At 45.7% G+C, this 72,089-nt stretch overlaps 1 protein-coding gene and 1 long non-coding RNA gene across 3 annotated transcripts; both read right to left on the bottom strand.

The window, feature by feature from the left end:
• Positions 1-15,890: 15,890 nt before the first annotated feature.
• LOC144305301 (uncharacterized) lies at positions 15,891-28,055 on the bottom strand. Its single transcript, XR_013372352.1, has 3 exons — positions 24,866-28,055; positions 24,049-24,283; positions 15,891-16,704 (listed from the first exon to the last, which is right to left on the bottom strand). It is a non-coding gene; the product is annotated as an uncharacterized LOC144305301 (long non-coding RNA).
• A 4,907-nt stretch (positions 28,056-32,962) lies between these two features.
• CDRT4 (CMT1A duplicated region transcript 4) lies at positions 32,963-64,769 on the bottom strand. Of its 2 annotated transcripts, XM_077892569.1 has the most exons (5): positions 64,597-64,769; positions 59,039-59,110; positions 47,750-47,831; positions 35,357-35,431; positions 32,963-33,482 (listed from the first exon to the last, which is right to left on the bottom strand). In XM_077892569.1, exons 3-5 carry the CDS (start codon positions 47,817-47,819, stop codon positions 33,025-33,027), a joined length of 603 nt encoding a protein of 200 aa, XP_077748695.1. In that variant the 5' UTR covers positions 47,820-47,831; positions 59,039-59,110; positions 64,597-64,769; the 3' UTR covers positions 32,963-33,024. The 2 variants fall into 2 exon arrangements, with proteins under 2 accessions (XP_077748695.1, XP_077748694.1); XM_077892568.1 differs by lacking the exon at positions 59,039-59,110.
• Positions 64,770-72,089: the final 7,320 nt, after the last annotated feature.

Here is a 72,089-nt window from a genome sequence, read left to right as displayed (position 1 = left end):
GGGGTAAGAAGGAGCCAATAAGGTGAACCTAACTTCTTCTTTGACAGCTTTTTGAAGGATACTCTCTCTGACTTCCACTTTTGGAGGAACAGGGAACTGCCATTTGTGAGCCTTTGGAGGGTTCTAGGGCATAAGTTGGGCTGCTTTGTTCATCTTTCCTGGCTCAGAGTTAGCAATGAGCTTCCCATACTGCTAAGTCAGCTCCTATTTGCCCATGTGTTATCTTCCAGCATGTGGCTGCAGCTGACTCCTTCCTCAATTTCTCTACCCTGATGGTCTTCTGCTTTTCTTTCCCACACCCTCTCCCATAATGCGGATGGAGCTTCATGAGCATGGATGCAAACTGCCTTCTGCAACCGGAAGTCCCGAATATTTATTTACCTTCTGGTGCTAAGTTCTTTCTGACTGAACGTCTCCCCAGCTACATTACAGACCTCTGATCACTGTAGTTGCCACTGTGGAATGTGCTTCTCTAGGCAGACACAGAAATGGTTTTTAACTGATGACCTGAGTAGCCTTTGTTGACTTCAGAGGGTGGAACTGGTTATGTGTGAGCTGTCCCTGTGCCCTGTGAATCACTGAGCTTCCTCTAACATCTTATTCTGGGTGGTCACACCAGCTGAAGCCCTGGGGAGGACACAGAGCTCCTTCATCATTTGCCAGTGGGCAAACTATGGGGTCGATTGATCTACATCCTCTGTCAGGTTATGGGTATCCCAAGGGGCCTGAAAGCCCCTGCTCAGAGACACACAGGAAGGTAATGAGGCAAATGTAGGCCTCAGTCTGCCTGTTCTCACTGCCCAGAGGGAAAACAGAATGTCCCAGGTTTACAGCAGACACACAAAAAAGAACCCCATGCTCCTGAGCGTACCTAGACTGATAACACCCCAGTATGGAAGCTATTTCTGATCAACAGAGGAGCTACCAAGCTCCACCTCTGTTCTGGGCTCCCTCCATCCCACACGCTCACATCCTATGCAACAGTGTTCTAACCAACCAGGGCCCCCAGAGAAAGACAAGGAAGAGCCAAACCAGGTTGGCAGGTTAATTCTTCCTTTCTACCTATGTTGTTGGAGTTACTTATGTGGGTGGAGAATTCGGGCCTTAATTCAAAATAACCAGAACTGAACATTCTAACTTTCATAAGGTCCTCGAAGTTTGGACCTATTTAAGCAGGAAGAGGGTGACTGTGGTCTCACGTAGGAATGCACGACCTGTTTGCCCAGTTAATAAGTTATGTATTGAGTCCCTTCTCTGTGCAAACCCTGTGTTAGGCCCTGGAAGTACAAGGACAACAAGTACTGTCCTGAGGGAACCTAGAACCAGAGAAGAGGCAGTAGGCACGTGGGTGCCCAACTTCCTTGTGGTGAGTGTTACACCAGGGGTAGTAGAGAGCCACATGGGATCCCAGACTGGGGATCGAGGATCGTTTCCAAGAAAGATGGCATCTGAGGTGAGTGACGAGTTAGGTTCAGGGAGGCAAGAAAGCAGAAAGGGGTCGAGCTGGGCATGGAGCTCTCACTACGTTCCATGTGGCTGACAGCTAGAGGATTTGGGTAGAGGTCAGAGGGGCCTGGGACTTAACCCAAAGCATAACCAAGAGTCACCAAAAAGTTCCAAGCAGGGGAGTGAGTCACATTTTGATGTCTCTGATGGCTGAGAGCAAAACAAACTGGAGTGTGGGGTGGGGAGTCAGGGTCTACACTATGGCAAGAAGCCCAGAGCCCAGCAGGGTCTTGGCAACAGGGTGGTGGCTTGTGCGTGGTAGTACAGAGGAGCGGGACTCCTGAGGTCCTCAGGAGATGGAATCACTGGAATTTGGAGATGGATTCACTCAGGGGGTGACGTTGTTGGAGGCGTCTGAGTGGTGGTCATGTTTCTGCTTTGAGCATCTTTGTACTGACATTTACCAAGACGGGGAAACCTGGGAGCAACTCAGCAGGATTGGCTGTACCTTTCTTACTTAAAAAAGCAACAGTAAGAGCAGAAGATGCCCCTTCCTGGAAATTCCATGCCATGAACTTGAGGAAGGGGCCAGGCATAGCCAATTGGCTGCCCAGCGCCTCACCTTAACCCTGTAATTGGACTTCATGGGCAACAAGGAACTAAGAAACCCCAGCTCCTCAGGCCAATGTCCATGGCATCCCAAAGCCAGCCCCAGCTAGACATGGTGACCTCAGCTGTCACTCTCAGGCCCCACAGACCTCACTCAATGCCCCCCAACTTGGGGCACCTGGGTGGCTCAGTGGTTGAGCATCTGCCTTCTGCTCGGGGCATGATCCCAGGGTCCTGGGATCAAATCCTGCATCGGGCTCCCTGCAGGGAGACTGTGCTTCTCCCTCTGCCTGTGTCTCTGTTTCTTTTCTTGTATCTCTCATGAATAAATAAATAAAATCTTAAAAAGAACAAGAAGAAGAAGAAGTCCTAATCCCCAGCACCTAAGAATGTGATTATATTTCAAGAGAAGGCTGTAAAAGGTAATTAAGTTAAATGAGATCCCTAGGGCAGACCTCAAGAATGGCTGGCATCCTTATAAGAAGAGGAGATTAGGACACACACACACACAGAAGGAAGACCCCAGGAGGACACGGAGGAAGACAGTCATCTACAAGCCAAGGAGAGAGGCCTCAGGAGAAACCAACCCTTACTGGGACATCCAGCCTCCAGAACTGAGAGACAATAAATTTCTGATCTCCAAGCCCCCGACTCTGGGGTACTTGGTACTTCTGAGCAAACCCCCAGAAGTGCTATCGTAGAGAGAAGCAAAGGTGCTACCAGATTGTAAGGGAGAGAGAGAAATCGATGCTGACAAGGAAAGAAGTCAGCAGAGGGTCATTAGTGTGGGTCCCAGGACGGAACTGGCTGGGTTCAGGCACCCCTGATGGGCCAGGCTCTCGGAGACAGTCCCCACCAGGTATGGTCACGGAGAGGATGAACTAAGATAGAGCAGGTCTGTAGAGTAAGCCCGGAGGAGAGGGTAGCTATTGCTGCATTAATTATTGTGGAGGAGTCCCTCGGCATGTAAGTGGAGAACACAAAGGTAGCGCGGGCCAGGGACAGGTGTCACCTGGGAGAGCCAGGGACAGCAGGGGAACGCAGGTGAGAGCAAGAGAATGCTGGAACTCACCCCTGGACTTTGCTCCCTGTGAGAGGGGAAAAAAAACTATTCAAGCTTCCAAAGGCAAGTCTCAAGCAGAGAAGGAAATGCTGACCGGCTGGTGGAAAAGAAATCTAAGGAGAGAAAGACAAAAACCCAAGTGGGCTTCTCTGTCGCAAAGGAGAGCCCAGTGAGTACCCGCGGCTCTTCTACTCCTTTGCCTTAAATATTTATTTCAATGTTTGCATGCATAAACAATGCAAAGAGCCCGGAGGCAGTCACTCCCTCCAGCTTTTAAAAGATTTCTGCAGAAGTGTTCCTGGAAGAGACAGTTAATGCCTTTGCTCCTTTGCCCTGAAATTGATTTCTGAGAAGCGGGGCCCTGCACCCTGGAGCTGGCTGCAAGTGGTGTTTCTTAGGCCCCTCTCACCTCCTGGGTGGGGATGTGATGAAACTCAGGGAGCTTAGGTTTCCAGACAGAGAGAGAGAGAGAGAGAGAGAGAGAATAGGTCTCTAGAGAATTTAGCCTGGTCAGAGGTTGGGGGGGGTGCCTGATGAATAAATAAACAGGTGCTCCCAGGACACCCCAGGGTCACCAATACTCTGCTGTTTAACCGTTTATCAAAACGATGGGAGCATGAGCCCTGTCTCTGCACGAATGGAGGCCGGCTGTGCTGACCATCACATCTGTGAGTTGGGTAGCAGAGAAGGCAGAAAGCTGTAGGTGGCTTGAATATTATTTAGTTCAATGCTCCCATTTTGCAGATGAAGCAACTGAGACCCAGAGAAGGGATGTGCTCCGTCGCCCAGCCCATCGGTGCTGGTAGGCGACACTGGAACTCAGACACCACGGCCCCTTGTCCAGCACCCACCAGAGACGTGCTGCCCCAACAGAAATATAACACAAGCCACGGATGCGGTTTCAGCCTTTTCACATTTAAAAAGTAAAGAGCTGTGCACACAGGTGGAATTAAGCCTCATAATATTTTATCCAGTGTGCGCAAAATGCACAGACTCCCTCTATACACACCTCTCGGCCCGCGATCTCGAAGCACGCTGCACGCGTCTGCTTGCATTTGGCAGGGATGAGGGCAGGGAGTGGGGGTCAGACTCTGAATAGCAGCCTTTCCAAGAAAAGCAATCAATGTGCAAGCCCACTAAGCCATACATTTTGCAGAAAGTCTGCACTTCTCTCGGGAGCATTAAGCATATAGAGAAACATCCCCATAATGAAAGTGTAGGCCGAGGTAGACATTGCCCCAGCCTACAACACAACAGAGGACTTTTTATCCAGCCCTCCATTGCCGGGGTGCTTTCAGCTGACAAAGGACTCCTGTGGGGTGCTGGCATCCCAGCTATCTCCTGAGGTGGCTGCAAGTGGGTGGCAGTGCCAACTCCTGGGAAGAATGCTGGAACAGAAGTGCCTGGAGAAAGAGAGGGACTGCCCCACACACTGGAGCCCATATCAGGTCAGCCCAAATGACTAATGTGGCTAATTCTCTAGCCCCTCGGGCACAGGGAACTCTACCAACTTCCAGACGTTCCAGAGTCCTATCTGGATCTGTAGCAAATGTCAGAGTTCCACTCGCTAACAAAAGTCTGGAATTCCATCTCAAGTCCTTTAAAAAGCTGCTGCCAACTGGCTTTGCCTGTACTTTGTCTAAAGGCGTCAATGTGCATCTCGGGGCCAAGTGCTTCTCTGCCCCTCTAGACGAGGTCTGAGGTTGAGGCCACTAAACAGGTGGACCAGCCAAGGCCCCCAATAAATAACAGATTCCCAAGGGAGCAAAACCCTAAGAGCAAGGCTGGTATACTCTCCACCACCAGCTGGCCCCATGCATGGCTTATGTGAACGCCGTCAAGGCAAATGCTTAGATCAGTGGAATCCACAAGCTCCTCGGACAACAGGTGGTCCTGTTGGAGAGTTTGCTTCTAGAGTTGCATTGCCCAATACACATTCATGGGTACCGAGCCCTTGAAAGGTAGCTGGTCCAAATTGGGATGCCCTCTAAGTGCAAAATACATACCAAATATCCAAGACTTCATAGGAAGAATAAAGGATGCAAAATACCTCATCAAAAAGGTTCTATTGGGACAACCAGGTGGCTCAGTGGTTAAGCATCATCTGCCTTCAGCTCAGGGTGTGATCTCAGGATCCTGGGATCAAGTCCCACATCGGGTTACCTGCATGGAGCCTGCTTCTCCCTCTGCCTGTGTCTCTGCCTCTCTCTCTCTGGGTCTCTCATGAATAAATAAATAAAATCTTTTTTTTAAATGTTTGTATTGATTTCATGTTGAAATTATTATGTTTTGAATATATTGGATTCGATGTGTGTTATTAAAATTAATTCCATGTGTTTTTTTTTTTTATTTAAAATTACATGTGTGGCTCTCATTGTATTCTTATTGGACAGCAATGTTCCAGTGGAGGCATTTTATCTAAAAGGCCACTTCTTTGGGATTTAATTCCAGTGACACTGGATGGGATTTGACTAGCGGTGTGGGGATTGATGGCACAACCCTGGTGGCTGATGACCAGGACACGAGATGTGTGATGGCAGCGCTGGCTGAAAGTACTAGAACAGCCCGGGCCTCCGCCCGCATCCCGCCCTCCATTCATTACCCTGGAGGGCATGGCTGAGGCTTCAGGTGATGAATCATCACCTGGACTCAGGTGTCTGTGTTGGAAACCCACAGTAGGACATCTCCTGATGAAAGCCGAGTTACGTCATTGCTTCCCACCCTTTGGAAATGGAACATGAAATCTAGCGCCGAACACCGAGAGACTTTGTCTACGCAAGCCATCCTTGTAATGATGGAACTAATCTGTATCTTGATTTTGGTGAAGGGTGGACAAACCTATGCGAGGATGGAAAGGGTTCTGTGGGTGAGTGGTGGTGAGGGTGGTACGACCGTGTGAATGTGCTTCTTGCCACTGAATTGTACACTTCAAAATGGAGAAGAAGGTAAATTCAGTTATGTGTATTTTACCATAATTTTTTTTTTAAATCCGGGACTTTGACCTAAAAAGCAAGGATTTTCTTTCCCAATTTACCCTGTTCAAGAACCAAGGCCAAGGAGCCTTTTAGTAGGACCTGGAGTCCCAGCTTCTGGGTGATTGATCTGTAAGAGAAGCAGAAGAAGGGCATGTCCTGGCAAACCTGTTGGGGAAGGCATGGGCCGGCCTGGTGCCCAAGCCTCTCCTCAAACATGTCCCATCCCCAGATGGGTCTCTTATGCCACCCACAGGTGGACCTCGACCTATTACTACAGAGGTAGCCTTGATCAAAAAGGTTCATCAGTGTGGATGTCAGAGAGCCAAAACTCTTGGTGGAAGTATCAACACCTAGAGCTCCACGGGGCTGGGAAGTCAAGGACTATTTCTTTAGAGCAAATGGAATCTACTTTAACATGTGAAGTGGGATCAGCATTTGGGGAAGTACTTCTCAATATTATATCACTCAAGTTGCAAGGGTTTCGTTTCTGTTTTTGTTTGTATAAACTAAGGGCACTTGATTTCACACGCCACCCCAAAAGTATAGTTGAAATTCCTCATTCACAGGAAAGGTGTAAAAGAGCCCAAAGAGGGGCACCTGGGTGGCTGGGTCAGTTAAGACTCTGCCTTCCGCTCAGGTCATGATCCCAGGGTCTTGGAATGGAGCCCCGCATCAGGGTCCCTGCTCAGTGGGGAGTCTGCTTCTCCTTCTCTCTCTGCTCATGCTCTCTCCCTCTCTCTCTCCCTCTCTCTCTCTCCTTCTCTCAAATAAATAAATAAATAAAATCTTTAAAAAAAAAAAAAGAAGAAGAAGAAGGAGCCTACTGGTAGGGCAGAGCAGGGCAGGGGGTCTATCCCTACCTGAAATAGAAATAGGCCACCCAGAAGAGATGACCCCAGTATACCTCAGCTGAGTCACCCCAAGACACCAGTCAGCAGGGGAGGAGGGAGCTGCCAGGCTGGGAGTGTCTCTCTTATCCCATCACCAGAGAGCACAAGATAACAAGAGTCCAATTTGGGTAATGGGATCATTCCAAAAAAATAATTCTTTCTTTCCCCTTAAATTCACATTAGCTGGCCAGGAGTCCCTAAACTGCCCGGAATGTGTATTAAGAATGCCAGACATTTAGGCCATCAGTTTCAGCCACCAAGGCATGTATTTAGACCTGTATAGTACCACGTCCCCTCTGCTCTTGATCGCCAGCGTGGCCATCACCCAGAACCTGCACTAGTCAGCAGCCTCAGTGGTTCTGCATCTGACCTGGAGAAAGAAAAACACATGGACATCTACAAGATTTTGCTCCATTTATGATGTCTCCTTGGCCACTGCTCCCTGAGCCAAGAGATCCCAACTGTTTATGAAAAACAGTATTGTATTCCCTCTTGGTCATCTAAGTCATGGGAAATTTTTGTGTGGTGATGCATAAATCCCAGAAAGTTTGGTTTAAAAAGTTCTCTAAAGTGTGGGTGGTTCCTCAAGTTTGTCCTGATTTACTGAATATCCCGCATCCATGAAACAGGCCTGAAGGCTTCACCCGAACATCCCCCAAGAGGCCCTGTGGATACATGGGTGCCCTCATTAGTGAGTTTGGGCAGCTGACTGTTGCATGGAGCACTTTCAAACTCACAGTCAAAGGGAGCCTACAAGCCCGTGTCAGCAGAGTTGCTGGAGAGTATTTTGTTTTGACTCAGTTAGGGATGACCCTCCCATGATCCAAACAAAGTCCCTCTAATAAAGTCATTGTAATAAGTCCCAAAATAAGTTAACTCTTCCCTTTGATCAATCTGTCTTTGAGGTTTTACTCAGTCCATCAACATTATTTCACGGGTGCCTGTGTGTCAGAGCGTGACAAAGCCCCCAACTCTAGATCCTTCTCCCAACCATCCTCTCCTCATCATCCAGAAGATTGTCCCATGACCCTCCCACCATGACCAAGCAGCCACTGAAGAGCATGTGAATAAGTGCAAACAAGTATTGAGAGAGAAAGATGGAAGAGGTCTCAAAATGGTATGCATCAATGGCATTTTTATAAATATACAAACAGTATGTGTTTAGCCTCACTTTTGTAAATAAATATTTAGAGACGGATAAATAGGTAGATAGATGATAGATAGATAGATAGATAGATAGATAGATAGATAGATAGATAATAGATAGATAGATAGATATTCATGTATAGATTTACCTCAAAGATACAGATGCAATGAAATGCCAGGACACCTGCACCCCGATGTTTCTAGCAGCAATGTCCACAATAGCCAAACTGTGGAAGGAGCCTCGGTGTCCATCGAAAGATGAATGGATAAAGATGTGGTCTATGTATACAATGGAATATTACTCAGCCATCAAAAATGACAAATACCCGCCATTTGCTTCGACGTGGATGGAACTGGAGGGTATTATGCTGAGTGAAATAAGTCAATCGGAGAAGGACAAACATTATATGGTCTCATTCATTTGGGGAATATAAATAATAGTGAGGGGGAATAGAGGGGAAGGGAGAAGAAATGGGTAGGAAATAGCAGAAAGGGAGACAGACATGGAAGACTCCTAACTCTGGGAAACGAACTAGGGTGGTAGAAGGGGAGAGGGCAGGGGGTGGGGGTGACTGGGTGGCGGGCACTGAGGGGGACACTTGACGGGATGAGCACTAGGTGTTATTCTGTATGTTGGCAAATTGAACACCAATAAAAAATAAATTTATTATTTAAAAAAAGATATTCATGTGTATATTTTAATACCACAAATCTGAAAGCATATATACGAAATTGGTCACTGCAATACCTGACAGCATTAACTTTCTTTTCTTCCAGCTTCCTTTCATGGTTTTTCTACAGTGAACATGTATTGCATGTGAAATAAAAAAATTCAAGTGGGTTTTATAGGAAACACTAGCTTGAAAGGAGATGGTAAGTGGATGTGATAGCCATTTAAAGAGGTTGGGGTGTGTGTGTGTGTAGTTCAGGGGAGTTTCAAGTTCTGGCTGAGATGGTGGGCATCTCTGCACAAATATTTTAGGCTTAGATAAAGAGAAAGATAAGTGTTGTATTTTTTCTATGTGGTGGGAATTAAAATTATGTATGTATATCTATACATTATATCATTATATTTAGTTATCAAGGTGCCTTGACAGCCATTAACATTGTCCATCTTTACTTATTACTGCACCAATTTTTTTTAAAGATTTTATTTATTTATTCATGAGAGACACAGAGAGACACAGAGACATAGGCAGAGGGATTAGTTGGCTCCATGCGGGGAACCCGATTCAGGACTCTATCCCGGGACCCCAGGATCACAACCTGAGCCAAAGGCAGATGCTCAACCACTGAGCCATCCAGGTGCCCCTACTGCACCAATCTTATCCCAGACACTGACTGGCCTAGACAATATGAACTCTATTACTGACACCAGACCCACTAATTAACATCAATTTAGGTGTGATATTTATATTTACCACATCAAGCTTCATTATTTCTTCTGTTCCCTGATCAGAATAGGATGAGCCTCAGATTCAAGACTGGTCTTAATTTGATGTGCTCCAAACAGTAGAACAAGCAATTTCTTATGAAGTCACTTCAGCGATCTGTCATCAATACTTATAATAATAACACATAGTAAATGATATCCTTGCAATTAAATGGTATCTTTGCAACCTCCCTGGAAAGTGAGGGAGGAATCTTTCAGGCCCTGCCCTTGTTGTTCTGTTTGGGTTGAAGCCCAGAAGAGACCAGTACTAAGCTACAGGAAGTTGAATTGATCTACATAAGAAAGAGCACAAGGAGACCAATAGGGGGGAAAGGCACAGGATGAGGAAGGAAGTTGAAAGAGCTGGAAGAGGACAGGGAAGGGGAAGCAGAGAAGATCCAGAGCAGCTGGGAATCTTCTAGAAAAAAAAGCGGGAGGAGAGTAAAGGGGCTCAAGTAGCTGCTGCGGCCTTGGTGGGGACTCCGAGTGGGAGGAGAGAAAGGAGAAGACAAGTGTAGACAGCATGCATTATAAGAACCCCATGCAATGTGACACACATGTCGCTTCCACCCTACCCCACCCCCAAGAAAACCTTCCACAAAGAGTTGCACTACTCTTCAAAGTTTTTGTCTCTTTGGGGTGTATTAGTTTCAGAACAGGAATCATTCTCTTTTGCTGGACCAGGAAGGCAGGCAGCTGGGGAGGTAGTGGGAGGCCCCTGGGAAGGAAGGGGAGCAGTCAAACTCTGCCTTTGCTAAGTGGCGTGGGGCAGCCCCAGGGGCCAAGCCACCATGGTGCCACCAGCCCCGGCATGAGCCATGCCATCAACATTTCCGCGTGGCACGTGGAGGGCAACTGGAACCAAGTACCACAGCCTGAAGGGCTCCAGCAGCAGTTTTTCTGCCTCACTGTTTAAGAGGCTGGAGGTCCAGGATCAAGGTGTCATGAGGGTTGGTTCCTGCTGAGGGCCAGGGGCCTAGATCTGCTCCCAGGGCCCTCTCCTTGGCCCAGAGATGGCCCTGATCGCCTTCTCATGGCATTCTTCCTCAGTGGGTGTCTCTGGGTCCAAATTTCCTCCTTTTTATAAGGGCACCAGTCACACTGTAGTGACCTGACTTTAACTTGATTGCTCCTTTAGTGACCCTATTTCCAAATAGGGTCGCATTTGGAGGTCCCAGGGCTTAGGACTTGAACACATACACTTGGGGATGCTGGAGACACAGTTCAACCTGTAACACCCCTTGACAAACCCTCAACCCTTCCCTGCAGTCTCCACTTCAGAGATCACACGTAGGGGGCCCTCCGCTTTTCCTTCTCACGTGCTCACCCCCAAGTCCAGGCCTCCTTGTCCTCAGTGTCTTGTACAAATTCCTCCAAACTCCGACCTCACCCTTCCTCATTTGCAGTCAGGACACAGAGTTTTGTCAGATGCTTCCGTTTCTCAGGAAATTCTGTGGGGATTGAGAAGAGAGGAGGATCTCGCAGGTGGACTCAGAGCCGTTGAGTTGAAGCTTCTCTGTTTTTTGGTGCCCGTGGATTCCAGCTTTGTCCCCATTCTCTGTTTGGATGGACAGATGGCTCCCTGCTCCTGCCCTGTCTGTTGTCCTGGGACAGACTCTGGCCTTGGCCTCATTCCTCAGGGGGCTCCTTGGGCCCTTGTGGGGATGGGTCTGCTCCTCACAGCCTGGCATCTCCATCTGAAATGCCAGGAAGGGGCTGCAAGAGGAGAGACTGGTGAGCAGAGGGCACATTCAGGCCAGGCAGAGACCCTTGGGTAAAGGCAGGAGTAGGGATGGACAATATGACAACACAAGGAAGGGCTTGCTGGTCACCCGGTATAGCAAAAGGTTTGCATTAAAACCCAACTTTCTGGCATGGAATCCCAGGGAGAGCACAGCTCACAAGAATAAGAAATTACATCTGAAAATGTCTTAAATAAATCGTGTCTTCGAGGATTCATAATCATAGGGCTTCTTAAAATAAGGGGTCTTCCTATGGAGCTCCCAGGGGTGCTAAGGCTTCAGGTACAGGCTTCTGTGGCCTTCTCCAGGCAAACAGGAGAGAGAGAGCCTGGACTTCAGAGCCCCTCGCTCACTGGGCCCCAGCCTCCTCCCTAGCTCCCAGCAGATTCCTCACCTTCCCCAGCCTGACACACCCAGCACCCCCATAGGATTTCATATGGAGAAAGGCCTCCATGATTTCCAAAAAGTAAATAAATATGTATTATGTGCAATAAAAATATATATTATATTTTATATATAATAAAGACATATCTATTAATCATTTAATGTTATTTTATCTATAATTATATATTATATTACATTTATGTAAAAAATACATATATATATGCACCAGTCAATTAGTTAATGAGTTCTCTGTGCATATAAAATCGTTCAATACATAAATATTCAGCTTAGCTGTGATTTCATCTCAGTATCGTATCTGCTTCGTGAAGTCTGCATGGATGCCTGTAATTCATTCATTCATTCCTAATGAGCTAGATCATCTTCAAAGCAATAGGGAGCAAACTCCCCTGAGAGGAGCACTGTCTCCAGGGAAGATGCCCCAACAGTCAAAAAACAAGAAATATTCAGAGGCAGACCAGCCTTTGCCTTGGATGTTCCTGGTGGGTCCTGTGTGCACCAAATCAGCATTTCAAAATCAAGGCCAGGAATCTGGCTGTCTCTGTGGGACTGATATCACCTTCTGGGAAAAGAGGGAAAAGAAGATCCAAGCTGGCAGGGCTGCTCATGTTCTGGGAAGCTGCAAGGTCCTGTTTCAAAGGCTCTGCTTCCCAAGGAAGCATGCCAAGTTGTAGGGGCCATTTTTCTGACCCCCGTCTGTCCTGGGCCCCAAGGTTCTTAACATCTGGGGACAGGGTCCTGTGAGCAGAGTGGCTGGAAGGAGAGTTATCAGGTCCTCGCCTGTGCTAGGGCCCTACTTTAATTCTGCTTCCCAACCTCTAGTGTAAGGAGCCTTCTGTATGGGGAGCACTGCGCTAAGTGCTGGGGGGGGGTCACAGGAGAGATAGGAACAATCCTTGCTCTTAGGGGGCTTCCAGTGTAGTTGGAGGGAGGGAGTTTTATGCACAGACGATCAAATGTCCAGTGGAAAGTGTTAGCCTTCCACCGAGGGGCACTACTCTAGCCCAAGGAGCACCAAGGTGAGGCAGGGCCAAGTCTGGAAGCCCCGGGAGGCTTTCTGGAGCAAGTTCGCGTGCATTCCAGTCCGGGACTTGCTTTATGGAGTCTTCGTCTATAAATACCTCTGGCCAACACAAACGCACTTCCACCAAAGGATAGAATTTCAGCATTAGAAGCAACCTTCATGTGCATTAACCCCAGCACTAGTCTAATGATAGAAATCCTTCTAGGATACATGCAGGGAATAGTGTTTTTTGGTTACTCTCAAGATGGGGTGCTCACTACCCTTTGGGAAGGGGTATGGACCTCTTGGGCACCCATGCAGAGGATCCAGTTTGCAGAGCCTGCTTCCAGGTTCAGGGAGTGTGAAGGCTGAGGAATGGTGCTCCTTGTGTGTCTGGATGGTTCAGCATGCCCACGGCCCCAAGCACTGGGATTCCAGGCTCTCGGGTTGCATCTCGGGTGTTGAAATGGAGCGGCCAGCTGCCAGTAGTCACTCTGAACACCCACAGTGACTCAGGGCATGGCATGTGCCATGCAGGGCAACCAGCACAGCCCTGCACGTGGTGCCCTCCACCATCTGCCCCCCTCCTCTGCTGTGGGGTCTTGGTGACCAGAGCTGTGACAGGGCCATGCCTGGTGGCTCCACTCAGCCTGCAGGTGCATGGTGCTATATGCAGACATGCTGTTCACCTTGCTTTGAAGAGTTCCAATCTCACATCATTTTATTTCTGCCGTGGCCCAGGGGTCCCCGGTCACTCTTCGAAGGACATTAAAGGTTCTAGTTCATGCGAGCAGAGGGGCTGGGTCTCTACTGAGCTTCTCCTGGTAAACTCGAATTATCCACATCACCAGCACCTTGAGTCAGCCTCTCTGCATTTTTCAGTGCCCTGCTCTCTCTCCTGACCCCTTCCTTTCTTGACATCTATGGCCCTGGCGAACATCACCATCATATCCCACTAGCCATTTCTTGCGGGGTTCCCTCTCTGCCATCCTGTCTCCCACCAAGCCCCCACCAGTGGAGAATTTTGTTCCATCCATCTCTGATAGCCTTTGAAGCACATAGTAGGTTTCCACATGTGTTTGCTGAATGAAGAAATGAGTGCAATTTGAACCCTGCCCACCCACCCCCAAAACTCCCAATTACCCCAGGGACAGGGAAATGACAACAAATCATTGCACTCAAGCAAGAGGAGTATTTGTAAGGAGTGGAGGCAACACAGAGTCCATGCCTATGAGTCCTCTGTAAACACTGGATTGCTTGATAAACAAGATGTGCACCCAATCCGTTTCTTCTTTCTCTTCTCGTTAGCCAAGACATCCAAACACGGAGTTGGCTGCCTGCTTTCTAACACACATCTTGGTTTTAGGCTTCAGTAAAGGAAATGTTATCCTGAAAATTGTGGCAATTGCATTTGTGCGGTGATGTATAATCTTCAGAGTATTCTAAGCAAAGCATTTGTGTGTGCCAGTGGTGGGCCAGATGGCTGCTAGAGCCTTTTCTAGATCACATCCCCTTGTTTTATGGAAAAGAACAGAGATTCCAAGTGACTGTCCTGAGTTCCTGCAGGGAGGTGCATGTGGGGGCTGGAGCTACAGGTTACCCCATGACCCTGCCCTAAACTGGCTCTGCCCAACTGCCTCTCCTTCTCCAGCCTCTTCAGGAAAGACCCCCTCTTTTCACAGCTCCTCTCAAATGATCTACCACTGGACAATATCTTTGCTTTCTGGGACTTATTCAGAAAAATGCTGTGAGACTCAACCTACCTGGTGATGACAAATCATCTGTGACTTTCCAACCTGTACCTGGAGGTTCCTGCAAACCATTTGCTCCTCATCATAGACCCCCTGTAAGGCTTTCTCCCACTCCCACAGTGAAAGCCCACAGAAGTGGAACTCTTCCCTTCTTGGATTGTCTATTGAAAATACATCCTCCATTTAAGAAATTAGGGAGGGCACCTTCTTTGTAGTGTATTGATTTTAGTAGGAACTGATGCTAAGATTATTTCTAGGCCCAGAGACATGTAATATTAGTGGTCATGGAGGTGAAGTGGGTTTTTTAATGAAAAAAAAAGGGGGGGGAAGCCCTGATTTATAGTGTTTGCTTATTCCTCTGGTGTGTATACTCCCCCTGTGGTCAATCGCAAGCTGCTAACATGTCATCTACATGGACCTGCAAAGAGACGGATGCAGTTGGCTCTTATCAGCCAGTGCAAGTGGCTGCTCCAGCCACCACATTTCCTGAGATTTTTTTCTATGGGCTAGGGCCTTTGCAAGCTCACTGAATCTTAGTCCCTCACTGTGATTTATCAATAGAAATTGGAGCAATAAAAATACCTTCCTGATAGGTTTTGTGAAGAGTGAATGAAGTAATACACACAAACTTGACTTAGAGCAGTCCCTGCACGTAGTAAGCACTCGATACATAAACACAACCATAATTACCATCATTACTACACACATGATCTCATTTAATCTTTTCAACAGCCACAGGAAGCAGATGTCCATTGGACAGCTGACAGAGGCCCCTACTTGGTGAGCACATGTGTAGGTAGAGCTAAGAATATTGGGTACTGACTTCTCTACTGGGGAAGTCATTGCCACACATTCATCTCTTGACACCAACACCTCAGTTTACCAGACCCCATGGATGGCTGTGATGGTTCATTTTTGGAGTCACTTTGACTAAGCTGGGGCACCTGGGTGGCTCAGTGGTTGAGCATCTGCCTTTGGCTCAGGGCATGATCTCAGGGTCCTGGGATCAGGCTCCCTGTGAGGAACCTGCTTCTCCCTCTCTCTGTGTCTCTGCCTCTCTCTGTGTGTCTCTCATGAATAAAGAAATTAAATCTATTTAAAAAAATTTTTTTGACTAAGCTAAAGGATGCCCGGAGAGCTAGTAAAGTGTAATTTCTGAGCGTGACTCCAGAAGAGATTACCATTTGAATGTGTATACCGAGTGAATGCAGGTGGACCTCATCCAAGGCACTGAGAGCCTGAATGAAGAGAACAAAACAGTGAAGGAAGGGTGAATTGTCTCCCTCTGCTTGAGCTGGAACCCATTGGTGCCCTTGGTTCTCTGACTTTCGAACTCAGACCAGGACTTACACCATCGATCTCCCCAGGAGAAATAATCAGTGTTCTCTACAGAAGCAGAACCAGTAGGACATATAGAGAGATGTTGAAGAGGACATTTATTATAGGAATTGGCTCATGTGCTTATGGAGGCTGTGAGATCCTATCGTCTACCCTCTGTAAACTGAAAAATTAAGTATAGTTCAGCCTGAGTCCGAAGGCTCGAGAATGCAGAGACCCACTAGAGCCAACCAGATGGTCAACTGGAGCCCCAGGGCACATCAGCACCAGCACCCAGCAGGATGTCCCACAGGCCTGCTCATGTACAGGTGCATTGGCCCCTCTTGCCCTACCCCTGAGACACATCCAGCAAAACACCTGTCAGTTGAGCTTGACACTGAGCTGCCGGGGAGGGCTCTGAGGTTTCGCTGGGCCGAGGGCAGGTAACTTCCTTATCACCTGAGCAGTATTCACAGCCCAGTTCCTCCTCACCTGCCTTTGTCCATTTCACACACATCTCAGCGTGGTCTTTGAGAAAAGGGGAAAAGCGTGCCTGGCACTGAATGGTGTTCACTGTGCATGTAAATGAGGTGGGCTCATCTTGGCTTACAAGTGCCAAGCTCTGGGCACCTTTATTTCCTGCTCATGAGGCTTGGATGGTTCTGTGGCACTAGATGCTTAGAAGAGGGGAGCAGAAGGCAGCTGGCCCATGACTCGTGCATGCTCGGCCCAGGTCAGAGTCAGGCTGGGTAGGGGTGAGTCTGGGTATGTCTTGTGGCTGCTTCTTGGAGGAGCTGAGTTCTGTTCCCCAGGGTCCTCACACACTCTCCAAGAGGGTCTCTCATGAGGCTGCAGACAGCACCCTTGCCAAGCAGCCCAGGGCAGTGGCGCACAATGGAGGCCTGTTCCCGTGGAAGCCAGGAATATTCTATGAGAAAAAAGCAAGAGGAAAAAAATGTCTAAATATCTGTTTTTGCTTCCTACATCTCACCCACACAAAACATTAACTTCATACCAAGCTCCCACTGGATCGGTGTCCAGGGACTTCAGGCAGCCCTACAGCAGGTCAGGAAGGAACCAAGGAAAGCTAGCCATTTCTACACTAGCTCTGGCTGCATGTCAGCCCTCTAGCCTTAGCCCCATGCTTCATGCTTTCAGGGTTTTTTGTGGGCTGGTGTTTTGGTTTTTGTTGTTTTTTTGGGTTTTTTGGTTGGTTAGTTTTTGAGTTTTTTTAGTTTTTGATAGAATTATTTGCCACAGTTGTATTCCAAAGGTGCCAAGAGCGGGATTTTTTTTTTCTGATTTGCATTCTTCTCCTATTTTTGGTATTATGTATTTTTTAAGTGCAAAAGCCATTACCTTAACTGGCTACATGAATTGGTAAATTCATGTTTTGACCCTCCCTATCACACCTGCTAGAGATAACCTAAGCCACAGCACAGCTCCTACCGGTTTGGCTGCAGGCAGGGTTATGACCTTCAGGGTGGTGAAGGAATGCAGCTTTTATTGTATGATCACCTTGTTATGAAATAGAACCTTTAAGAAGGAAGGTGGGTGGGGCACCTGAGTGGCTCAGAGGTTAAGCATCTGCCTTTGACTCAGGTCGTGATCCTAGGGTCCTGGGATCAAGTCCTGCATTGGGCTCCCTGTAGGGAGCCTGCTTCTCCCTCTGCCTGTGTCTCTGCCTCTCTCTGTGTCTCTCATGAGTAAATGAATAAAAAATCCTAAAAAAAAAAAAAATCTTGTCAGCTAACAAGGAGCTTACATTCCATGCACCATTCTGATCACCTAAGAGAAAAGAGGGCAATTTTACTACCTAAAAATCACTTGCCAAAGTCTCAGTGACAATCAGAAGAAAAAAAAAAATACAGAAAAACCCTCTGTGCTTAGTCTTATCAGAAGGTAAGAGAGATTTCAAAGCTGCATTAATGAAAACAATTTGATTCTGGCACATAAACAAGCAGACAGATCAATGAGCCAAAATGAAGAGTCCCAAAAGATACTGGAAAACAGAATAATTTAATGTGTAAAAAAGGGCAATCATTAAGGGATAATGGATTATTCTACAAATATTATTGGAAAAGCCGGCCAACCATTAAGGGAAGAATTAAACTGAATCTTCTTTATGTCCTTATACTAAATGCCCTCATACTACGTGTTTAAAAAAGAGAAAAGTCATGAAAGTACCAGAAAAGAACATGAGATCATTTTTAATGAAATCTTGGAAGAGGAGAAAGTCTTCCTAATTAAGACAAAACTAAGAAGCCACAAATAAAAATACCGATGAGGTTGACTATATAAATATTTAACGTTTCGTCCATACCAAAAATGATGTCAGAATACAAATGAAAAGATGGGGAAAATATTTGGAATACAAGTTATGGATAAAGGACAAATATATAAAGGGCTTACCATGAAAACAGGACTCAGGAACCACAAGCCAAAGGCCAACAACTCAAGTTTTTTAATGAGCAAAACATATAAACAAGAAGTTGACACACACGAAAGGGAAGCTAAATGGCGAATAAACAAATGCAAAGAAAACAAAAAAAGCAAATTCAGATCTATAAAATTTGTTTAAAAAATTTGTGTTGTTACCAATTAGGTTGACAAAGATCAAAACTTTGATAATATGCAGTGTTGCAGAAGATGTGCAGAAGCCAACATTGGCCTCGGCTATGGAAAGAAGTGTAGACAGGTGTGACCTTTTCCAAATATCTGTCCAAGTAAGAATGCACAGACACGGCAGCTGCACTTCCAGGAACTCATCGTGCAGATGTCCTCACGCATGTGAGCAGAGACAGGGCATCTACAGCTTTGTCGGCCCTAGCTAGAACCTGGAGCCCCCCTACACACTCACCGAGAGGTTAAATTGGTTAAATGCTGCTTACATGCATTGTGAGCATTCACACAAAAGTATACTCAGCAGCTGGGTAAACAGATGCAGTGGTTATGTGTTCTAAGAGAAATAACCTCCAAGGTCGCTAACTGGAAAAAACAAGGAGCGGAACAACACGTATGCTGTATGACGTGTCCACGTGTGCATTTGGGTACACACTTGTTTGTTTGTTCAACAAAGCTTTACTGAGCAGCTGCCACATGTGAGCAGCTTTTCTTTTTTTTTTTTTTTAATTTTTTTTTTTTTTTTTTTTATGATAGTCACAGAGAGAGAGAGAGAGAGAGAGAGAGGGGCAGAGACACAGGCAGAGGGAGAAGCAGGCTCCATGCACCGGGAGCCCGACGTGGGACTCGATCCCGGGTCTCCAGGATCCACCCTGGGCCAAAGGCAGGCGCCAAACCGCTGCGCCACCCAGGGATCCCCGTGAGCAGCTTTTCTAAGCAGTGAACAAAATAGACGAAATTTTCTCATATCAGCCTTTATGGAGCTCACATCCTTATTATATTCGATTTTAGTTTCTTATATCAATGGGGAGAAGAGTAATTGGAATAGGTCATTGGCCATAAGTCACATGTGGACAACAATGAAAAGATGAGGGGTACAGGGAGGGGTGCCCCTGTCAGTCAAGGTCTCTGAGAAAAGCCAAGGCTTGAGGAAGATGAGGGAGAGGGGCTTCACACCTGGATAGGGAAGAGCAGGCCTGCCAGGAGGAGCAGCAAGGGCAAAGGCCCCAGTGGCAGGATAGAGGAAGAGCCCAGGGCCAGAAAGGCTGAAGCAGTGGGTGCCAAGGAGAGCAGGGGAGAGGTGGTCCAGAGGAGAGAGGGCATCGATGAGCATCGGCTGTTTGAGGGACTCTGGCTTAACACCCAGAGATATGACATGATCTGACCCCAAGTTTTAAGAAAATAGAAAATTTCCAAACAGATGCACACCAAACCTAATGGTGGTCACTTCCAGGGAGGGAAAGAGTGGGAGGCCGGCAGGGAGATGTGGGAGAGAATTACTTTACATCATATTCTGTGGCCTGTTTTCTTCGTTTTCCTGTGGAAAATGTTTTTTTCCATTAAGAGCCCTTTTGCCTTGTGTAGAACACAAAATGAAAGACCATCCCCCAAAAAGGGACCCCCCCCCATTCCTGGATGGCTCAATAATCTCCAGGTTGCCTGGGTGACATGTCAGATTAGGTTCCCCTCCAGGGCATTGGGAGTAAGGTCCCAGGTAGAGAGGTGCAGGTGTCTGGGGTGGGACGCCATTGGCATGTACAGGAATTAGAGGGGATGTGAGCTGTCCTTCAATGCACTGCACACAAAGATGGTATAAGTAGAAGGGAACAGAGTGATGCTAAGAGATGAGTTCAGGAAGTTGCACAAAACCCAAGTCCTGCCTCTCCTAGAACCCACACAAAGCCAAGAACGCCCTGGAAGGAGGACATAGATGCAAACATCATCTGCGTAATGTGTGCTGGGCAGCAGGGTGTGGGGGGATGCGTTTTGAAAAAATTTTTAGGAAAACCTATGGTTCATGAATATTTTTAAGGAAAAGATTTATAGAGGGGCGCCTGGGTGGATCTGTTGGTTAAGCATCTGACTCTTGATTTCGGCTCAGGTCATGGTCACAGGGTTCTGAGGTGGAGCCCCATGTCAGCAGGGAGTCTCTTTGAGATTCTCTCTCTCCATCTCCCTCTGCCCCTCCCCCCACTTGCACATTCTCTCTCTCTAAAAATAAGTAAATAAATCTTAAAAAAAAATAAAAGAATTGTAGATAGCAGTCCACTTTTGAATATACCCAGGATGCCCTACCCTGTCCTCCACACCCATTCATATCACTCTGTCTCTTCAAGCCTGGTTCTGAAACCCTCACCTCTTTCAGAAAATTCTCTCCAGGGAATTCCACCTACCTTCATCCGTCTACCAGGAGATGCTCAGCACTCAGGCCACCAGGCCCACTTCCCTGGTCTATGGCAGATGTCAGCAGTGGACCTGCAAGCCTTGGGTGTATTGAAATCAAATACTCGACCACATCACTGGGCCTCTCTGACCTTCTGTCTCCTCATCTTCAAAATGATTGCATGAGATTAAAGGATCTTCATAAAATGATCTCGAACAAATCTACTCACTCAATCACTCTGTAGTTCTAAAGCAACTGGTTGTGGGGATAGCCCATGACCCAACCCAGAAAATGAGTTACTGCAAATGGAGCCCAGAAGCTCTGAGCAGGCCCAACTTTGTTGTAATAAGAACACAACCTTTCACATTGATGACTTTGAAGGGAACAGCTCTCCCTTGTATGAAACTTCCTACAAACACTTTAAAAAATTGTTTGTGAGGTCCTCAAAGACAAGCCTTTCATCCTACTTTCCCTCATCTGCTCCATCTTTTAAGACTGAGCATTGAGTTATTGATAAGCCAAGTCAGTGAGAAAGGAAACCCAAACCAGTTTTTGCCTCTGCTTTTAGATTCAGCTGTTGCTCTGCCTCAAGCCCTGCCATGGCTGTCCGTTGTTCTTAGGAGAGAGGTTTGGTTTTGGTTTTGGTTTTTCGAGGTGACCCACCTTTACCCTCTACCTATCCACCCCCTAGCTTCAACTTGGATCATTCAGCCCATCAACCTTCCCAAAGTGAGCATCTCAAAGTGCTTTTCAGACCACCTGCATTGGAATTATCTAAAATTCTTGTTTAAAGTGCAGATCTCTGGGCCCCCATCAGACCTACTAAATCATGTTCTCTCAGTGTGGGCCCCAGGAATCTGCATTTTAGCACATGCATAAGGCAATTTGCAAGAACTCTGAGGTGTGAAAACCACTGCTTCTGCTCAGCCACTTCGACCTTCTTTTAATGTCTCAAGTGAACTAAACTTCTTCCCACTGAATTATCTAGTGGTCTGTAAAAAATTACTCCAAAATTTAACAGCTTGAAGCAATCAATGCTTATTACATCACTGTTTTTGTGGTGAAGAATTTAGGAAGCCAGACACTTCTGGCTTAAGGTCCCTCATGAGATCTCAGAGGTGTTGGCCAGGGCCACAATCCCTTGAGGGGGTTGGAGGATCTGCTTTCGAGCTCTCTCCATGGCTGTTGGCAGAAGGCTTCATGGACTTCTCCATAGGGCTGTTCACATGATGTGTGGCTCACACAGCAAGTGATCCGAGGCAGAGAGTGGGCACCCAAGACTAAAGTCACAGTCTTTTTATAACCTAACCTTACAGGGGACACACCACCACTTCTGCTGTGATGCCACTCATTAGAAGGGGGTCACTAAGTCCAGCCTCACACTCAAAAGGAAGAAAGCAAGCTCTGTGTCTTGAAGGAGGGAGTATCAAAGGATTTGTGGACATATATATTGTTTTAAGATTTGATCTATTTATTTGAGAGAGAGTGAGAGAGCAAGAGAGAGAGAGCAAGGTGAGGAACAAAGGGAGAAGCAGACTCCCCAGGTCCCAGGATCATGACCTGAGCCGAAAGCAGACACTTAACTGACTGAACCACCCAGGTGCCCTTGTGGGCATATTTTTTAAAATACTGCTCTATTTCCACATCTTAGCCAATGCAGTTTTTGGTAAGTGAAATGCCTCCCCATCCCCTACACACACACACACATACACACACACACACACCACACATGCACACTTGCCAGACTAAATCCTACTTGCCCTCAAAGGTCGAGTCAAGATCACTTCCTTTAGGAGCTACCCTATATGGTCACAGAGGGGTGGTACAATCGCACAGCTCCAGGTGGCACCATTCACCCGGTAGTCATTGTAGCCTTGTGTTTATTAAAACAATTTTTCAGCAGATTCCTGAAAATATAAGAGGCCTACATTCTTGGATATCTGTCACAATTTTCAGGGGAGTCTTTGTCTGGCTGTAGGCCAATGAAGAGCCATCTCAGGAATCCCACAACCCCATCTTGCATGGCACACTGTAAGGTCCCAGACTTACAGGAGGGCTCCTATCACATGCATGCCCTTTGGGGGACTACAGCCCAAACTCCACTTGCTGACTGAACTCCAGGCTGTGTAGTGTCTTTCAGGAAGTTGGCAGCACTGATGAGCGTGAGCTCTGGTTCTACAGGGCAGAGTTCCATGGTTATTTTCTGGGCACATGCATCCTCAGGTGGGTGGCTGCCCCATGCACTCACTGGAAGAGCTGTGAACTGCCAGCCCACAGATGATCTAGGGCAGGAACTGTGAATCAGGCTGGGCTGATAGATGCCTGTGTGGAGAGGCCATGCTGTCTGGTGAGGAAAACTGAGGTCTGGGAGTCAGATGCAATTTTTCTGCTTGTGTGACGCCACGACATCTCTTAACCTGGATCTTCCCCATCTCAGGGTAATTGAAGCATTAAGTAAAGTGCGTGATCACACTGAAAATTTAGATGCTTCATACAAACATAAGTCATTGTTACACCGAGCCAAATCTGAGGGCAGGTAGAGAAGAAAGGAAGTCTAGAGCTCCAATATTTTGTGGAAATCAAACAACCAAATCGAATCAGGAAGCACTGATTACCATGGAGTGTCACCCAGCTATTGAGAAGAGTGATTTAGATCTCTACGTGTTGACTTTAAGCACATCCATTATGATGTATTGTTAAGTGACAAAAACCAAGGAAATGTGCTACATGGCTGGCACAGTTGGTAGAGTGTGTGACTCTTGATCTCAGGGTTATAGGTTCAAGTCCCACATTGGGTGTACAGATTACTTAAAATCTTAAAAGAAAATGTATTTTATAAGGTCCTGTCTTTGTAAAAACAATCATCTTAATCATAGGAAACAAACTGAGGGTCACTAGAGGTGAGGAATGTGAGGCGATGGGGTAACTGAGTGATGGACATTAAGGAAGTCATGTGATGTAATGAGCACTGAGAATTAAATAAGGCTGATGAATCAGTGACCTCTACGTCTAAAACCAATAATACTTTATATGTTAATTAATTGAATTTAAATAAAAATGTTAAATAATAAATAAATAAATAAATAAATAAATACATTAATATAGCCATTTCTACCTAACAGGCCAGGATTGTCATGTTATGCTACTCAAGGAGTTTCATTCACATTAGAGTCTATGTGAAACTGTGTCCCTCCCCCCATCATTGTGAAGTGGTGTAGTACTCAGCCTGTGCAACTGTACAAGGACCCCTGAATAAGATGCTGTGCAGGGCCTAGAGGCCATAAAAAGAAGAGTGAAGTAGTTACTACCCCTGTTTTGCTTCACAGTTATCCTGTTGTGAGATCACCTGAGTATCAGGATCTCTGATCATCCTGCTTGAGCATTTTAGAGGCCAGAACTCTCCCAATGACAGGCACATGGGTGTCTCAAGAGCTTATGGCAAAAGAAGCTCAAATATGGGGCTCCCCTACATGATAGCCCACTCACCTCAATTTCCTCAGGAACAGATCCTCAAAAGTGGCTGAGACACTCAAGGACATGGGCATGAGAAGGTGAGGAGAGAGGACCCCTCAGGGAAAGCATCCAGGTTCACTGCAGCAATAATCAGAATAGGAGGGAAATTGGAATCAACCTGCACATCCATCAGGAATGGGTAAAGGAACTCTGGCACCTCAAAGCGATCCAAAAGGATGGAGGCAATTTTGTACCTCAATGGGAAGAGCTGTCAAACGAAAAAGCAAGCTGCAGAATATGGATAGTGAGTGATTCCATTAAAAAAGGCCATATGTATTATGATACGTGTATATTATGTATATACATATACTAAATATATCTGTATCTGCTTTGAAAAAGAGTCTACAAGGTTATATGCCAACTGTAAACAATGATTACGTGCTGAGTAGACATCAAGAGGGAGAGACTTCCACTATTTACTCTAGATGCTCAATAAAAGAAGATCAAAAATGTATTGAAGTCACAAAAGCTGAATCTACGTCAGGGGTTCTTAACATCTTTTATATAAGATACATAGGACCAAAAAAGGAAACTAATTATTTTAAAATGAAATAATCAAAATATTGTTTAAAACAGATGTTTTTGTCCTATGGGTTTTATTCATGCATTACGTAACAAGATGTAGCAGCAAGCCTAATGCCTACCATCACTTCAAAAAAGTAATGAGCAATAAGCATGCACAATACTTCAAGATGTCCACAACCATCATGCGGTGTGAAAATGTCTGTAACTCCTACCAGTGACAAAGTTGTAGGTACTGTGAACACTTCACCCAAGTGCTAAAACTCACTGAGAGGTCGGTGGAAATAAAGATGTAATTTTTTTTGTCATCCAAGTTCATGAACTCCTGAATTCTATTCGTGGGACTCAAATGAAGAACTGTGATTGTTTCTGCCATCTAGAAGTTCAGCCCTTGTCTGGGGGTCAATTCCTCCTTTACTTCTGTGAGAGATCACTTTGGAGAATTTGTTGATTCTGTAGATGTAGGGGATATTGATGTAGGGTGTCCAGCGTCAGTGAAATTCAGATGTCTCTCATGGCCTTTTTTCCCAGCTTTCTTGAGATATAATTGATATATAACATTGTTTAAGTTTAAGGTATATAATGTGTTGATTTGATACATTTATGTATTGCAAAATGATTACTACCATAGCATTAGTTAACACCTCCATTCTGTCACCTAATTACTTATTATTTTAGCAAGAAAATTTTAAATCTTCTTAATAACTTTCAAGTATATAATACAGTATCATTAGTTATAATCACCAGGTTATACATTGATCCCTAGAACTTGTTAACCTTGTAACTGGAAATTTGTATCCTTTGACCAATATCTCCCCACTTCCCACTCCCAGGCCCCTGGAAACCACTCTACATCTGTTTCTCTGAGTTCAGCTTTTTTAGATTCCATGTATAAGTGATATCCTGCCCTATTTGTCTTTCTCTGTCGGATTTATAAAATAGATCTTTTATTGAGGCTGTGCCTTCCTTGGTTTAGATAAGAACTTCTGAATAAGTAAATAAGGGCTGCACTTCCACAAATGTGTTCAGTGGTGATTTGGTGGTGATGGTGGCAAAGATAGGGCTACAGATGAAGATGGTGGTGGTGGTGATGGTGGTGAAGCTGATGGTCATGGTGGTGGCATTAGTGGTGGTGGTGAAGGTGATGGCCATGGGAGTGGAGTTGCTGCTATTGTGTGTGTGTCCAAGAGCTACTCACTTTTGGTCATCAGAAGGTATAACTTCCTCACACTCTGGAAGCAGGACCATAAAGTGGGTGAAACAAAAGCCCTCTGTTCTGCTGAAGTGTTCTGAAGCCCCAAATGCACTATATTGTGATTGTTTTTTCCAGGCCAGGGAAACTAAACCATATCTTATGAATAAGGGGCAGTTGGCATTCCTGGTGGCAATTTTATTTGCAATAAAGAACAGAGGGAGGCTATTTGACAGGGCTATTGACAGGGCTATTGACAAGGAGGACGGAAGTGGCTTTTGGATCTCCAGGAGTAAGGTGCAATTAGGCCTGGATTGTGAGTTAATGAAGATGCACTGAGATCTGTGTTGGAAGTCGAGCTCTTCCTCACTAGGTAACAGAAATCAGATTAAGATTTGTAGGCCTCCCAGAGTAGATGCTTCTGGTATCAATTACTGTGCTTCTGTGATTCCGAGTCTTCAGAGTAGACTCATTGACTGTTACCATCTGGACAGAGCTGTGCTTCAGGAGGCTTCGTGGACACCCAAAGGCTAGGTTGGGAAGAAGCCAGACAGCACTGACCTAGGACCTAGAGGCAATGCTGTATGTAATACAGTATCATTAGTTATAATCACCAGGGTGATTATAGGTACAGACTGACCAGTGGCCACAACGAAGGTTTTCTGGAATATACAAGCATTCCTCAGAGCTACCCCCACAAGGTACCTGGGGACTTCCTGTTGTCTTTGGGTTAGAGGCTCAGACTCTTGGTATCTGAACATTAAGGGGACATGCATCTCCTAAAGTTTGTGAGTTCAAAGTCACCTTGATCACTTATATTTCAGGGAGGCCGAGTCACTTAAAACCAACATCATTTAACTTTGAAATGACAATAATTAATTAATTAATTAATTAAGATCGAATGGAAGGGAAGAGAGTGGAGGGAGGAAGCAGATGGTGCAAGGGCAATGTCAAGAAGGGGGAGCCATGAAACAGCGCACTGCTTTCTCCCTGGGTGGAAATGCACCCCTTGCCCCAAGTCAACAGAGGGGCCTACAGAAACCTGGAAAAGGTGGTAGGAAGCAGGGTTGTCTGTCGTAGAGAAGTGGAAAGGTAGAGCTGATGATCCTTTTGCTCTGGAGACTCGGGTAAGTCCCATTCAGGTCCAAAGGGCCAGGGGCCAGTGCTGGATGCCTGGGCCTGGCTCCTTGCCCAGGGTCCAGTAGGGACAGTAAGGAGCCCTGAGGTCTCCTTTGAACCTGCCCAGGACAGAAAGGCAAGCAAGGAGTGAGTGTCCTGGAACAAGCAGTGTGCAAATGTGAGCACTGTCTCTGTGTTGCTGCGAGGGGTTGAGAGGGAGAGCCCCAACCCCAAAGCATGCCCGAGCTGGATGATGACTCCATGGTGCAACAGAAACAAACATGAGAATTGGGGCCAAGCGTAAACTGGAGGCAGCTTTGCAGTTTGAGAAACTCACCAGGCCACTAAAAAAATTCAACGTGGCCAAAAAATTTGCCATGACCTCACTTTTTTTTTTTTTATGAGCAGCTGTCCTGATACTAATCTTGCCTCTTTCCCTAATCCCTTTTTCATGAGATTGGAGGGAATAGATCAGGAGCCTAAAGCAAATATGCTGTCACAGAACCCCGGGGCTTCTGTGTAACGTGCACCAGGATTGCGATTGTCCGCCGTCTCCACTCCCAGAGGTAAGCCTGAGCATGCCACCTTCACGGCTGGGGCCCCCAGCACAAGCGAGCACTCCGTTCCCATTGGCATGGCTGCAAATGTGGGAAGGGGGAGGAGGAATCAGGTCTGGGAAATTGCATCCCTTCTGACAAAGGTGAGAGAGAAAATAATGTCAATTTAGAACCATCATAGACACATGGGTTGGTCGTTAAACAGAGGAACCAGATGTTCAGTTTTCAGAGCCTGCTTCTTGGGCCCCCGAGATCCTACAAGGAAGGACATGTCAGGGGTACATGCTATATTTTTTTACCTGAATCGTTGTATCAGGTCTAAAAGGAACTTTATAGCAAAGCTGCCAACTCAATGCAAACTTTTCTGGTCAAGTGGTTTTTCCAGCTTCTGGACATTAGGAAAGAAACCATCTCTCCCCAGGGCATTTTGTTTGGGGTGTTAGGACTTGCCGTTGTAAAACTACTTCTGCTCAAGAAGTAGTTGAGCACCTACTATGTGCCAGGCTCTGGCAGCGTGGCAGTGGGACTGACCTTACCCAGATCCCATGGCACTCAGCCTCTCCACCCAAGCTCTGCTGGTCCAGCGGCACACAGAGGATGGGCTCGGAGTATGCATGCCTGGTAAGGAGGGGGCTCCAATAAAGCTGCTTCACAGAAGAGGGTGTCATAGCTGAACCTGCTGGTCAGAGTACACCATCAGGACTGCCTGCCTTAGTGAAACTCGGGTAGAGGAAACGATGTGGGAACAGGGGAGCAGCCTAGCTTGGGAATGAGAGCCCGGGTTCCCATCCCAAAGGAGTTCACTGACCCCAGTGTTAGCTAGCCAGCTAGGCCAGCAAGGATACAATCCTAAGGACAGTAAAATGCACAAGGACAATCTATAACACACAAAAGTGTGTGCAGAGGGCCTGGCACACTCAGGTGAGCTTCTTTCCAGCTATCTCTTTCTCTGGTACTAATTTCACTCTCCACAGGAGTCTTCCCGACTGGCAGGCACACAGAAATGATTGTAACGCGGCGGTTTGCCTGAAATGTGGTGTCTTTGCACATCTTTGTCTTGCACATTATTTATGGACCCCAAATAATGCAATGTTTTGGGGGCTGAGCAACTGAGTCTAGACAGGAAATGAGTTGATTCCATGAGACTTGCAAGGCCCCCAGCAAGATGTGCTTTCTAGAAGGGCATTGGGTGGGCTGGGGATTTTCATTTGCCCTGGAATATAAAGCGTGAGAGAAGAGATGGGGCTCTCGACACCAGGTCCAATATCTTTTTCATGACACTGTTTATTCTTCCCTGTACCGTATAGAAACCAGGTCGTGGTTGGGATCAAAGCACAGAATATGGGGGTGGGCAGCAGGTTCCACCTAAAATTGAGGTGTTTCTGTACTCTACTGGCCCTGACTGCACCCCACCCCCAAAGCCCCAGAGAAATCTCTCATGCTGTAGTGTAACCTCAGTAGCTGGCTGTAGCTCTGGGTCCCGCCCGGGTAAGAGCTTGGGATGGAGGAGGGGGTGGTGAGGAAGAGGGAGGAAGAGGAAGTATTTCCTGATTACTTGACAAACATAAACCCAGGCCTGAGCTTCAGTCCAGGCTCTGACGACAGGGGATCACCATCTCAGGTCCCTGTTTACTCCCTCCCCTCAACCCTCTCCACCCTCACTACTCTCTCATTCTGTCCTCTCTTATCTGGCACTGATAAAGTGCGGGCTCTGAAAATGTACGGTCACTCGAGAAGGGTGGGGATACCAAAAAGCTTCTAGGAATGAATGACTCAGCCCAGGCTGAAAAGAGCCACATTGTCTAGATGTGTCCATTTGCTCGCACACATCTCACAAAGAAAGCACTTTTATGATCTTTTTACCACCTCTGTTGACCCATGGAGCGAGGCTGCGGGCCTGGGATTCCTGCTGCTTCTGGTTTTCTGTCTCCACACACACATGGTTGGGATTCCTGAGCTGTATCCCTTGTTCTTTGGAACTTCTCAGCCTCCTCCGAGGACCCTTATCAAAGCCCGAGGGTCAAAATCCCTACCTTCGGGGACCTGTATTTTGTTCTCCCTGTCCTAACAAAAATGACTAAGGGGACCACAGCGACGCCTTCATGCCTCCTACATGAAGACCTTGGGTCAAGAAAAGGAAGAAGATTAGCTGCTCATGCTGTGCTGGTCACACATGATGTTTATTAAAGTCCACCACTCTTGAAGGCCCCTCTGTCTTGGTCCCACGAGGCCTCCCATGCCAGTCAGAGAACTCCCAGGCCACCCCCAACTATCTGGCTTGCACACACCTCAGGTTTGGACAGTTACCTGCTGGAGGGCTTTCTGGCAGCATCTTATTGGTTTAGCAGCTTAATCTTCAAGACGTGGTCCTGGGCCACGGCTGAGACATCGCAGAATGCGGGACTATCTGATGTCTTTACAGACCCACCAGAGTGAAAATGACCAGCGGTCGAGGTCAAGCATTACTGTTTAAACACCAACGGTGGAATTTGCAAATGGGTAAATACCATATTGTGCGCAGGAGCCAAAGAATTTGTTCAAAAACAGCTACTCGGTATGTGTCGGAATGAGGCCTTGGTTACAGAGCAACGCAGAAGGGCCAGCAAAATACAGATTCTGGTGCTTCATAAACCTACTACAGCAGACAGACTAAGTGAAGCAACTCTCCTGCCAAACAGAAAATTCCAGATGCCAAGGAGAGAAATTAGAAGAGGCTGTGGAACATCAGAGAAAACTAGTCCCCTCTTAGAGATGGAAGTTCAACATGTTCAGAGGACCCGGGGATAGCCCAGACCGCTCCAGCTGGGACTGGCCAAGGATGAGGTTACATTAGGAAGAATCCCTATTCCATTCCATGCCCCTACCTGCTTGGGTCAGAGTACAGCCCCCAGAAGGGCTATGTGCCTGTTCTGGGAGCCTCGGGGATCTCTCTCAGGTTCTTATGAACAAAGCTGGTGCCACCAAGCCTCCACTGGCCTCTGCCAGACCCAGGACAGTGAGTGGGACCCTGCATGCTGCTGTGTTGTGAAATCGAGAAGCTCTCCTCCCCCTTTCTGTACATACTCCAGGGCTTTCTAGGGTTTTAGGAAAAGAGCCTTTTAGGAGTTTGACTCACTGGTCCCCACCTCCATCACGCTCAGGGAGGTCTGGAGCAGAAGATAAATGTAAGCACCATGGATTACTGAGGATCATCCTCCCTCCCCCAATGACTGAGGCTTCAATACTGGGTCCAGCTGGTCTTGTTCAACTGCTTTTTCCCTGCAGCCCCCTCGGTGCTCATGCAAAGGTTAGTCATGGCTGGCCAGATCCCCATAGTGGCTGGGCTGTGAACCCCAGCTTGGGCTCAAGCAGTGCCCCCTAATTCAAAAAATAATTAAACTTTTTCTTTCTTAAAACTATCTTAGGAGGCAGCATGTCTGGACTATAGTCCCAGATACAAGCAACCTTCATCACAACATAAGGTGTTAATAACGTCCTTCCACTCATGCTCGTGTTGTTATAATAGGCTGAGAATTAACTTAATCTAAACAATGTTACCTATAAAGCAATCACTTTAGAGAGTATACAGATTCTTTTGTAAAAACTATTAAACACCTAGAAAACTCAAAAAAAAAAAAAAAAAAAAAAAACCTGACCAGAACTACTCCACCCTCAGAAGGGTTGGAAGAAATAATCCCAAATCTCTATAAATTCTAACACGCAATGTTAGACATTTGGTGGGACTAGCTTTGTTCATGAGAACCTCAGAGACATCGCTGGTGCTCCCAGAATAGACAAATCCATTCCCAAATCTACTCCATGGCTATAAACTTCCATAAAAGGCTAGAAGAGATAAAAATTCTTGTTGGAGGAATTTCTCACCTGCCTCTGTGTCTATAAATGATCCACGGATGCAAAATGCAGTCACTCAGATTCACTGGAGGCCACCTATATTTTTGCAAGAATTCATTCTGGCCAAAAGCTGACAATCCAGGAATAGGTCCGGAGCTCCTAATTTATGTGGCTGGCCCAACACTACTCACAGCACCAAACGTGAGTGCCAAAGTTTCTGCAAGACTCCCATATGGTGACAATACACGTGGAGGGCAGATCTGACTTCTTCCAATGGCATCTATATCAACTTGCCCACCACATCCTCTACATCTCCATGAGGGGAAGCACAATGGCTCTTAACCGCTTCATGAATGGAAACACAGAAATTCAGGTGAGGTCAAAGAAAAGAAAAGCTGCCAACGAAGCCTTGCATTGCTCTCTAGATAAACCCCAATTGTGAGATCAGCTAGGTCTCCCTATCATAACCAGAATCCCTTTGCCTCTAAAGACAAAGTCTGTCCGCCCTGAGACTAAGTTTAACATCGCTTGCTTTGGGGCCAATTGGGAACTGCCCAGAGCACGACCAATGCTAAGTGTGGTCTGACAAATAACAGCTGGGGTCTAGCCAGCAACTTCTCCCCTGCCAACTCTACTCCACAAGGCAAGTCTTTAACTAGTACAGGGGAGAAAATCCTCTACTTCTCAGCCAGGGGACACTCACACCCTCACTGCTACTTTGTAAACCTACCAAGGAAAAAAACATCTCAATACCAAGCTCAGGTGCCAGGTGGAGCAAGGTGGAATCACCCAGCACACCACCATGCTAGAGTTCTGAAGCTGATGCTCTCTTGGCTTCAAGTGTATCCTTTTATCCTATGTTGAGATGCTGGGATTTGGGATTCCCCAAACCACATTCCTGCTTTCGTCTCTGATAGGCTCTGCCCGTCGTGGGTCCAGGGTGGGGGAACCTGTGAGACTGGAAGAGGAGGAAGGAATTCTCTCCTAGTTTGCTTCCTGTTTACCTCTGTGGGCTTCCTGTCCCTGTCTGTCTCCACTGGCAACGCTTCTTGTTCACTTGGGCAGTGTCAGTTTCTTCCAGAAGCATTGGAGTCCACTTTTTGGTTTTCTTAACAATCACAGAACCAACCTAAGCCAAACAGCTTCCCCTCCTCAGAGACTAAGGTACCAACCCCTCTGGAACTTTCTTCCAAGCTCAGCGACACCAGTACCAGTTGAGAAGCATCCCTGTCTCCTCCGCTTCAGAAATCTGAGATTCAGCCCACATGCCCCTTCTCCAAATGCCTAACTTTTCATGAGTTCAATATGTTCCCTTTGTTCCCCCAGCCTCAGGAAACCTGCCTCCTGCAGGTGGCTACTTCCACAAATACCCTTGTGTTCTCTTCCCGCCTTTTCCGTTACCTGGTTAGTAATTCTTTACATCAGATTATCTCTGGCATTATAACTGGTGTGATTTCTGTGCCCTGCCTGGACTGGGACTAATTCACCTTCAGGTTCCAGGCATCTATGGCAGGAAGTAGAGCGTGGGGCTTCCCAGCCCTATCTGACTGTGATGCTCGAGGGCACGTGCCCGCCCACCCACCCACGACCCACATTCAGATCTGGTTTATCTCAGCCAACTTGTGCACAAGCAGAGATAAGTTCACATTTAAAGGACATAGTGAAATTTGTGGCAAATGGAGCTTAATTGCTGTACAATCTTGGGGGGATGACAGCAGGGACTCCCTGCTAGATATTTGAATGTTTTTCCTTGCTGGCTAGAAGGGAGCTGTACGGAAGCATCCTCATCATAGGTTTTCGAGGGAAGATGATCTTGTTATAGTTTGCAGTGGGATTTTCTCTGGAATCCGTATGAAGGCACACTGGCTCCGGGATAACAGTAGGACCCACAGTCGGTACAGAGTACGAGCTCCACATCGATAACATGGCCTCTGACCTCGTGTCCTTCAACACCATATTTCCAGAGGACTTAGATGACTTTCTCCTTTTCAGGTGTGTGATGCTGGAAGGCTTGCTCTGCCGGGATGTCCGTTGGCTTTCCTCAAGTGCTTGCTTGCATTCCAGGTCTCTAGCTTTGCTTTTCTCAATGAGTCTTTTCACCATTGGAGACATATATGTGACATAGGCTGGCCAAGGGCTGTGTTTTTCAAGCATATTCAGGGGAAGCCCAATGTTTTCTGTGAGTTCTACCAGAAAATAGAAATATACATGATTTAGAGGCACTTGCATACAATCATTCAGTTCTTCAAAGAACCACATTTTGAATTTTCCCCCTCTCGCATAATTGGCCTTATACCCCGTGTTTTCAGTGGGGGAAAAATTGAATCCAAAGACGGGAGACAGGGACACCTGGGTGACTCAGTGGTTGAGCATCTGCCTTTGGCTCAGGACATGATCCTGGAGTCCCAGGATCGAATCCCACATCGGACTCCCTCTGCCTGTTTCTCTGCCTCTGAAACTGTGTGATTCTCATGAATAAATAAGTAAAATCTTAAAAAAAAAAAAAAAAAGATGGAAGACAGAATGACATTTCATGGTATGCATCAATTAAAGAACAGCATGGCAGTAAAGGGTGGGGAACTTGGGAGTCCAGCAGGCTTGGCTTCAGATCTTTGTATAACATCAAATTATTTAGATTCTGAACTTCTATTTTTTTTTCACCAACAAAATGGTTACCATGAGGCAATGGTAAGGATTAAATAAAGCTTGGAGCAGTTCAGCTTAGGGCCTGAAAGCTTGGGCTTTGCAATTAGACTGGTTGAGTCCAAATTCTTTCTATATTTGCATAATCACTGTGAATCTGGAGAAGCCCCTTAGCCTTTCTAAACCTTAGTCGCCTTGTGTGTAAAATCATGGTGAGAATAAGATCAACTTCATAGAGCCTTTGTGGGGTAAAGGAAATAAGTTATGTGAAGCTGTTAGCACAGTACCTGGCATGTAATAGTCAGTAAATGGTAACTATGAACATTTTGGCCATGTCTCCTTGCCTGGATTGTTTCATTTAATCCCTGTTATACCTTTCAATGGGTGTTATCCTCCAGTTAGCCGAGGATGAGACCAAGGCTGACTAGCTTGCATAACTAGCAAACAGTGGATTTGAACTCAAATCTAACAGGCTCAGAAATCCTTAGCTTTTCACTATAGTGCTGGCCAGAAGTTTTTGGGTATTTGGGTTAAGGAGGCTTTACTAGAAAATTCTATTCATGAGTTTGCCAAGCAGCCTGTTCCTTTATAGATACCAAATCATGGGCAGGTCAGTCCCTCCCTCTTCCTTTTGCAACTTCACTCCATCAAGCAGAAATGCCTCATGATGTCTCTCCCACTGGTGCTACATTCCCTGTTTTCTCAAATGGTGCATACTTTGATCATTTTAATAGGGGGTTGAGAGACAAGAAAGTTAAAAGGTTGCTCTTGCCATCTCCAACCTAAATTCAGTGAAAAACACCATCACTTGGGATAATCAGAGAAAATGCAGATCATATAGTTATTCCCAGGCTGCCTCATTGACATTCAGGAGCTGAAACTCATCTAGGGACAGATCTGTCAGTAGAGAACGTGTTGTGAAGGGCTTCATCTCCCTGCAAGAGTTGTGTATCATTCTGCCTGAGGAAGGCAAGATGTGTGACATCACCTCTCCCTAAAAAAAATGCATTAAAGCTTCCAAGTGCAGACCCAATGGTTCATTTTTGTCTCCTCAAAGTAAATGCAAAATGCAAAGATCTGGGGGCACTGGGCTGGCTTGGTCAGTAGAGCATACAACTACTGGTCTCAGGGTTGTGAGTTCGAGCCCCACGTTCGGTATAGAGATTACTTAAAGTCTTTTTTAAAAAAATGCAAAGATCTTGCAGGTTAAGGCATTTGCTTGTATAGGGCGAAACTATACTCAACTGGAGCAAAATAGGGGGCAGCCCTCCTTCCTCTCCAGGGCATGCTACATACTCTACCTGTGTAACAAGAGTGGCCACCTCAAGCCCTACCTCTATGTCTTCCCACCCCAGATCTTTAGCTTTAGCTCTCAGCTAGCAGCAGGAGCTCCCACTGCTAAGGCCCCAATCCCTACCTTCCTCTGTCTTCATCTTTCTTGCATCAATCACCTCCATCACTAAAGAGTTCTTCATACCGAAGGTCCAAATACCTTGGGGAAAATACACTTGTTAGCCAGGGCTACCACAGAGTGACCTGAGAGAAGAGGATGCACCATCCATGGAACTGGGGAGATGCAAGGTGGGCTCAGCACAAGAGGTCACAGTAAATGTCATCTACTCTGCCAGGGTCCAACCATGGTCATGGACTGGGCCAAGTTTCTATATCCTGGCTACACTTCTCCACTGCCACTGGGGAGAGGAGGAGTGGCAGCAATGGGCAGCTGTCAAGAGTCAATGCACAGGCCCCAAGAACAGGATAAAATAGAAAACTCTCAGTGCTCTACATGGCCATGTGTGTAGACAGTTTAATGGGAACTGTGTTCCAATGGTTCTGAGACTGGCAGGTGCATCAGCCCAGAGGACTTGTTAAAACAGAGTGCTGAGCCCTGCCTCTAGAGTTCCTGATTCAACAATCCATGTTCAATCAGAGGTGGGGAGGGAAATGCTGACAATGTGTAAGTTTTTATAATTAACTCCTACTGACAAGAAACAGGTCCTAGAGACCTCTGTAATTCCTTTCCAGTTCTAAGACTGGAAAATGCGCATCTGAGAGTTTTTAGCCAAGAACTCATCATTTTGTGTGTTCGGAACGGGCTATTTCTGTGGCCCTGGAACATTTGAAATGTCATGGAGCATTTCTACCACCCCCTGCCAATGTCCAGTGAAAAAAGTCTCAGATGGTTTTTAACAAGTTCCCAGGTGATGCTGGGGCTGAGTCAGGAGACCACACCATGAGAACCACCAGTCGCAAGCAGGGCTTCTCAAACTTGAGTGAACACTACCATTGCCTGGGGAGCTTGTAAAAGCACAGACACTCGGTGACCCACCCTCCTGCGATTCTGATTCAGTAGATCTGCTTTGGGGACCAAAGAATTTGCACTTTCAGGAAGCTCCCAGGAGAGGCTGCTGGTCTGGGGACCACACACTGAGTAGTGCTGGTTTAGACTGAATAATGACTCTACATGTTTCTTTCTGCTGCAACATCTGCAAGGGTTGACTTGTTCAGATGTGAAACACTCCCCTGAGATAAGCAAATTCCCAGGTTTTCCATCTCCTTTTTTACCTCCTAACCCAGGAACCATTGTGGTATGCAAATATGTTACTGACAAGGTCAACCTTAAATCCTACTGTGTTTCTAAATTAAGTTATCACCAGTGTCAGCATTTTATTATAACACACCTAACAAAGGATAGCACCCTAGACATTTATTCATACTCTTTAAAAAAAAAATTCTACTTTTTGTCAAGCCTATTTAGATCCGGGCCTTATGGAGTCCCTACTGTTCCATCTGAGAGGTAAGCTTTCACAACACATTTTTAGGAGAATTCACAGTATCATTTTTCTGAAGTTAGAGAAGAAATGATGTTCACATAGACCTCTAACCTATAGCTTCAGGTAATAATAAACAACAAAAAAAGAAAGTTCCTTTTCTCCTTCTGAGACCTACCATAGATCTCAGAATTACAAGCCACCCATCCCAAGTCTCCAGTAATGTAGAGGATGTCATCCCATGCCGGTTCACCTCCAATGGAAGAGATTCTTGGCTTATCCCCCATATCTGTAGAACTGTTAAAAATGTGTTTGTACCTCTCTCCATATGTACAATAGGATTAATCCATTCATGCTGGATGATGGGATAATGTTTTGAATTCATGATATTTGGGTAATTTTGGATAATGCCATTCATTCTTGCTTCTAAGTTTCTAGTTAATAAAGCTTGAAGCCTCAAAGAGGCTCAGGTCTTAGCAAATTATTTGTTTCAGTGCCAGCGTGCATTTGTGTAGCCCAACATTTCCATATCTCACCATATCTCACTGGACCCCACAGCCTTCTATGGATGATCAACAATTCTATGGAATGGCAAGTTTTTGCCATACCTGCTGATGCAGGAACCAGGGAACTACAAACCCAAGGCAGGGAATGTTTGAGACCGCCTCAGAACTCATGGGGAGGACTTGTTTGTTTGAAAATAAAGGAGACAAATAGTTGACATTAAGTCTGAAGACAAGCTGTGGGCTTTTATAATTTCCTTCAACTCTGGCACAAAGGTTCCATTTTGTCTCCCTATAAATGAAATGCAGAGCAGCAGTCTACAGACAGAAACAGCATTGATGGGAGGGGCTGGAGGCATAAGATTGAAGTGGGTTTCTTGTTTCTCCTACAGGCACAAAGGCCTATGTTCAATACACTGGATTTTCAAGCCCAGCTCCTCCCACCAATCTCTTGTCCCACCATTTCCAGAATCTCATCTGATATGCTGGCCTTGGCCTAAATAAAATCAAAGGAATGACACGTACCTGGAATCTGACACAAATTTGTGACGTTGATCATGTTCCCTAACCTCTTAGGACCTCCATTATCTCACTTGGGAGATGAAGATGAATCTTTGCCCTGTTTCTCTCACAGAGGTATGGCCGTTAGAATAAACTGTCCAGAAATGAAAGTGCTTCTAAACTGGCAGTCCTCCAACTTTGCTGCACATTGGAATTACCAGGGATCTTTTAAAAATTCATATGCTGGCTCCACCTGCAGCACTGTGATTTACTTGGAATGGGATGGAATACAGCCATCAGAATCAAAAAGCTTGGTTCTAATGTGCAGCAAGTTTTGGGAACCACTGTTCTAGGAACCCAATCAAAAATCACGGAAGATTTACAGAGTGTTCACTACTTAGAAATAAGAAATAGGTTCGGGGGATCATTCAGGCCTTCTGCAGTTTCAAGACGTACTTTCATTGAAGGATTCTTGAATAGATATGTATAAATATATTCATAGTACTGAATGCCAGTGGCCTTTAAACATTTAAAAGGACTATAGTACATTTCCACTACCACCTGCCAAAATCAGAATTTACTTAGATCAAAGGACAGCCAGAGCCTTTAAACACTGAGCTAAGAAAACTGGCTCTGGATGGTGTTCTCATGCAAAGCTAATCTCACCCTCTGTAGCCACAAGCTGCATCCTTATCTCAGGAAACCATCTTGCAAAGGGATTTTGTGGATTCCAGGCAAAACTGATGGATGAGTGCATTGACACAAGTCAACCCCACTCAGACTTTTTAGCCCACTAACGCTGTGGAAGTAATGTCATTTGCACACTCATGATGGGCAAAACATTATCTTAATCCAGTGTTTCCTAAACCGTGTCCCAGAGAATACAAGAACCTCTCAAGATGTTAATTGGTATTACTTAAAGGGAGGAGGGGATTGTCCATGTCGAGGGTCACCCTGTAAGGTGTAAGAGTCACCCTTACACCCTATAAGGCCACATAGATTGTTAAATCCAGGGGGGCACCATTCACATAATCCATGTTGTTGAGCAATATAAATACAGCAGGCCTGCCCTTAGTCAGGGAAGTTTGAGAAATAGTCTGTTAAACAAATTCCTTTAGTGCAGCACTTCTCAGAGACTCTAATATGTTACCTTGCTCTGTAACCCTCCAAAGGGAGATTGCTATTCAGTATCCCCTCATCTCACTTGACCAGGGCATCATCCCTATGTCCATCCACTCATTCATTGGGTAGAGCAAGTCATGGACCCAGTAACCAGGAAAACATTTGTGTGGATTCTAAAGCAATGTCCTTCTGCAGCCTTGTTTTGGAACTCTGAGCAGCAGAGACAGTGATGACATAAGACGATGGAAGGATGAACTTGCTCAAGGTATAGCCGGATCTTCGATGACTCACTTCCTCTGAAATCAGCGTCAGAGGCTTGGTCCCAAGAAAGTGCCCATACCAAAAAGAATAAACCAACATAAGGGCCTTGTGCTCCACTTGGAAACTAGACCCATTTTCCTCTCTTCAGCCTCTTTCGTCTCTCCCCTGCTCCAATCTGCAGGCATCTTGTCTTGCTTGCATCTCATCTCCCACTCTTCTCCTTGAGCCATACCTAGGAGTATTGGCTGGCCCCAGAAGGAGAACAATTTCTCAAACAGGAAACTGATGCTGAGTTTTGTTTCACCCTCTGCCTGTTATCCCCCTCCTCCCCACAGCCTCGCATATCCTCCCCTGCCCTCTGTTTCCTTTTCTGCCCTCTGGCTACTCTTCATTTATTTTGGCTGGAGAGGAAGCTGCTACTTAGGCTATTAGCATCTTGGAAGGTTTATCTCTAAAATCAGCAGAAATGTTCCTGGGCATAAATCAACTTGGTGCAGTGTGTGGTTGATGTGCTGACGTCCATCCCAAGTGCCCTGCCTGGGAGACACATAGAGCCTCCTCCCTTACAGGCCGAATGCATGCTCTGACCCCCAGCATTCTAGGGAAATACAGCGCACATCCAACAGGCTTCCCATTAGCCCTCTCTCTTCATGACTCTTTCCACCTCTTTACCTTGCCCATCCTGGGAACCTATGGAAACTCTTATCATAGCCTCATCTCTACTTGTTGGGCTCTAGGGGGATACACACAAGATAATTGTTTGATGTGTCTTTAGAGACACTGATCCTGGGGAATGTGGGGAATCCTAGAACTGTTAAGACAGAGGAGAGTGAGTGGGGAGGAGCAAGTGATCTTCCTCTCTCCTTATGCAACAATGTGCTGGCCACCTTCCCAATCTCATCTCCCCAAACACATACACTCTACTCCAAGGAGAGGAGAAACAAGCCCATTATTGCTCTCTGTTAAGATGCACACGATGGGCAGCATAGTTGGTCATTGTCAGCATGTTCTAACACAGACAATCCCTCTCTCTAAGGGAAGCAACTATCTAACTTCATCTGGGGTGGGTAGGTGGGAGTCTAATCAGAATTGCCCATCTTTGGGGCACCCGGGTGGCTCAGTCAGTTAAGTGGTTGCCGTCAGCTCAGGTCACAATCTCAGGGTCCTGGGATCCTCCCTACTCAGTGGGAGCCTGCTTCTCCCTCTCCTCCTCATTCATGCTCTCTGTTGCCATCTCTGTCTTTCTATCAAATAAATAAATAAAATCTTAAGAAAAAAAGAAAAGAATTACCCATCTTCTAACACAGACCTGGCATTACTGATTCAGCATTTTTGGTGGTGGGAAGGGCATACATTGCTTCTTGAAAACATTTCTATACTCTACATACATTCACCTTGTGAATGCTCCACATTCACCTCTTGCTTTGGAGTCTCTATCCTCCTCAATGTCAAAGGCTCACAGGGTAGATTTGTTTTCTGTGCCAATAACAAATCAAAATGAATAATCCATGTTATCTTCATTGTCAAGAGAAAAAAAGCAGAGAAGTCCCTGTGCATAGGCCAGAGCAAGTCCCAGCAGCCATCCTGCAGATGGTTACTGAGCATCTTCACGTACCAGGTATTGCAGTGGGTATGAAAGACACAAAGCAGAATGAGGCACAGCCTTGGTTCAAGGAACTCACAGCACCTTGAAGAAGACAGACCACAAGATTCCTAGCTCAGCCTGGGTGGCAAGGGATGTCAAGAAACAGATTCAAGAAGAATTTGTGCTGAGTCTTGAAAGACAAGGGAAATGATGGACAAGCATGGTTTCAATGCTAGCCTCAGTGTTGCAGGGCTAATGGGAGTGACATGCTCAAGGCCCACATTCTTCTTCCAGTATGCAGATCATAGAGGCTGTTTCCAAATGGGATCCTTTCTGCATCTGAACTATAGCATTGAGTCTGCTAAATGAGCACTTTACAAATCCGCTATGGGAAGCAGCATTGGGCTTTGTATACCAATCAGCTAGAGCTACAGATCTGAATCTTATATTTACCCAAGGTCTATTCAGTCATAAATATTAAAATTTCCATTTTTAAGATGTAATATGCAGACCCATTAGACACAAAGCTCATACAGTCATATTATCTTTAGATCAAGTTCCAAATTTTAACATCAAATTTCTGGAACAAGCCAAACAGTCATAATCAAGAGGAGAGCTTTTCAACCTTTTCCTTTCAATGGACATTTTGGGGACACTTGTACATGGATAGGCTAGACAGGTTGGAAATATGTGGAAAAAACAAGCAGCAAGAAATAGTGTTATAATTTCAGATTCAGGAAATCAAAACTGAAAGGCTTTCAGGAATTTGTTGCTCCGAGACCCTCTCTGCCTGACAGCTGGCTCATGAGCAATGGGACTATGAAAATGTGTGGCCCCACAGTGTTTAATCAATCAGAAAAAGGAAGTCCTGCTTCACTGGAACAATGAGACATTGTAAACCTAGAGAACACATGGGGGAAACAGGCCGGCATTTCCCAGGACTGGCCTCAATCAATGGGCCAGACCACCCCCTTTTGAAATGTTCAGAGCACTACGAATCCAGGCAAGTGTTTGTTTTGAAGAAGGGGATTTGCATTTGCAACTTGGCCTAAAAGCAAAGCACCAAAGCAAATCTATAGGATTCAATTATTCCATCAGTCCCATTGACAGCAAGTCTCAGTATCACACAGTTACCCCAGCCTATGCCAGAATGTGAGAAAATTCACACATCGCATGGTGCATCCAACTCTCGGGACCCAGAAAACTCCCAATTATGATTAAATCACAATTCTCAAATGTCTGGGATGAGTTTGTCCCCACCTGAACCGCAATCCAAACAAATCATCCTCCTGAAAACTAAGAGTTTGACAATACTTTGTCCTGGATCTCCTCGTTCATACTCAGCAACAACTTTAGTCCTACCTAAGACAACTTATGAAATGGAAATGAACAAAATAGAAGAAGTGACATCTAGGAAAGAGGAGAGGAATGAAAGCTTTGAAGATGGATACTCAGCACTATTACAAATGGAAGGTGAGGTGAAGGAGGCTAATTTCAATGCTGTGCCAAGACAGCCCTATGTCATTAGCATAGTCCCATACTCCTTCCTGCACGTGGCCAGTCCCCTCGTGCACTAGCATACAGGGAGGAATCAAAACAAATCATCACCTTTCCTAGAAAAGCAATTCAAGGCATGTATCATGTCAATAATGGCCAGTTGCATTTTGCTGTATTCATTTGCATGTAGCCTCATAATAGAAATTCTACATCAGCATTATAGAAAGCTTGGAAAACATTGTTTTTTAATCTTAAAATCCCATAACCATCAAACAACATTTATTTGTGTGCTCTTGTTCTTTGTTTACATGGTTATGGCCAAAAACTGTACACATCCTTCTGAATCCATCATTTTTGCCCTGACATTAGATTGTATTTTCTCGTGTTCTTAGAGATTCCTGATGGTTATTTTAGAGGCTGCTTAGTAATCTATCAAGTGAATGAACTATTATGAATCATGCCTGCATTGGGGAATTTTAAAGTGTTCCAATTTTAGCCACTGTAAGTGATGGCAGTGTCTTTTAAAATGGAGAATTCATTGGTGCCCTTCTGTTGTTTATAAACCTGAATATAGCAAGGTACTCAGGAAATGTCGGCTGCTGGTGTTTAGTCTCCCAAAGATCTCAGTACTGCCAAAGCCACTCCCCTCTCAACCTGGAGAGGTATTAGTCTCCTCCCTGCTCCCCTGTCTTCATGGACAAAGTGCAACTAGGATATTTGTGGCCATGGTCTCTAGGGGTCCTACCAAGGTCTATCATTCATTGGAGCAAAACCCATAGTGATAAGGTTGGAAACTAATACAAAATCTGTGAGCGATGGCTCCCAGTGCCAACATGAGGCAAACTGCAGGCAGGAGAACTGTAGCTAAAACCTCTCCCACTGCCACCCCAGTCTGAAGGGTCATGAGAGAAGTTTTATTTTTTTATTTTTTTTTTTAAGATTTTATTTATTTATTCGTGATAGTCACACACAGAGAGAGAGAGAGAGAGAGAGGCAGAGACACAGGCAGAGGGAGAAGCAGGCTCCATGCAGGGAGCCCGATGTGGGATTCGATCCCGGGTCTCCAGGATCGCGCCCTGGGCCAAAGGCAGGCGCCAAACCGCTGCGCCACCCAGGGATCCCATGAGAGAAGTTTTAAAAGTATCAGCTCTCTGAGGACAAGACCAGCTATGCACAGGGATATTGCCCCCCAAAAACAGTCTGCTTGCTGCAATGCTTTAAGACTGTGTGTGTTAGTGAGGAGGCAGCAATGAGATCAATGAAAGATACTCTAAATTTTCAAGATATGGTGCCTTGAGCTCAAGGCATGGGAGCCATGTGAAAGCCACTCAACAACTATCTCCAAACAAGGAGGTAAAAAGCATTCCAGCCAATTGTCAAAGCACTGAGTGACTGCTGAGGGAACCAAAAAACCTCAAAAAGCAAACCAATTCCCCACAAAAATGCAATGAGCATGAGCCATTTAATGAAGGAGCCATCAATTCCAATTCCCCACTCCACCCGCCTGCTGTAGTGAGACCACTCGAGCATTATTGCTCCCAAATGAAATCATATATGCTCTTGATAAGGTACCTGAGTCATCAAGAAATTGTCAAATTGTGATCATCCTTTCTAGTGAGAAAGCAAGGAAGTATGAAAAAGATCTTTCCAAAGTTTACAAGTTTCCTCCAGCAGTGCACCAAAGGAGGGTGCTGTGGACCTGGGAAGGCCCATATTTGTTCTCTGAGAAGTGACTGAATAGAAGAGGGGGGCCTCACTGGTTTTGGAGGTTGACAAAAGTGGTCCCTTTTGCTCTTGTTTACTCAGCAATCTTCTGAAAATTGACATATCAAATTACTCAGGTATATGTCCCATTATAAGTTATTATATTGTCATCCTGAATTATTAATCATTTTCCACTGAATGTGGTCAAAATCACTTCCCAAAACCATATCACTCTACCTCTTCGGTATCACTAGGACCTTGATAGTTAACCTAAACATGTTCCTGGGACCTACCTGTCTTCTGAGAATAGGTTCTCATTTCCAGCAGCATATTAAACAAATTTCTCTAAGTGTTTTGACTTTTTATCAAATTTAAATCTATTTGAAACCCAAGTCAGTGTCTTTTCCTGACCCATACTTCCACAAACATCTCCTCCAGCTCCATGCCCTGCTTCTGTCGATCACATCATCATCCTTCCTGACACTCAAAGTAGAAACTCAACTCCTTCCCTCTCACGCCCCAAATTCAGGCTCTGTTCCTCAAATATGTCTTCCCACCTCTATTCTTTTTCCCTCTAGCTCATCCTCCATACGGCGGCCACAAGAATTATCATTTATAAATATATTTACTCATCCATTCAACAAATATTTACGGAATGCTCCTTCAAGCACCACGCCAAGCCTGACATTCTCACCAGAGAAAAACAACTGAGAAGGTTCTGATCATGTCATACCTCTGCTCAAAAATTATTTGTTACCAATTTCCAAAAATGAACCTTCCTTAAAATCTAGTCCCAGAAAAGCCTCCCAATCTGGGCTCCTACCAATATCACCTCCCAACCCCTGACACACACACACACACACACACACGTACACTCGATGCCCTTCTGTTCCCCACACTGGCCAAGCCCTGGGCATGTACCACATACCTTTGTCCTGAGTCTTCTTCTCATTTCCCACTTCTAAGGGGCTGCATGTCCCCCAAAACCCAGAACATAACTTAACCATTGAGGAAAAGTTTTCCCAACCCTCCCAGGGTGAGAATCTGTCCTTCCCCTGTGCTCTTAGAGGAAGGCAAACATAACCCTATTATAAATAGCATTTACAACAATATGTGAAGAAAATTGTTAGGGATCAAAAGGTGTGGGGTTTATTCAGAGCCTTGAGTAAACTGATAAAATTGTGTTCAAAATCTGAAAAGCTGGCTCAGTCAGTTAGGTGACTGCCTTTGGCTCGAGTCATGATCCCAGGGTCCTGGGATTGAGCCCCGCCTCGGGCTCCCTGCTCAGCAGGGTGCCTGCTTCTCCATCTCCCTCTCCCTGCTACTCCCTTTGCTTGTGCGAGCTTTCTCTATCAAATAAATAAATAGCATCCTTTTTTTAAAAAAAACCTGAAAAGCTGAGGATAAGAAACTGAAATTTGGAGACAACCCTGCCCTGGGACTTTCTGCCAAGAATGCTTTGTCAGATCATCACCAAAGGATGTACCCTCTCTCCTCTCGAGGGAGGGCTGTTTTTCCTCTCATGACCCAGAAATCCAGAAGTTTCTGGACCTAGAGGTGGGAATTCATCCTCCTTACTCCCCACTGCCATTCTCAAGCCAGTTTCTTCCCTTCTCCTTTGAAGCTCATGTTATCAGACTCTACCACCACTTCCCACCTGGTTGTTGCCAGCCTCTCTTCTCAGCCACTGACAACCTCAGTTTCTGGCACACCGGCTTCTGTTGTACCATCATAACCCCATCATCAATATTTGGTTTCCTCATCATCTCACGAATGATGCATGTATGCTGCCTTCCCTCCCAATATGATGGATAAAGGGCCCATATTCTTGTCAAAAAACGCCCTTCCTCTGCACACCAGGCTTCTCCCCCTCTTATCTTCCAAAATGCAGTGGTCATGAGTAATAGTTGACCAGTTGACCACCATCATGTTCTTGAATCATCTTCCTACTTGGTTTCCACGATGCTACATGGACCCGTTTTCCTCCCATGTCACTTGTCAACCTCCTTTTCAGATTCCACTGATGGTTTCTGGGCTCCTTTCTCCATATGTCCCCAAGATGACATCAATGAGTTCTTTGGCCTCGAAGCTCATCTGTTTGCCAAATTTTAACACTAACCTGACTCCTTCCCCAAAGACCAAATGCATATTATCCAACTGTCATCTCTGCATCATTTGTATGTCTACATCAAATTTTTCATGGCTCAAACAGAACTCTCCACTTTACTCCCTAAAATGCTCCTCTCCTGTTTTTCCATCTCAGAGGCACCATTGTTCACCAAATCACCCAATTTTAAAATCTCAAGACTATCTTCGATTCCTCCTGCTTCTTTACTTAATACATCCAGTTCATTATCTTCTCCCCACCCGCCACACTGCTATTATATAACTTCTCTTCATCTCCACCCTAGTCCAAGACATCAACATCGATTCACTGGACCCCTGGATACCTGCTCACTGGTCTCCCTGTCTTCACTCACATCCTTACTATTCCTTCTCCACAAAAGACCCAGAGTGGTCATTTTTAAATATAACTAAAATTAAATCATTCCACTTCCAGTACCCCCAATGCTCTGTGTTCTATTTGGGATACAATGCAAATTCCTTACCTTGGCCTACAAAGCTCTCCTTGATCTAGCCCCTGCCTACCCTTTTGGTCTCAGCCAGTGTCACCCTCCCACCACTCACTGCAGAGCCTCTCTGGTCTTCCTCATCTTCTCAAGCCCAACAAGTTGTTCCCATGTTAGCATTCTACAGCCTCTCCCTCTGCCTGGGATGCACTTTTCCCTGATTTCCACTTGAGTTGTTCCTTCCTATGAATCAGGATCCATCCTAAATATGAATTCTTCAATGAGACCTTCTATGACAACCTAGAGTAGCCTCCAATCACTACCACATCTCCCATTTCAATTCTATGCATGGCACCATCCCTGACTGATATATCCCATGATTTATTCATCTGTTTATTTTCTCCCAACCAATGAGAAGGTAGGTTCCATAAAAGCAGGGATCTCATTCATCACATTCTCTGTCCCCAGGCACTGGGATCAAAATCATTAGATAAATGAATGCTCCTGCAATTGCCACAGCAATTTCCCCTGGAATTTCTAAGAATTCTTGGGGAATTCTAAATGCCTATCCAGGGGGGCAATCACTTCTCCCCTGTCTCTCTCTCTCTCTGACTTAAGTTTTCCCCATCTATAATGTGGGAATGATACACCTCCCTTGTAGGATGCAAGCACATGGAGCCATGACCATCCAGGATACAGGCTTTATGAAGCAGCTAAGGTGAAACCTTATCTAATAGGGAAAGTCCACGGGGTCTAAACATACCAAATTCCAACTCAAGCCCTACTCTGCTTTCCCTCCTAACCTGCCTGTGCATCCCAATCTGGTCCAGCATGTGCCTGTCCCCTCCACTCCCACCAGACATGGCCAGGTCTCATCAGCACAGGATGCCACACCTGGGGTATCTTCCATCTGTAGATGCTGGATGAAATTGCCCTTTAACAGATATATTCTCTTCCCTCAGAATGATTATAAATTAGATCCATGCTCCCCACATCTCCAACCCCCCATCTCACTGGTCCCTTTATCTCTCTTACCAGGGCCATTCCAATGATATTTCCCTCGGGAGGCAGGCCAGACCCTGCAGGTGGGCTCACATGTGCACCCCCTTGTACCTCAAGGATCAGGGCCATTTATCCCACTACATGTTACTTATCCGGTATACCTCTGTCTCCCTTCCTGCATTGTGTTTCTTAAAGGTCAGAAGTAAGATCTTTAATTTCCAGTCAACTCCCGGCCCACATGTTGCCTACTTTGAAGACTGAATACCATCAAGACCTAAGGCCAGACTTGCTTACCTTGTTCTGATCTCTTCCTGTCCCCCCTTCTCCCATCTGGAAGCTCTTGCAAGTCTCTGGTGCAGTTCATTTAACTAGGTTTCTGGGGAAAATAGAACGAGAAAGGTAAACTTGTAAAACATAATATATTGTAACTGATATCATTAGTTTTGGGGGAAGTGGACAGTTGAATACATAGAAAACTGTTACCTACAGTTAACAGAGAAGGTAGTAATTGCCAGTAATCCCCCAGAGGTCAAGGTGGGGTGGGTCTCTTGAAATTGGGGAGAAATATTTATTTACTAATTTCAAATGAATCTTTCTAGGCACAAATATACACAAATACTATACAATGAAACATCACTGCTATCCACATTGAAAATATGTGTGGGTAACATGCCAGGAAATGTTGAGGTTCTGACAAAAGGAGTTTTTGTTGAGTCAGAAACCCAATTAAAAAACGAGGGCTGTAACGTGTCTCCTTGGCATGGTGGGGGAATGCATCAAATGCTTTTAAGATCTGGGGAACAGGCCCCTTATGAGTGTGTTGTGTGGACATCCTCTGCCCAGCGAAGGTCTGGCCTTTGAGGTCCACCTTCATGCAGCACCACAGGAATAACAGTTCTCCCCTTGCTGTTCTTGTTGTGTTTCTGTGATATCGTTGTGTATTTCAACATTTCAAGAGGGCAACTGATAAGGGAATTAGCCGAAGTTCTTAAAAAGGCAAAGCTGCATTGCTAAACAATTGTTTGCAGCAAAGTACGGCATAGTACAAAGAGCATGAGCTCAGGACAGTCCAGTTAGTTACTTCTTAGCTATGTGACCAGAAATAAGATACTTCATCTTCCTAATCTCTGTGTTCTCATCTATAAAATAGGGGCAATAACAGGAACTATCCTTGGATGGCCATGAGGATTTTTGTCATGAGATAATTCATATAAGGCATTGGGCACAGGGCCTCAGCACATGGGAAGAGCCCACTGGTTGGATTGTGGTCATCATCATGAATGCAGAACTTGATATCTTCCAAAATGCCAAAACAACATTATGTGGTCTAGTTGTCAGGCTGGAGAAATTAACCAAATGTGTTATCAAAAATGGACATTGAGTTGAAGATCAGGGAAGAGATTGGAGCAGTGAGAAGTCAGATGATGGGCTCAGGGAGTCTTCTAACACAAATGCTGCCATACTGTTGTCTCCACATCTCACCCATCCCACCCCACTTCTCAGGTCCCAACAGCCCTGCTTATACCACCTGCTCACCAAAATGACACCCTCTGGGGATCATCCCTGAGCCCAGGTAGGTCTGAGACATCTGTCTCCACCTGCAGACATGCGTGTGTTCAAATGCACATATACACACACAACCCTGAGTAGAACACTGGTATAGTCCTTGGGATGAGAAAGTCTATGAACTACACACACGCATGCACAAACATGTGCATGCACACACGCACATGTACACACATGCATACACAAATACCATATAACTCTAAAGTCACCAGCCATGTCTACCCTGAAAATTTCTGCTATGATATGCCCTGTCCCCGCTGGGTTCTACTTCTCTTCTCAGGTCACTGTAGTCCTGGTCTAGAATGACTTAATGAGCAAACTTGGCCAAGAAGTCTTGCCAGATTCCCAGTAGAAATAATCTGGAGACTCGGGGTATGCAAACAACTTTATTTATTTTTTAAAGATTTACTTATTTATTTATGATAGACATAGAGAGAGAGGCAGAGACACAGGAAGAGGGAGAGGAGCATGGAGCAGGCTCCATGCCGGGAGCCCAAAGTGGTACTCGATCCCGGGACTCCAGGATCATGCCCCGGGCCAAAGGCAGGTGCCAAACCGCTGAGCCACCCAGGGATCCCTGCAAACAACTTTAAAAGGGACCCAGGGTGGAGCACAGACTTGGAGTCAGGAGAACTGATTTTAAAATCCAGCTTCATTTCTTTATGTCCAATCTTGAGCAATTTATTTAATCTCTCTGAACCTCCATTTTCTCGCATCCTGTATGAGAAACATCCTGCCTCATGGAGGTTAGGAAGATCCAATTAATTCAGGCAAAAGTATTTCATGATCCAAAAAGATCTTTCTAACAATCTGCTTTTGTTTTGAAGACAATGAACCCTGAACTAATAGTGTAAATTCCTTTCTCTGGTTTATGACCAGTGCTCATTTTGGGAACAAGAATACCAAGTAACATTGGCACCCAAATTGATCATTAGATGAACTCTAGAGAAAGCAACTGTGTCCTAGAGCTTTATTCAGAAGTGACAAAGACCACAGTGAGAGACCTGTCTTGGGCTTGTCTGCTTTCCTTGGGGCGAAGGGGGGATGGGATGGGAGACTGGAGTTTAAGTTACCTAGCTTATTTGATTGATTGATTGATTGATTGATTGATGAGAGACAGAGAGAGAGGCAGAGACACAGGCAGAGGGAGAAGCAGGGTCCCTGCAGGGAGCCCGATGCAGGACTCGATCCCAAGACCTTGGGATCACCACCTAAGCCAAAGGCTCTGTTCAACCACTGAGCCACCCAGGCATCCCAAGTGTTAGTTTAGAAGTTTAGAATCATTTGCACCTGAGGAGTCCTCAAAAGGCCATGCCTATGAAGGTATCCACCTTCCAGGAAGGCTAAGAGTGAACACAGAGCTGCTTCTCCTCTGCCTCTCACAGCCACTCACTCATCAGAAAGGCTAAAGTGGCAGATCTCATAGGCCAAACACTCAACAGTAACTCGGCCCAAAGGCCTATGGTAGGCAGCCTCCAAGATGGCCCCCAAAGATTCCCTCCTGGTATTCACATCCTCATGAAAAACCCTCCCCTTGAGTATGAGCTGCATCTAGTGACTCACTTCCAACAAACAGAATATGGTAAAATGGTGGAATGTCACCTCGGAGATTGGTTTACAAAAACTGGTTTCCATCTTGAGTGTGCTCTCTTTCTCTCTCCTGTTCATTCTTTTTTAAAAAAAAAGATTTTACTTATTTATTCATGAGAAACACAGAGAGATAGAGGCAGAGACATAGGCAGAGGGAGGCAAGCTCCATGTAGGGAGCCCAATGTGGGACTCGATCCCAGAACTCTGGGATCATGTCCTGGGCCAAAGGCAGGCGCTCAACTGCTGAGCCACTCCTGTTCATTCTGAGGGAAGCCTGCTGCCATATTATGGAGAAGCCTGGTGGCCAACAGCCAACAAGGAAGAGAGACCTTTAGTTCAACAGCCTGTGAGAAACTTAATCTGGCCAATAACTGTGTGAGTGAGATTGGAAGCAGATCCTCCCTAGTTAAGCCTTCAGATGGGACCACAGCCCAGCCACAGCCATGACTGCACCCTCGTGGAGAGACCTTGACACAGAGGCACAAAATTACATCACACCAGTCCATCTTGATGGACTGAAACTGCAAGATAACAGAGGTTTGTTTTAAGCAACTGAATCGAGGTAATTTGTTACACAGCAAGAGGTAACTGATACAAGGCCCTTCCCAGACACTCCAGGGAAATCACTGAGACCAAGATGGAATAGAGCTTCCTACCCTGCCAGCAGCAGGAGTGATTTCACTGCATCATCCCACTCCCATCCCTAGGGGACCGTGCAATTTCTACTAGAAGAAGGGAATATATCTAAGCAAAGAATTTATGGCTATAAGATGCCATAGAAATAAAGGCATCCTGCAAAAGCCAGTTTTGATGAGGCCATTTTGACACAGCAGAGGTAACAATGTGGCCAGAGGGTCAGGAATAGAGTGAGGGATGGAGCAAGGTGTGAAGATGGTGCTAGGGCACTTGCCTTACACAGTACTTGAGAGCTTTAGGAAGCTGAAATTATAGAGATTTCTTTTTAAGACCAGGTAAAAATGTCCTTGGCATCAGAATGGCTTTGTGAAAGCAGCCTGATCGAAATGTGAGGTTCTATCAGGGAACAATTTTATCCAACCCCACTATATAAATACTCTCTGGGCTTCACCTCAGTCCTGAAGACAGGAGGATTGCCACCAACCTTTCTTGCCTGCCTATGCATGCACAAGCCTGCACGCACGCACGCACATGCACACACATATAAAAGGGATCCAGGAGAAGGTTTCCTGAGGCCAAAAGCACAGGGTCTGAAATGATGTGAGTTTCAAGGCCACCGGCTGCCTCGTGTCCTGCTTGGATTTAGGCTGTTCCAATTCCACAGGCGGAAAGGCACCTGCCCAGAGGCTGGCATTTGTCCAGAACTCTACAGAGAGCGTGTCCTAGCGGGGGTCCCACGAGAGCTCCCCTGTGGCCCATCAGCTCAGAACACAAGATGAAAACACGATTTATTGTTCCTGCTGGAAATGCAGAGCAACTTTGTCTTTGAATGGATCCCATTGGTTTACCGACGTTTTCTGTCTCTACAACCACTGATGCATCAAAACCGAATGAGGACCATCTCCCATGGCCCCATACGGTTGTGTGGTCATCCTCCCCAGCAACAAGTGGCTGGTTACAAGTTGCCAGGATTCCCAACCCCTGCAGTTCTGAGCGATCCATTCAGCTCTGTTGGGGACAGTTCCCACCAGTCCAACATTCTAGCCCTCGTGGCTCTAGGCCTCTCCAAGCCTCAGTTTCCCCTCCACGTAAAATTAAGGATTTGGGTCTCCAGTCTCTCCCATCCAGCTCTGTCCCCTTGTATATCTCTGGAACCGCCTGATACCCCATGCCCTAGGAACCAGAATGCACTCCGGTCTCCCAAAAGCCCACCAAATGAATTCCCTCTGAGCACAACTTCTGTGTTTGTACTAACCGAGAAAACACTGCAAGGCCTGACCTTCAAAACTCGGCTTGTTCTTTCTCGCTCCCTGCTGTGCATCGGAAAAAAAAGCAAAGCTAACTTTTGCCCTCTAGGGTGGGAAATGCGAAAGGCGCAAGCACAGAGCTCCGCAGTTGGGACCACAGCAAACCCCTCCAGGCACGGAGCCCAGGATGCTGGCTCTGACCCTCTTTCCATCCACCGCGTGGAAATTCGAGAAGCAGAAGGTGCCCAGACGGACTGTGCTTCTGCTCCCCCTGCCAACTGCCGTAAACCTGTTTCTGTCCCGTTGGAGTTGCACCACGGAGCCAGAAATCTGGAAGAATTTAACACCCAGTCGGTTCAGACAGGAAAACATTGTTCAAAGTAAACACTGGAATCCCTCCCTCATCATCCAGGAATGTAGAGCCAGCAGGGTTGAGATCAACGGCTTCTCAGAAAAGCCGTGGCTCTCGCTGCCCTGCTTGGGGCTGCGGCCCGAGCTCGGGGCCCTTTGCCGACCGCCAGGGGCAGGGCTGGCGGCCAGCGCGGGCCTCGGGCCTCTCCCCTCCTGGGCGAAGGCGGCAGCGCGGGCCGCAGCCTCGATACAGACCTCGCCGCTTCCGGCCCGACCCAGCCGGCAACGACGGCCCTGTCCTGTCCCTGAACTTGGGAGAGGCTCGGGTGGCAAGTGCCCTTGGAAACTGAGAGGGGCTCGGGATGCTCCGGGATTTTCCATTTCCTCTGCCCGTGGCGCGCTGTGAAAGGGGCACTTTTCCTGGAGGAAGAAAGGAGGCTCTGTGCGCCCGGTGAGGGTGCAGCGTCTCTAACCAGAAGACGTGTGCGCTCTGTGGGCTGGGGCCACCAGCCTGCACCCCGCTTGGGCTGAGGCTCAACCAATTCCATCTCCCCAAAGCCCTGTGCCAGGTCCCCACCCCATCCCCTCTGGCCCTGGAGAACCCCCAGGAAGGACTGGCTTCAGCCAGGGGCTGCATAATAGATCCAAGAACGAGGTTACACATGAAATCACTTGTGTCACTGTGTCCCTCTCTCTCAAACTCTGTCTCCACTCCACCCATGGAGACGCAGGCTTGAACCAAGTTGTTTAAAATGTTCTGCCGATGTGTAGGATGAAACCTGCAAGTTAGGGACAGTGCTAGGAGAGCAACACAGAGAGTTCTAGATGGCGACTTTGCTACCGACGGCTCGCGAAGAGTTTAGGGGTCACAGCAGATCACGTGACAGCTTGTCTGTCCTTGACCCACTCCTCAGCTCCGAGGGACCCACAGAAGGGATTTTTAATCCCCCCACTTAATACTGATTGAGTCCCTCCTACTGAGCCAGGTGAACACCACCCCTGCTTTCAGGGATGCATATAATCCAGACCAGAGGTTGTGAAGGGTGGTCCTGGGACCACAGCACTGCCAGGGGTTGTGGCATCACCTAGGAGCTTGTCAGCAATGTGATTTCTCCAGTCCTACCCTGGTCAACTGCATCAAAAACTGTGGGGTGGCACCCAGCCACTTGTACCCTAATGAGCCCTCAGCCAAAGCTGAAGTGCAAGGAAGTGTGAGAATCCCCGATGTGATCTGTCGTCACCTTACTGGATAACAGGGAAAAGATCAATTTAAAAGGTTAATGGTCAGGACTCCTGGGTGGCTCGGTGGTTGAGCATCTGCCTTCGGCAGGTCATGATCCCAGGGTCCCAGGATCGAGTTCCACAAGGGGCCCCCCAAAGGGAGCCTGCTTCTCCCTCTGCCTGTGTCTCTGCCTCTCTCTGTGTGTCTCTCAAGAATAAAGAAAGCCTTTAAAAAATAAATAAAAATAAAAAATAAAAGGTTAATGGTCTGCTTCAGCGAAAGTCTTAGAAATGGTGTGTTAGGGCAGCCTGGGTGGCTCAGCGGTTAGCACCGCCTTCAGCCCAGGGAGTGATCCTGGAGACCCGGGATCAAGTCCCACGTTGGGCTCCCTGCATGGAGCCTGCTTCTCCCTCTGCCTTCTCTCTCTGCCTCTCTCTCAATCTCTGTGTGTGTGTGTGTGTGTGTGTGTCTTCCATGAATAAATAAATAAAATCTTTAAAAAGAGAAAAGAAAGAAAAAGAAATGGTGTGTTAGCATGCTCCTAGATTCAAAACACCCATGCCAAACAAGTGGTGTCACTGGAAATTTTTTATTCCAGTTTCAGAAACACTGATTCCACATCAGTTTGGTCACTGGTGGGTCCCAAAACTTAATTTTGAAGGAGACAGCCATTTCTCCAGTCGTAAGCGATGAAGCTGGTGGGATCTATTACATGACAGCAACCACCCCGGCTCTGGAGAGGCTGTTTGCTCTGATGTCTTTGGGGCTCCCCCTCACCAGCTAATCCTCATTGCCCATCAAGGAGAGGATACAACCAGACTTTCCAATTGAGTTGATTTTTTAAATAAACTGACCAACTGATGAAGTTAAATTTTGTTCATCTGTTCAACAAATTTCTTCCAAGTTGCCAAAGTCAATTATCTACTTTGTATTAGTATCAAGCTTGTCTGACCTACTGGCAGCAATGGATCCCGCTGGCCACTCTCAAAACTTCCTCTTCTCTCTCCTGGTTTCACCCCCTCACTCCCTCACTGCCTGCAGTTTCGGGCTCCTTGCCAGATCCTGCTCCTCTACTTTACTTTTAATGTGAGAAAGCCCAGTGCTCTATCCTGGGTGCCCTTCTCCTCCTCATCTGCACACCCTCCCGATCTAACACCATCATTGTGCCACGATTCCCTCATGTGTGTCTCCAGGCCCCCTTCCCTCAACTATAGGCTCATATATGGGACCCCCTGCCAGACATCAATTCTCAGATGTTTAATGGGTGTCTCAGAACTACACTAAGGTTACACACACACACACACACACACCAGGACCTGCTCCTCCACTGATCTTCCCCATTTCATTAAACACCACCACAAACAGACCTTTTGCCAAAAAAACTAGGGAGTCTTTCTTCTCCTCCCCTGCATCCTTAAGATTCCATGTATCATCAAGTCAAGTCAACTCAGCTTGTAGAAATATCCGGAATCCATTGTTTTGTCCCCATGCTATCATGATGACAACTGCTATTACTAATAATAATAATAATAATTCATAGAGTTGTGCCCATGTTTTACATGTATTAACTCATTGAGCAGTCCCAACAAATCTATGAGTTAAGTGCTACTATTATGCCCTCTTACAGAGGGTAAAATGAAGGCCCAGAGAGGTTCAGTGACTTGCTTAAAGCCATACCTCATGTGGCGGACCCAGGATTTCAACGTGGGCACCAGGATCCATGTGATTAAATATTTGCAGTGCTACCTCCACACCCACCAGGATACTCACACAGCCTCCAAACTGGCTCCCTGCTTCTATTCCTGTCTCCATACAATTTATTTTATACACACAGCAGTCAGAGCAGTCTTTCTAAAATATGTACCAGTATTCACATCCCTCCTAGACCGTTTCCACATAGCCCTTGGGATGAAATCCAAACTCCTATGAAGTTTCCCTCTCTTTCTCCCTTCCTGCTTCAATCACATTGCCCTTCTCCCTGTCCTCAAACTCATCAAATTCCAGCTACTCCGTCTACTTGCAATGGTCTTCCCTGCACATTCTCCCATAGCTGACTTCTGATCATTTAGACCTTAGCTCAGCGACACCTTGCCAGAAAGGCTTTCCCTAGCTTTCAATCTGAATTAGCCCTTCAATCCAACTCCATCCTATTACCTTATTTCCATTAAAGCATTTATCACCATTTGAAATTATCTTAAATTTGTTTGTTTACAATTTATTTTCTGCCTGCCTTCTGAGAATTTCAGTTCCGTGGGACAAAGGAGCTTGTCTGTCTCTTCCCACATATATCCCAGGACCTGAAACTGTATAAACACTCACTGAAAAAGGTTAATATAGCAGATCTCTACTTTCTGGGTGTTACCATTGGCAGTCCCACTATAGTACAAGGGGGTTTATGACAAAGGGAGACACAAGGTATCATGAAAACATCAGAGGTGATTCACCCAGCCTACGAAGGTCAGGATGACATCTGGGGGAAGATCCAACTTCATTTCATTTCAACAAACAGTTATTCTGGGGGCCAGACTTGCCCATTATAGAGATAGATGAGTGATCTACTTCCCTAGTGCCAGAATCACCTAGAGAGCCTGGTAAAATCCAGATTGTCAGGTGCCAGCCCCAGAGTTTCTGGTTCAATAGATCTGGGCTGGTGCCAGAATTCTCAAGTCTAACAAGTTTCCAGATGAAGCTGGTGTTGCCAACTGGGGGGAAAATTATGAGACACTGAGCCAAATTAATGAACATTGGGAACAGAACATGGCCACATTTAAGTATAGGGTTGAAGGAGTAAGAAGGGTCTAGAATGGTGCTCAGCTCTCTGAGTAGGGGGTAGACATTAGCAACAGAGAGAGAGAGAGAGAAGGCTTGGGTAGAGTCTGCTTTGTTTCATTCAGAGTATTATAGAAAAGCCAGGTAGTCAAGTCCAGTGAGCAACTGTCCATATGAACCTGGTATCCAAGATGTTCATGGTTATACAGATTTGGCAAAAGATGAGGCCAAAGATTAAATTGAGAACATGGATGAGAACTGAACCATGGGGAAAAAATCAACATATAAGGAATGGAGGCAAAGAAGACTGTGGTATGTAAATATATATTTTTTTAAATAGGTCTTGTCACCTATTCCTGGCACAAAGCTCCTGAAACCTTTGGAATTCACTGTCTCTTGTATGCTCATGAGATGGCTCATAGAGAAGCTCTAGATAGCTTTTTTTAAAGATTATTTATTTATTTATTTATTTATTTATTTATTTATTTATTCATAGAGACACAGAGAGAGAGAGAGAAGAGGCAGAGACACAGTCAGAGGGAGAAGCAGGCTCCATGAAGGGAGCCCAACATGGGACTCGATCCCGGGACTCCAGGATCACACCCCGGCCTGCAGGCAGCACTAAACTGCTGTGCCACCAGGGCTGCCCTCTAGATAGCTTTAGGATGGCAGCTGGTGGGCAGAAAGACTAACTAAGTAATTAGAAGGTTGACACACTCAGCCCCATCCCAAACTCCATGAAAGGGAGAAGGGCTGGCCGTTGAGTTCAATCATTAGATGGTCATTGATCTAATCAATCATGGCTACAAAATGAAATCTCTATGAAAATCCCCAAGTGATGGGGTTCAGGGAACTTCTATGTTTGTTAATGCATCAACGTGCTGGAAAGGTGATATGCCTGGAAGAGACATGGAAGCTCTGTGCCACCCTCCTCCCTTCCATGTGGCTGTTCCTGACTGTATCCTATATAAACTGGGAAACATAAATAAAGCATTTTCTTGAGTTATATAAGTCATCCTTGCAAATTATCCAACCAGATGAAGGAGTTGTGGGAAATCTCACATTTATAGCCAGTTAGCCTGATGAACAGTTGGTCCCTGGGACTTAAAACTGGCATCTAAACTCGGGCAGTCCATTAAAGTTGATGTTAGGAACACACCTATGCGAACGATTCTATAAAATGACAGGGTAAAAGCCAGAATTTGGAGAGCTATGGAGTTAAATGGGAAAGAGGAAATTCAGGATAAGGAATGTAATGACAAATCACAAATGGAGGCCCGTGTGTGGCAGCACTGCCTCAGGATGACACATGCTTCATTCATGCTTCATCTCATTTATTCCCTACCATAAACCTATGAGAGTAAATCACCACTCTGGAAAGAGAGAAACAGCCTCAAAAAAATCAGGCGATTTTCTCAAAGTCCTACATTGAATAAATGATGAAGTTAGAAATCAAAACCGAGGGAGTGCCTGGTTGGCTTAGTCAGTAAAGCATGGGACTCTTGAACTCAGGGTCATGAGTTCAAGCCCCACATTGGGCATAGAGCCTCCTTTAAGTAAAGTAATTCATATTTTTAAGAAAAAAATTCCAAACCAAGTCAATCGGATTCCTAAAACTAGTGTTCTTAACTAATATGCCATGATTACATATGTAGAAAACCAAACTAAGCTACAAATAAACTATCAGCATTAGTGAGTTTAACAAGGCTATTGGATACAAAGACAGCATACCAAATCATTTGCATTTCTAAACATCAGCCACAAACATGCTATAAAATGTCTAAGAAGATACCATGTTTCAAAGATATCGAAGTTAGGAATAAATCTAACAAAAGATGCATAAGTCCTCTATGAAAAAGTATACCTTATTGAAAAAACATGTTCAAACATCTATATAAATGAAAGGAGGTACTATGTTCATTGTAAAGAATGTCAATTCTCCTAAAATGGGCCATAGGTTTAATATAATCTCAAACAGAATATCAACAGGATTGTTTGTAGAAACAGGCTGATTTTAAAGTTTATTTCGATACAGAATGAGCGAAGGATAGAGAAGGTAATCTCAAAGATAAACAAACTTGAGGAATGTGTTACACTGAATTTCAAAACTGATAAAGCCAGAATAATTAAGACAATGTAGAACTGGTGCAAAAATGTATAAATAGACAATCGTATAGAATAGAAAGCTCAGAAAAGACCCACCTAATGGCTCTGCAGAGCAGTTTGTGAAGGATGGTATCTTCATTAAATGGCGCTAGATCACTTGATATCCATCTGGAAAAATAATTGCCTTCTCATAATACCCAAAACACAAGTCCCGGTGGGTCATACCTCTAACTATTAGAAGACAATAAAGCTTCTAGAAGATAATAGGAGAAAATATCTTATCCCATCAAGGTAGAAAAAGATTTCTTGAAGTTAAGAATTTCTGTTCACTGGAAGACACCATTAAGAGAATGAAAAACAAGCCTCTAAGAAGCTTGTGGTTCTCCATATAACCAAAAAGGGCTTGTATGTAGATTATATTTTTAAAAATTTTTAGGGGCACCTGGCCGGCTCAGTTGGTGGAACATGTGACTCTTGGTCTCGGGGTTGTGAGTTCAAGCCCCACCTTGGGTACAGAGAATACTTAAAAATAAAATCCTAAAACAAATTTTTTAAAAAGAATTAAAATTTAAAATAGTCAATAAGAAAAAGATAGAAACAACAGAAAGTTAATGAAGAAACTTGAATAGTCTCATTACAAAAGACAGTATCCAAATGGCACAATAAACAAATGAGAAGGTACTCAACCCACAGGAAATGTGCATTAATACCACAATGAGATACCACTATACCTCTCTGAGAATGGCTACAATTTTTTAAACTGACAATACCAAGTGGAGGAAAGATGTAGAGCTTGCAACACCACCAGTGGGAATGTAAACTGAACACAATTTGACGTCATCTACTAAAGCAGACATACGGCCACTCTTCAACTTAGCAATTGCACACCCAGGTCCAGAAACCTGTAGCATGCAAATGTATAGTCAAGAGTTTCCAATTGTGATACTTATGATGGCCAAAAATTGAAAATAACCCAAAAACCCACCTAGAGTAAAACGGATAAATACACAATGGTGCATCCATCGAACGGAACGTTATGCAGCAACAGAAAGAAGGGATACCTGGGTGCAACCATATGAATGAATCTTACAAGCATAATAGTGAATGAAAGAAGTCCGGCAAAATACAGTGTTTAGGAATACACTTACTCTGTGAAAACGACGGGCATAATGACTTCAAAATCAGGATAATAGTTACTTCTGAGGATTAAAGAAGAGGTAAATAATGGGAGAGGATGGGTTGGGAGAGGCGATCAGGGGTCCTGGGGTAGCAGGGTCCCACCTCTTAACAAGGATGGCTGTTACCAGGTGTCCACTTGTAATAAGTCACAGAGATATAAGCTGTATGGCTTTGTGCACTTGACATATATTTCAAACTTTTTTAAATATTTAAGATACAAGGATGATAGGGGAGGGGTGGGCAGAAATGGAACAGTAGTTGTTCAAAAAAGGGGTGGGATGGGGGTGAGTGTAGGGGGCTGTGTGTGTGCACTTGTGAGATTCACTTTAGCATCAGTGAAGAGACTCATACAGAGGATGGGGGCACCAGAGGATACAGAAGATCGGATGTAGTGGGTAAACAAGGGGCCATGGGGTGATTCTTCGTGACTGTGAGTAAAATAATGGATCATGAGGCCAGAGAACACATTAGCAAAAGAACATGGGGTCTGGAAAAGGAGAGCAGGTGGCCTGCACCAATTAAAGAAGTCCTAGCCATCAGCCAGTGACTTTTAGACTAGAATTAACAAATTGCCCCTTGTCTCCCTAAGGCCAAAAGAAAACATCTAAAACTAGAACAAAATCATTCTTTCCCATGTTTCTAAAAACCTTAAAAATTATAAAGCTAAGGGGCACCTGGGTGGCTCAGTCCGTTAAGCATCTGCCTTCAGCTCAGGTCATCCTGGGATCAAGCCCTACATTGGGCTCCCTGTTTGGTGGAGAGTCTGCTTCTCCCTCTGACCCTCTTGCTTGTGCTCCCTCTCCCTCTAGCTCTCTGTCACAAATAAATAAATAAAACATTTTTTAAAAATTATAAAGGTAAAATAAACATTTATTTTAGAGATAAACAATGAAAATTGAAAATGAAAGTAGGCCAAGAATTTCTCAGACTGCAGTCCTGACCTGCTGCACATTCCTGTCATCTGGCTGCAACCAGGCACTCAATGCCACTTGGCAAAACTTTTCTATCTCGCTGATTTCCTGGCACATTCCACAAGCCCCAACGTCTGTGCAGCCGTGGGTTCTACTGCCCACCTTCTCTCTCTGTAGTGGGGTCCCCATCGTGCCATTAATTACAGGCCATGAACATGATGTTGGTCCATTCAACTTAAAATACCTCCTCCTAGACACCTTCCTCGGAGCCTGTCCTTCTACCTGCCTGTGTGTCCTGTCTTTAGATATATGGTGACCTGGGGGAAATTAAGACTGGGGAAGTCCCATGAGATCCTGGAGAAGAACCAGAGCTCTGGGCCAGCTAGGGGCCAGTAGCTGGGAGAGAAGTCTGAGCTGAGATGCACAGGCGGGCTGAAGTTTGAATAATAAAGGACCAATTCAGGAGCCAGTAAGTGACATTAAGAGGATCAGAGGTCATACAGGGGTCAGGCACCAGGGACCCAATGCCATGTAGTACGACATGGGAGTTCAGAGCTTGATCACTGGTGTCAGATGGTGTTAGGTTCAAGTCATGGACATGGCTAACCAGCAGTATAACTTTGGACTGCTTACTGACCTCTTTTGTCCTCATATTTCTCTGGGAAAGTGGGTACTGGAGAGACATAAGGATGGAGATGAGCATGGGGCTGGGGTTAGGGATAAGGATAGGCACAGAGTTGGAGATGGAGATCAGCATGGAGATGAGCATGGGGATGAGCATGAGGATAAGTATGGAAAGAGTGAAGGGATAGAGATGGATACAGAGCTGGCGATGGAGATGGGTATGAGCATGGAGATGAGCATGGGAATGAGCATGGGGATAGACATGGGGAGAGTGAAGGGATAGAGATGGGTACAGAGTTGGAGATGACATGGAGACAGAGATGAAGATGAGCCTAGGAAGGGGCTAAGACCCGTGAGTCAGGCAAGCCTTCAAGTGTGAGAAACTAATACATCTATGTTCTCAAAGATCTTGAGCCTGTCAAAGGCTGAGACCAGCTAGCCTAGGCTTGGTCCTGCCAGAAGTGAAACAAGGAAATGAACTTGGACATGTACATGAGCAATAACATCAAGCTCACTGAGTGTTTGAGCCTTTCCAAAACTTGCTTCTGTCCCTCCTTTGCAGGTGGGTAGATGCTGGGGGCATTTTTCCATCTCAAAGCTTGGTAAAAAGTTCTGGGAGGAGAGAAGTTGGTGCAGACATCCGCTTCTCCTCCCACCTTTGGTTCCATCCTCCTCAGCCTCTCCCATCCAGCCTCACTCTCTGCCTCCCCCCAGCATTTTCCAAGTGTCCCTGTTCCCTGCCCCTCCTCTTCTGCGTTCAAACATCCCCATGTCTCCCCGCCTCTGAAAAATTCTTCCCTTGACCCCAAGCTTCCCTGACTTTTATTTTTCTCCTTTTCTCAGCCAAAATTCCCCAGGGAGTGGCCTGTACCAGCTGCTACTCTTTTCCTCACTCCCCGCAGCCCTGCAGCCTGACGTCCATCCTCACAGCTCCACAACAGCCACTGGGCAAGAAGGAACCCATGGGGTGACAAATAAGCAGAAGGCACAGCGATGGGGGCCTTCAGAATGTTGGGGCGGGCAGGCATCTACACACAGAGGCACACAGGCACACAGGCACACAGGCAGGCACACACATGCACACACACATGCACACAGACACACGCATACATACGCATATGCACACATATGCACACACATATATAGAGATCCTCACAAGGACACCAATACACAACACATGCATACACACATATAGAAAGACACACACAGAGACATTTGCAAAGACACACAGATGCACACAGACCCACACACAGACACAGACACAAACACATATACATACACACAGGGGCACACACATAAACATGCATATACTCAGATGCTCAAACAAATACATATACACAGGGACACAGAAAAATACCTACGCCAACATAAAAACACGCAGAACTCACAAGTACACACAGAAACATTACAAACACATACATGCACATATACACACACAGGCACACAAACATACACACACATAGGTACATATACAAAAATACACAAACACATATATACACACAGGCATATACACACATAAGCCAACATACAGTCATACTCACAGGCACACAGAGACACATACACACATTGACAACTGATTCCAATATGGCCTCCAAGGGGCTCTTACTTTGACTAGAGGGAATGAGGAGGGAAGCCTGGGGCCATCCATTGCTCAGCCTGGTGAGTCCAGGCTCCTCATGGCGGTGGCAGCATTAGGGCAAAGCAAGGCTGCTGGAATTGCTACACCCCAGCAGACTTTGTGGGATCTGGAGAGGAAGCCACCAGCATGCCTTGCACAAGTCCCAGCCGCCAGCCCTTGGAAGACATCCCAGATAACATCTGCTAAAACAGAGGGAGGGAAGTGCTCCGAAGTCTGAATCTCAACCCAAGAACTCTGGCTTCCCTTGTACTTGCATCTCTGATTGACTCAATGTAGCTCAAGCAGGTGCAAAACCAGAGTGGCTTCTGGGGCTGTGACCACCACAAACACCGCCATGAGGCTGGCGCCACCAGAGGCCCCTCTTTTACTCACTACCCCATCTACACCACAGTACCTGCATTAGATGCTCATACAGTTTACTGAGTGGTGTTTTTGTTTTTTTTTTTTAAGAGTTTACTTATTTATTTGAGAGAGTGAGAGAGAGAGAGAGCACATTGAGCAGGGGCAGAGGGAGAGGGAGAAGCAGAGTCCCCCACTGAGCAGGGAGCCAGACACAGGACTTGATCCCAGGACTCTGAGATCATGACCTGAGCTGAAGGCAGGGGCTTGACCAACTGAGCCACCCAGGCACCCACTGAGTGTTATTTTATTTAATGTCTTCTTTTATACTCTCTTATTTTTATGTTTTCTTCTTATTTTTAAATAAGCTACTTGAATATTCAGTTTTTAATCCATAATTCACATGGCTGTTGATCTTTTTACCTATAGGTTCTTAATAGTGAAGGCATTTACCAATCCTAGCTCAATATTCTCTTGACGCTGAGCTCTGCCCAGAAGCCGTGTGTCTCTGGGGAGACATGACACATGATCCCCTGCCCCCGCCTCCCAGAAAACATGATTATATTGTGTGAGTCTATTTTGTTTACCTATTTAAATAAAATTGTCACCCTGACAGCAAAGCAGAATCACCGGACTGGTTTGTTTCTGTTTTTGTTTTTTTAATGTACTCACACTCGAGCCCTCTGCAAACAAAGTTAATCAGAATCTGGGTGGTGGGGCTTGGATGTCCTCAGGAGGCGTGAGACCAGAATTGGGAGCCACTCGAGGAAAAGATGGCCTGACACCCTGGGATTCCTCAAACCAACAGAAGTCTCCAGTGAAGGACGTGCTCAGCTGGTACCTGTGTGTGTGTGTGTGTGTGTGTGTGTGCGTGCATGTGTGTGCATGTGTGTGTGTGTGTTTTCACTTCCACCCTGGACTCTCCCCATCGGGGGCACCTACTGTTCCACCCAGACTCTTACCTGAGAGGTCTCCATGATTCCTCATGCTTCCTCCGGTATCTTGGTGGTTCTCCTGACCGGTGCTTATATTTTGTTGGCAAATGTCCCCCTAGTCCTCGATCCCACCTCCCGGTTGGTCTTCTCACTGCTGCCGGCCATCCTCTATCTTGGCCCCCTTCTGGCGGTCCAGGAGCCTGACGCAGGGTAAATGGGGGCATTGTGACATCAGCAGTCACCATGCCCACCACCCATGAATCTTCTGTCCATGTTCCCTTCCTCCTTGGGGAGCAGGTAGGCCTCAAACCCTGGTGCTGGAATAACACTTCCTGCCCCTTTAGTGAATACCTACTATGTGCTGGGCCTTCAATCTGGGATCTCTGATGGCAGAGGAGCAAACAAGATGTTGATTTTATTCATGTTAACACACACTTGTTCTGTACTACACCTGGCCAGGTACAGAGATGGATGAGACCAGTGGTCAACTTCCTTAGTGCCAGGATCACCTAGAGAGCTTATTAAGGCACAGTTTATTGGTCCCAGGCTGGAGTTTCTGATTCAGTACCTGAAGGGTGGAGCCCAAGAATTCACCTTTCTGGCAAGCTCCTTACAGCATTCTTCTGAAACAAAATGCTCTTTGGATGAACAGGAGAGAGAATTGCTATCACCTAGAAGCTGTTTGGAATCAGCCGCTTCCCCCTCCACTCCAGTGACCTGTCCACGTTTGCAGTGGGGCATGTGTGCAGCTTCTAACCTCACCTGTGATCCCCAACTCAGAAAGATCCTCCAAGATTCAAGGAGGACAGGCACAGAGCCAGCTGGGAAACATGATGGTGTCAGTGCAGGTGTCAACTTGGGACAGCACCCTGAAGCCAGGCTGGATTTGTCTGTTACAGAGTCATCTGGCCCTACTGGTAATTGCTCTGATGTGTCTTCTCCCTGCCTATGACATGAGCCCACCTTTCCTGACTGCCCACAGGCCAGAGCGCCACTCAGATCCTTGTCACCTTGTTCGTCTTCGCCATCCTCTCCAGACACCAGGTCTTTGCATCCATTCCCAGTCCATAACTCCCATGCCAGTGGGGCCATGGGTCCAGCCTCCTCAGTCATCATGGAGGATACTCTAAACAAAGATGGAGCATCCCTGGCCTGGCTGTTTTGATATGCTGTAGGACATGCATGAGCAAGAAAGGAAACGAGGTGTGAGAAAGTTCCATCCTTTCTCTTGAGAAGTCTAGAGAAGACTGTGGACATCTTTGTATGCAAAGGTCAGGGGCAGGGATAGGTTTGGAGTGTGGGGGACAGGTAGGTGACCTACGCCATGGTTTCACAAGACCCTTCAAAGATGAAACTTCTAAAACCTTTGGCAGCTTGAAGGGATTGCTTGAGCTACTTATAGGCCCAGCACTGCAGGTAATAAGGGCTGAAGCTCAGCTGGGAGCCAGACCCCTGGAACAATGAGTTAAAGAACCAGAGTGACATTGAGGCATGACATCTACCCTGCCACTTGACAGCATGCAGACAGCGCTTCGGGAGGCCATGATGCTAATCACATCTGTGTCTATGTTGTTCATGGCGAAACTCCAAGTCTCAAAAAGAAAATCTATAGCCCGAGTTATTTTCCTCCCACAGGGCTTGCCTGGCCTTTGTTAGCTTTAGGGAGGTGCATTTTTCCCTCCTCTGTGGGCAGCAAATTCCCCACGAGTCAGCATGATGTGCATCTGGGCTCACCCACCGGCTTCTATTGGCTGGGAGAGAGACCAGCCAAGTGAGTGTGCAGTGCAAGCCACTGTGTCACCCTGGTGCTCACCAGCCCAGAGATACCCATTGGCTTCCAAGGTCCCTCAGTGTACCTCGCCAGCCTGATCACTGGCCCTCCTTTTCACCTCCCAACTGGCAGGTGCTAAGTACGGTTCCTTCCTTTCATTCAGTGCAGAATGAGTTAAAGCACCCAGGTGGTTCAAGAGTTGGCTTTCAGTCACCTGTGCATGCACCCTGTGCCAGGTACTGTTCTCAACTTTCTACACACTGACTGATCCAATGTTCAAAATCTGTGATATGGACCTAAATGGATGTTCTACTATTTAAATCCTTATTTCACAAATAGGGAAACTGAGACCAGAGAAATCAAGTGAGTGGCCCATGGACACAGCTCCTCAGAAGAAGAATCAAGATGTACCAGCTCCAGAACATACTCCTTTAAGAAGGAGAAAACAGGGGACACCTTGGTGGTTCAGTCAGTTGGGCATCCAACTCTTGGTTTTTGGCTCAGGTTATGATTTCAGGGTTGTGAGATCAAGCCCCATATTGGGCTCCATGCTCAGCACAGTGTCTGCTTGATTCTATCCCTCTCCCTCTGGAGACAGAGGGACAGCCCAGCATGCCCCATAACATAGCATCTCAAGGTAGATTTCCAGAGATCCATGGCTGTGCTACAAACCACATTTATTTCACCTGAACACTTGTGGGTCCAGAATTCAAGGAGGACTCAGGTGGACAGTTGTCCAATCCATGGGGCACCAGCCAGGGCAGTGAGATGGGAGGGTCCATTTCTAAGATGACTTCTTTATTACTTGTCTGGCATTTTGATGCTCCCTAGTCTCTCCCTTCCTTTCTCTCTCTCCCCATGGTCTCTTCCTCCAGACCCATCTGTGTGGCGTGGCCTCCTCACCAGCAGGGTGGTCCCAAGAGCTCAGGGTGGTCCCAAGAGCCAGTTAAGGACTTCCCCTAGAACTAGAACAGCCTCACTTCCACCCTCGTCTATTGGCCAGAGAAGTCACAGCATTTGCCCAGATTCACAAGGGTAGGGCAACGGATCACACCTTCTGGAGCAATGACAAGGACAAATTGCAAAAGAGCATGTGAGGTGAAAGGCGTTGTCATGGCTATCTTCAGAAAACAAAGTCTGCCACAGTGGCTATGCATGGTCTCAGCCCTGGAAGTCCATTCCCAACTGGGGAAGTACTTTCCCCAGATGCATTCATTCATCCACTCAACAAGTAATTCCTGAGTTGGGCTAATAACTCTTGCTAAGGACTGAATACAAAATTTTCTGGAAAATGAGAAAGGTTTAGAAACTATTTTAATATTTCAATTTTTTAAGTTGAATTTCCCATTCTCAGCTTATGTGTGCTTAAGCTCATAAAAAGCAAACCTTGCCTGTCTTAGGCAAGCTCCAGTATAATCTCATTTTAGGAAGTCTTTCCTGATCTCCCCTCCAACATATTGGTAGCTCCCACAGCACCTTGTTCACACACTAGCAGAACAATGCTTATATCTGATTTGTAGCCGAGTTCACATCTAATGCCAAATAATGACTGTCTCCCAACCATCCTTGCAACTAGATAGCCATGAGACTAAGTTCTGCCTATGAAATGTAGGTAGAAGTGGTATGTGCAACTTTCAGGAAAAGTCTCTGAAGGAGTGTACCTTTGTCTTTTCCTTTCCTCTTTCTTGCTGCCTAGAATATAGACATGATAGCTGGAGCTAGAGCAGCCATTTTGTACCATGTGATGACCTTGGAATGAAAGCCACTTGCAGCAGAACAACGAATTACAGAGCTCAAGCTCTTGACACTGTGAAGGCTCACTCCCACTCTGGCTCACTCCCACTCTGGAGCCAATACATCTAGGTTCTCACATGAGATAGAAATTAACTTCTAGGGATCCCTGGGTGGCTCAGCGGTTTAGCACCTGCCTTCGGCCCAGGGTGTGATCCTGGAGTCCCAGGATGGAGTCCCACATCGGGCTCCCTGCATGGAGCCCGCTTCTCCCTCTGCCTGTGTCTCTGCCTCTCTCTCTCTCTCTCTCTATGTCTCTCATAAATAAATAAATAAAATCTTTAAAAAAAGAAAGAAAGAAAGAAAGAAAGAAAGAAAGAAAGAAAGAAAGAAAGAAAGAAAGAAAGAAAGAAAGAAAGAAAGAAAGAAAGAAAGAAAGAAATGAACTTCTATCTGGCCTAAGCCACTGTTTGGGATTTCCTGCCACTCACATTTGAACCCAATCCTAGCTGATAAAACTTATATCAAGGGAGTAGGGTGGCAAAATTCAGTGCAATGTCTTCTCCACTGAGCTATGTACTGAACTTCTAGTTCTTGGTGGGGAATACTAATTCTACACTATAATTCTACTTCCCAGAGAGGAAAACGGGTAAGGTCGAGTAATAACACAATGGCTTAAAACTAAATGCATCTTGTGCATTGTTTATGATGTCAAGAGTCTGCAAATGAACTCAATGCTTGCTGCTTAAAGAGGGAGAGGGGTGCTGATTAAAATATGGAATATCTATGTAATGGAAATTTTATGTCTCTGTTAGTGCATGAGGCAAATATTATACACAATGATCATAAAATTTAAGTAAAAATTCAAAGCCTTAAAAAAAATTCAAAGCCTTAAAATTCTATAACCTCAAGGGAAAGCAAGCAAAATCAAAGAAAACAGGTTATACATGAAATAGATGAGCAAAAGTAGATAACTGTAGAAGGTGGTCAATGGGTACGTGAGGGTTCATTGTACTTGTGTCTCTGTTCTTGTGTGTATTGGAGACCATTCGGTAATAAAAGTGAAAACAAAAACAAAACCACAGGGTTCTGGGCTCTGTTTTCATTTTTTGTGGGTTTTTTTCACTTTTTATTTTAAAAATATTTTCAAAGGGCTGCCCTTGTGGGAAAAATAAAAAACAAAAGGATGAAAGAGGATAAATGCATATTTAGATGTTTAGATATGCACGAGTGATTGGCCTCTGGAGTGCTGCAAAATTCCAAAATTCCAACTGCAACCAAGGAGGGAAAGGCAGACCACAGGCCAAAGATGGGTCAAAGGCCATCAGGCTGGGAACAAAAATGTCCACAACAAATGAGCCTACTTCATTAAGGAGTTATAGGGATGAGTGCCTGCTCAAAAGTGTTGAATTTGAAAATCTTTAAAACACAACAGTAGGTCTGAATGTTGACTCAATATTGCAATCCTGAAAAAAAAAAAAAAAAGAAGGCTCCCTTTCCCCTGGTCCTTACCCTGCACAAAATTGATTGCTCCCTTCACTGTGCCCCAGGCCTTGATCATAGGTCTTTTGATGAACTTGTACTGTAGTATAGTCACTCATGTGCCTAATGGACTGCTGCTCTTTGAAAGATTAATGACAACGATTGTTGGCCTTTATTCAGGGCTTATCAGGGGCCAGGCAATATGCCGAGAGCTTCACGTCTATTACGTCACTTGGCCCTCATAGCCACCCTGAAAATTGGGTATAATTTTTAATACCCGTTTTTCAGAAGAGTAAACTGAGTCTCAGAAAGGTTGAATAACTTGCTCAAGGTCACACAAGTAGCAATGAAGTGTGCGGGCAGAGCTAGAATTTGAATCCAGGCAATTTGACTCCAGAACCTTGGAAGACAGGACTTGTGTTCCAATCCTAGTGGGAGATTCAGTGTTAACATTTTAGTTTAAATACAGCAAAATTGAATTCCACAATAGTTTAATGGGCAATACAGCATGCAGAGTTTGCTTCCCTACTTCCATAAATGCAATGACAGGGAGAACATTTTATTACATCTTACGTGACTCATAAGAGCTACTATATTGGTCAACCTCAAAATATTAGGCTAAGTGAAAGTAGCCTATCACAAAAGACACCAACTCATATAAATGTCCAGAATAGGAAAATTCATAGAGAAAGAAAGTAGAGTAGTAGTTGTCAATGACGGGGCCAGGGGGTGGGGGATGAAACAACCGAGGACACCTCCCCGGCTAAAGACTATGGGGTCCTTTGTTGGGGTGATGACAATGCCCTAAAAGTTGACTGCGGGGATGGTTTCACAATCCTGCTACCATACAAAATACCATTGAGTTGTACAATTTAATCTGATGAATTGTTTGAAATGTGAGTTATATCTCAAAAAGCTGTTATTTTTTTTTTATAAAAGGAAACTATCTTCTGAATTATCTTTCCAAATAAATGTCAAAGATTAGACTAGAAGAAGAATAGGTAAAAGATACACGTAATAACAGATAATGATAGCCTGGACAACTGGCCAAGTAAAGAGATATCCAGATAGAGGACAGACACATACACAGATTGAGACATGCTTCCTCTTTATTCTTTCCTTCTTGTTCTCCCTTCTGAGCCCAGCAACTCAAGAGTAGTAGATCGATCCACAAATCATGGCAGTTGCTAGGTAATAAGGAAATACCAAACAGCAAAGACAGTAGTAAATGCCAAACCGTATAGACATAAGTCTTCCTCCTCCAGCTCCTCTGGCACTTTCTTGCCAATTCTGGTGTCTCCAGTCATTTGGACTGCTGTTGCTTCTTTTAGATGTGCACCAAAACTAGAACTTTGCATCATGTTATCAAGTTGGAACACAGGACACATCTCACCTAGTTGAGCTTTCAATTCAAGAAAGAATGCTGTAATAGAGTTATCCAGAATAGCAGGCAAACCCATCGGAATTTCTTTTATCTGTGGAACGCTTTACATAATTTATTTTGCAAGAGATCCGCATACTTAATTTCATTTTTCATTAGCGACTGTGAATCTAAGTTCTCGCTCCCAAAGAAACTCTGGAACTACCCAGGGTGCTGGCAGAGGCAATGGGAGGTGAGGCAGGAGAAAGAACAAATTCTCTGAATCAACAGTCTTGGAGCACTGAGAGGTAGGGCCCCAGCATCAAAATGGCCTCCACTGGGGGCCCTTCCTGACCCATCAGTGAGGTACATGTACCATGTCACTCATCAGCTCCCAGAACCAAGCAGGAGGAGAAAGGACTCAAGTGCCTCATAAGGGGTTGGAAGCATGAAAGTGAAAGCAAAATCTTACCTGTTCCAAAGGGACTAAGCCCACTACGACCCGATTTATATCATAGGCTTTCCCTATAAGCCAAGTAGGTGGTATCAGCGTGACGCTCCACGATCCTCACCTTTTGCAGCTACATCAGGAATATGCAAGCTGTTCCCTCCATCTGGAATGCTGTCTCCTCCTCTACCTTGCAAAGTTCTACCCACCATTCAAGACCTCTGTGAGGCCTTCTCTGATCCTTTCAGGCAAAGCTTGCCACTCCTCCTTTGGACCTCCCTAACATGCGGTTCATACTTAGCTCATTGTAAGATTGTTGGCTCTTCACATCTGTTTACTCCAGTGGGTCAGTGGCTTGAGGAGGGTAGCAACCGTGTTTTAGTTACTGCTGTATCCAAGACATGAAGGGCGGGCAACGTGCCTGCCCCACCTCCCATGTGTATTATTGAATGATTTATTTTTTTAGAAGTCCCATAGTTAATTAAAATAGTGCAAGTATATTCCACTACACTCTTAGCATATTGAAAAGCATTACTTTTTATTAAAACTTTTTTTTAGAGGTTTTCAGTTTAAACAAGATTGAGGGATCCCTGGGTGGCGCAGCGGTTTGGCGCCTGCCTTTGGCCCAGGGCGTGATCCTGGAGACCCGGGATCGAATCCCACGTCGGGCTCCCGGTGCATGGAGCCTGCTTCTCCCTCTGCCTGTGTCTCTGCCTCTCTCTCTCTGT

This window comes from Canis aureus, chromosome 3 (genome assembly GCF_053574225.1).
Source record: "Canis aureus isolate CA01 chromosome 3, VMU_Caureus_v.1.0, whole genome shotgun sequence".
NCBI lineage: Eukaryota > Metazoa > Chordata > Mammalia > Carnivora > Canidae > Canis > Canis aureus.
The sequence above is the reverse complement of the archived record's forward strand: the minus strand, read 5'-3'. Positions and strand labels throughout refer to the sequence as shown.

Excerpts from the sequence above, each read along its gene's own strand:
- CDRT4 (XM_077892569.1), bottom strand. The coding sequence starts at position 47,819 with ATGAACTGCACCAGAGACTTGCAAGAGCTTCCAGATGGGAGAAGGGGG. Across the intron at positions 35,432-47,749 it reads CAGGAAGAGATCAGAACAAG|GTATTTGGACCTTCGGTATG; the intron begins GTAAGCAAGTCT and ends ATTTTCCCCAAG. Across the intron at positions 33,483-35,356 it reads AAAGATGAAGACAGAGGAAG|AACTCACAGAAAACATTGGG; the intron begins GTAGGGATTGGG and ends ATTTTCTGGTAG.